Source organism: Lactuca sativa, chromosome 6, assembly GCF_002870075.4.
Source record: "Lactuca sativa cultivar Salinas chromosome 6, Lsat_Salinas_v11, whole genome shotgun sequence".
NCBI classification, from domain to species: Eukaryota; Viridiplantae; Streptophyta; class Magnoliopsida; order Asterales; family Asteraceae; genus Lactuca; species Lactuca sativa.
Window position 1 is genome coordinate 23,297,874 of NC_056628.2, and position 61,023 is coordinate 23,358,896.

Below are 61,023 nucleotides of genomic sequence, written 5' to 3' on the forward strand. Positions count from 1 at the left end.
ATCCCACTCTGCACACCCCATCGTGGCTCTTGCCGCACTTACCACAAGTGCGGCCTTTCTGACTCCTGATCTTGAATCAGTGGGCTTGTCCCACTTGGCTGCCAGCTGAGACTGTGTCGGTCGCCGATCCCTCCCGTGAGACCCAGCCTCCTCCATAGCCTGAGTCTCCAACTCTATCTCCCTCTTCCGTGCATTTGCCTGAAGCTCAGCAAATGTCCGGTACATCGAGTTCGCCGTGAAATCTCGTATATCCCTCCTCAAAATGCTCAGATATCGGCTCATACGTGCCTGCTCGGAGGACACGTGCTCTGGGCAGAACATCGCCCGCTCGTGGAACATCCTCGTAATCACTGTGACAGACTCAGTACCCTGCTCGAGGGTCAAAATGAAACATCCAAAAATACGACCCAAAAATTTCATTTTTAATATAACCAAAAATCATAAAACTGAGTATCACATAACAAAACTATACGATGCGTATCTCAAACCATACTAAAATACTATGAGAAAAACTGTGTCACAACTATATCAAAACATATCTAAGAAACTGAATCAACTCCCAAGACAAAACTAAAGTTGTGGTGTGTGCGATGCCATCATCTCGAGCTCTTCCCTTTACTTGCAGAAGTACCTGAAACCAAAAACTGAAACCGTAAGCACGAAGCTTAGTGAGCTCCCCCAAACTACCACATACCACACAATAACAAATAAAGCACATACTGGGCCTTACCCGCTGCATCGGACTGAAATCCGGAACTGAATGCATCGGACCGAAGTCTGGAACTAACTGCATCGGACCGAAGTTCGGAACTAACTGCATTTGACTGAAGTCCGGAACTGACTGCATCGGACCGAAGTCCGAAATTAGCTGCATCGGACCGAAGTCCGGAACTAACTGGGACCTTGTCCCCTGCATCGGATCGGAGTCCGGAACTAACTGCATCGGACCGTAGTCCGGAACTGTCTGAACATTGCATAACATAAACACGTATTTGCTAACACATATACTGCATCGGACCGAAGTCCGGAACACATCACAAAACATGCTTGAATCACGAAGACATCAAGCACTCTAACTACTACATCTGACTGAAGTCCGGAACTACTGCTAACTAAACGGGCCGGCATTGTGGCCGTAGACCCGTTCCTACTGGAAGGAAACTCACCTCGTGAACTGGCTGCTGTGTGTATGGCTCTGGAAGCTATCTGTTGCTGCTCCGGCATCTCCCCGGCTACAATTCCATAAACACACTCAATCAAATACTAATCACTGCATTGGGGTAAAAGGACTCTTTTACCCCTGGTCAAAGTCAACTCTCCCGGTCAAAGTCAACCTACAGTTGACCTGACTCGCCGAGTTGGGCCGCCAACTCGCCGAGTCTCTATTCTCACTTCTCAACCCTACTCGTGGCTACTCGTCGAGTATGGCATCAACTCGACGAGTTCCCTTTCGATTCTAAAACTCAGGCAATTTGCATCCGATTCGCCGAGTCGTATGAACAACTCGACGAGTTGTTCTTGAGCTAAGAAGATTTTCTTGGACTCGCCGAGTTGTATGAACAACTCGTCGAGTCCCTCCATTACTGAGTCTGACCTCCAACTCACTGAGTCCACTCTACTACTCACTGGTCCCCACTCGGCAACACTCAAAAAGGGGAAAATCGGGGACTCGCGACTCGACTCGCCGAGTCGCTTGCATGCAGCTACTCTAAACTCGATTATGCTTGAATCCAACGTATAAAACTTATAGATATGGGCTCCCTTAGCTCGATTAGCACGTAAAGATTCTATCTTTACGTGCCCATAAGCATCCATGAAGATCATAAGGCTCAAAAAGCATAATAAAGGCTAGATCTAGGCTTCTCATGCAAAGCATCTTCAAAAAGGCAATAGATTCGGGCTCTACAACTCCTAAATGAACAGATCTAGGGATATCTCGACCTATTAAGGCATCCATACAACTACAAGGTTTGGAAAATACATCAAACTAGCCCTAGAAGTGTTCTAATGGAGGTTTAAAGCATAAAACAGAAGGAATCCGAGAAATACCTCAATGAACTCTGATTTTGACCTTGGATCTTTGCTCTACACCTCTTTTCTTTGGACCTTTCTTCTTTTTCTTCTTCAAGCCTTCAAGAATTCACACAAAAACACTTTAATCAATCAAGGGATGGTTTAGGGTTTCTCACAGGCTCTCTGAGGGTGAGGGAGGCGAGTTTGGGGCACATAACATTACTTAAATAGTGAGCAACCCAGGGATTTAGGGTTTCTTCCTGGCAGGCAGACTCGCCGAGTCGCCGACTTACACGTGCTCGAAATCCCGTCCCTACTCGACGAGTCGGGCTATAGACTTGCCGAGTCCCTCTTGAAAACTTCTAAATAAATATCAGGGAAGCAACATACCAGAGACGGGTCGTTACACAAAAACTCCTGGGCCTAAAGCTCCCTCTCCACATGGGGAACGTACTCATCTCGAAACATAGCAGTGAACCTCTCCCAGGTCACTACAGCAAGCTCAGCAGGCGTATAATGCGCCGTCACAAACTTCCACCAATCCTTCGCTCCCAAGCGAAGCTCGTTCAGTGCGAACCGGACTCTCAAATGCTCAGGAGATGAGAAAGTAAAGAAACACCCCTCAATGTCTGAAATCCACCTCATCGCTGCAATCGGGTCCTGGGTCCCATCAAACTCCGGTGCTTTTGTGTTGTTGAACGCCCGGAACAGCAACGCATCACCACACTGCGGTCTAGCCGCAGCTACAGCTGCAGTCGCCACAGCAACATCAGCATCAGAAAGAGCAGCGTATCTCTCGTCAAATGTCTCTATCAGGGTGGTCTTGATAGACCCAAACATCTCTGGAATCTCAGCGCGGATGGCAACAGCCACCTCATCATGAATCATCTGGCGGAGCTCCTCGTCGCTCACACCCCCTCCACTAGTCCGTGGTATGTGGCGCGTTCCCACCGTGATACCTCTCTGAAATACAACACAAGATATCAAAGACTCGCTCGAGCGTGCACACACTCGATACCCCCAATCCTACTTGGTTCGTGGTACCCTAAGGATTCCTACTTGGGTTGAGCACTGACCCGGTGCCTTCGGTAGTATGGGCCCAATACTACCGACCACACCGACTCAACATTCATTCCAAGTCCTCCTCCCAGAGTCCCCAAATTTCCAAGCACTCTACTCTCTTAATCATGTGCTACTCACAAGCAGATATCTCATAAGCACCTCGCTGCTATCTAAACACTCTCAAACATTTCTAGCAGCAAAAACCCCTAGACTAAGGCATCATATATCAGGCCACTCTAGTCCTAATAAGAATACCTAGTCTACTCTAGCATGCATATCATAATTCGTCATATAGCATAACATAACATATCTGATAGCACTTATTGCAAGGGTATTTTGGGAAATCACTGTTCGGGCGCTGGCTGATCATACACACGGCTATGCTCTGTTTGTCTCAAAACTCTTTTTACTTTTTTCAAAACATATGAACTCCAGTGTGCGTGTGTACGAGTCATGTCGGCGCCTTCTCGCGATCATCATTGGTACCTGAAACACCACACATAACACTGTAAGCATAAATGCTTAGTGAGTTCCCCAAAATACCCCATAAACACATATCAGCCACTTAAGGCTGTAACTCTGTTGACCCTCTGGCCGAATATCTCTGTGGGACCCTCTTGGTCCCATAACTCTGTGGACCCACTGGTCCTAACTCTGTAAACTCTGAATCATGCATATAACATATCACAATAAATCACAACACATAATATCATGCAAATACATTGGCATATAACTCTAGGATACTCTGTCACATAACTCTGTTGCCACACTAGGTAAAGTATAGTGAGAAGACTCACCTCAGATGTCTCAGTATATTTCTGACTCGGAAGAAATATGATCTAGCCTTCGCCTAATTACACAAAGTAAATATTCTCATAAATATAACTCTCGGGACTAGACTCAACCCTCTCTAGGCAAAAGACCATTTTACCCCTCTATCAGCTCAAAGGCCACATTGTTTACCAAACCCTAAAAGTCAACAAAAGTCAACGGTTAAACTTTGACCCGACTCGTCGAGTGCACTTGGGCGACTCGACAAGTCTACACGTGTATCCTAACTCTTTTAGTCCCGCTTGGCACGTCGAGTTCCTCCCCTCACTCGACGAGTCACACCTGGCATGAATCGCGGGGCTACCCCGACTCAACTCGCCAAGTCTCAAGAACAACTCGGCGGGTTCCGACTTGAACTCCAGTCCCCTAACTCTCTTTGACTCACTGAGTTATTTCTGTTGGATTAGTGTCTAAGGTCGTAACTATATTTGGTAAGTACTTGACCCGGTTATGCATGGTCCTTTTGGGTTGCCTTCACCATAGCAACTTGACAGGATGATTTGTTAAGAGAGAAGAGATACTATTGTTAATATATTATGAGAATAATATATTAAAAGAATAATATTGTTATTTAATTAATATAAGTCATATATTAATTAAGAATTAATTTGGTGACTTAAAGAGGTTAATTGAATAAAGGGGCATAAACTGTCAAATGTGTGATAGTTGTGTTTTGGGCTATGTATCCTGATAGGTAATGGGGTGGAAGAAATTTAGGGTTAGGGAACCTTAAATTCGTCCAAGCCTAGAATCTAGAAGGATCTTGGATTGCTTAGGGCCTAAGTTATTCAATTAGGGTTAAAGGTGAAACCCTAGTATCCGATAGTATAAATAGATCCCTAGGGTGGGAAATCGGCACTCATGCAAGGCAAGAAACCCTAGGGCCGATTTCTCACCCTCTCTCTCAAGATCATCTTCTTGCTAGTTGGTGTTTGTAAACCATTAGAGGAGTGACAATTATGACTCTAAGCTCAAAGAAGAAGAAGTATCAAGCAAGGAATCCAAGGTATTGTTCTAGATCCAATTTCATATGATTTGATTCAGTTGTTTACATTAGATCTAGTATTGTAAGTCTTGGATTCAATGCATGTTCAATTAGACAAACCTAGATCCAAGCATTAGGGTTTGCATGTGCCCATAGGAAAGTTCTTATGGCTCAAACCCATCAGTGGTATCAGAGCCTTGATTGATTTCTATTGAATTGATGCATTGGTTAATTGCTTGTTGCTTGTAAAATTCGATTTTTGGTCTTCTGCCTGATGAACTTGGCGAGTACCTCCAACTCGGCGAGTCTATAGTGGGTACTCGGCGAGTTCGAGCGTCAGAAAGAGGGAGTTTCGGGATTTATTGCTGTTTTACTTGAGGAAACTTGCCTTAACTGTTTTGGGTCATTAAAATCCGATTTTAACCACATATATGAGTATATTCTTGACCAAACAAAAGATAATTAGCAATTAGTTGAATAATAATTTCCTTATGTGATAATAATTGATTATTTGAATTGGATTGGTTAATTATTTTGCAATTAATATTGAATAAGATCAAATTGAGATAATTTAATTGTTGATTTACATTATTTGCTTTTTGATCCTTATGTTTTGAAAAGTTTAAAACTTGTCCTCAAGTTTTGAAATTTAAGTTTTGTGATTAAAAGTTTAATTTGAATAATTTAAATTTCAAACCCTAGAATTTTACAAGTTTAAAATTCAACCCTATACTATTATATGATTACAAGCTTAATATATATATATATATATATATATATATATATATATATATATATATATATATATATATATATGTGTATGAGTTAAACTATGCTAGTCTTACCGTTAGTATGCCTCATTCACGAAGCCGATCTATAAGGTGGGTATAAGGTTGCTGCCTATAAAATGGCGCTTAATAGGTGTACACTCACACCTACCGTTTGCTTGATCGGTGGAGGGTCGTTAGCCGAACGGGTAGGATAGGGAAACTCTCTCTCCTCATTAATAAGTATAATGAATATATAAAGTAACTAAACTATTTTATAAAATTCCCAATCTTAGTTACTTTAGGAAAACTGAATTGATGCAATCCCATGAAATTGCACTCTGCACCCTTGCTAAGAAGTTAGTGGAGCGTGTGTGGTTTACCGGCACACTAATTGGTTCTAAGAAAAGATGGCAAAGGTGATTCATTGTTTATCATAGTTCGATGGAGCGTGTGTGGTTTACCGGCACATCGAATAGATGATTGTAACAGTGAAGGCACCATGTAGATTTGCATGGTAATTCACACCCGCTTTGTGATCCTCGGTATCCCGGTCACAAACTAGAGGGGCATATCGGGATTTAAACATGCCATTGAAAGGTTCAATGAATCTCTAAAATCTAGGAATTCTCAATAAAACTTAAGGCTATTTTTCATGGTGAAGAATTAGTGAATCGTCATTCACTTACCTCCAAATTATTTACATGATTGGATTACGGCATCCCTTTTCTAATATGTAAATAATGTTGTTGGGTCCTAGCCCTAATTTTTTATTTTGGGTGTTTAATTAGGGATCCAATTCTAATCAAACTTTGTCCTTTCTATTTGTAGATGTCGAATGCAAACAACGCTGCTGCTAACTCATTCATGCTAATGAGTCTTTGCCAAAAGGTGACCTTCGATGGTACGAACTTTAGCGAATGGATAAGATACATTCGCACAATTGCACGCTACGAGGACAAAGAGTATGTCCTCAACGAAAAGCTCAAGAAGGTCAACCCGAAAATCGCTACTCCTGAAGAGATGGCTATCTTTGAGACACACGAACGTGATGCAACGAAAGTCCATTGCATCATGATAGCCACTATGAACCAAGAATTCCAAAAGTCCTATGTGGACATGTATCCATATGAAATGCATCAAGACTTGATGGAAAGGTATCACCAAAGTGCGAGGCAAGAGCGCTACGAGATCATCACTAACATGATAACCGCTAATATGGGAAATGGAGAATCGTTGACTGTGCACTTGCAAAAGATGCAACGATATGTTGATCGTCTTCGCAAGTTAAATGTTAACTTTGGGGAGGATTTGGCCATCGACATTGTTCTTCATTCCTTTCCTTCATGCTACAACCAATTTAGGATGACCTACCACATGAACAAGGAAGAGGTCACCCTAAGAAAACTCCAAGGGCTCCTAAGGATTGCTGAGAGCAATCTTAAGGACAAGTCTGTTGCACCATCTCCCAATTCGTTTGCTGCTCCTGTTTTGGCAATTGGGCAGGGAAGGGGCAAGAAGAGGAACGCTTATTCAAAGAACCACCGCACGGGAAAATCCCAAGATGGTTCCTCTTTTAGTGGGACCAAGGTTGATCCTGCTAAGCCCAACCCTAACCCAAAGGAGACAGAGTGCCATCATTGCCACAAAATAGGGCATTGGAAGAGAAGTTGCCCGGAATATCTGCAAGCCATCAAGGATGGAAAGATTAAGCCATCTTTTGCAGGTATATACACAATTAAATCTAGTCATTCATATCACACTACTTCTTGGGTTCTTGATACAGGATGTGGTTACCACATTTGTTCTGATTTGCAGGGACTAAGAAGAGATAGAGATGTGGAGCAAGGAAGAATAAATCTAATCATGGGAAATAGAATATCGTCGCCTGTAACCAAGATTGGAGTATATTCTTTAGTGCTTAGTAATGGATTAGGTCTAGATTTCAATAATTGTTGCTACTCACCAGATATGGCAAGAAACATCATTTCATTTCATGGTTTATTTAGACAAGGATTTAGATATTCATTTAATAATATGAATGGTTCTATTTATGCTTATCTAAATGGTGTTTTATACTTTAAAGCAATGCCTTGTAATGGAATTTATGTAACTGTTATGGTTGTAGATAACCTAGGAAATGATGTGTTGTGTATAGATTTTTCCAATAGTATGGATAAAGCATCTTTGTGGCATTGTCGTCTCGGACATGTCAACAAGAAGCGCATATCCCAACTCCAAAAGGATGGAGTGTTGGAGTCATTCGACCTTAGGGAAGATGACATGTGCGAATCTTGTTTACTTAGAAAGATGACCAAGACACCCTTCACTGGCACTTGTGAGAGGGGTGAGGGTTTATTGGATCTCATACATACCGATGTATGTGGGCCCATTAGATCCACCACAAAAGATGGAAACCGCTTCTACGTGACTTTCATCGATGATTATAGTAGATATGGGTATATTTAGTTATTTACTTAATCAAGCACAAGTCTGAAACGTTTGAAAAGTTCAAAGAGTTCAAGAATGAAGTGGAGAATCAATTGGGCAGGAAAATCAAGATGCTTCGATCCGATCGAGGAGGAGAGTACATAAGTCTTGAATTCCATGACTATCTCAAGGAATGTGGAATAGTTTCGCAATTGACACCACCTAGGACACTGCAGTTGAATGGTGTGGCAGAAAGGCGTAATCGAACCTTGTTGGACATGGTTCGTTCTATGATGAGTCGTGCTTCACTACCTATCTCATTATGGGGGTATGCCTTAGAGATTGCCGCCCATATCCTTAACCGAGTCCCTACAAAGAAGGTTGCCAAAACACCTCACGAGATGTGGAAAGGGAAAAGCTCCCTCGTTGGCACATATCAAGGTTTGGGGTTGTGAAGTTTCCGTAAGACGAGAAATTCACGATAAGCTCGAACCTCGAAGTGAGCGATGTATTTTCATCGGCTACCCGCAAAAATCCTTTGGATATCTCTTCTATAGACCGAGTGACAATGTTGTCTTCGTTGCGAGGAGAGGGTTTTTTCGAGAGAGAGAGAGAACTCATAAGCCAAGGAGACAGTGGGAGGCAGATCGATCTTGAAGAGTTTCAAGAGTCGAGCGATGAAGGAACCTCTACCGCTGGTGCTCAACCCAAGGAGGAAACTCCGGTTGAACCGATTGACGAGTCCTTACCTCTTAGACGTTCCGAAAGAGTTAGAGTTCAACCCCAGTTTTATGGTTTTCATATTACTACAGAAGGGGACACGTATATTAGTGATGGTACACTAATAAATCTAGATGAACCTAATTGCTATAAGGAAGCCATGGCAGGCCCGGAGTCTGCAAAATGGAAAGAGGCGATGGACAGCGAGATTCAGTCCATGTATGACAACCAAGTTTGGAATTTGGTTGACAATGTGCCCGGACGTAAGACGGTTGGGTGCAAATGGATCTTCAAGAAGAAGACCGACGAGGATGGGAATGTACACACGTATAAAGCACGATTGGTGGCGAAGGGCTATACTCAAAGTCCCGGAGTTGACTATGATGAGGCCTTCTCACTAGTTGCTAAGATAAAATCTATTAGAGTAATGCTTGCCATTGCTGCATTTCATGATTATGAGATATGGCAAATGGATGTCAAGACCGCTTTCCTTAATGGAAAGTTGGCTGAGGATGTTTACATGGCTCAACCAGAGGGTTTTGTCGATCCGGAGCATCCAAATAGAGTGTGCAAGCTTGAGAAGTCCATTTATGGACTTAAGCAAGCATCTCGCAGATGGAATCTTTGCTTTGATGAGAAAGTCAAAGAGTTTGGATTTGTACGAAGCAAAGATGAATCATGTGTATATGTCAAGGCCAGTGGGAGCATAGTTAGTTTTCTCGTTTTGTATGTCGATGACATACTGCTCATAGGAAACGACGTCCCGACTCTGTAGGAGGTCAAGTCCTGGCTCGGGAAGTGTTTCGCTATGAAGGACCTCGGAGAGGCTTCCTATATTTTGGGAATAAGGATAGTGAGAGAAAGAAGTAAGAGACTAATAGGACTTAGTCAGAATACTTACTTAGATAAGGTACTAAAATGTTTTAGTATGGAAAACTCGAAGAAGGGAGAACTACCAATACAAAGTAATACCAAGTTGAGTAAGACTCAAAGTCCGAGTACTGAAGCTGAGATAGCTGAGATGAGCCGAGTACCTTACGCTTCCGCAGTTGGCTCGATCATGTATGTTATGACTTGTACTCGTCCTGATGTGGCCTTTGCTTTGATCATGGTCAGTAGATATCAAGGGAATCCTGGTAGAGCGCATTGGATTGCGGTCAAGAACATCCTTAAGTACCTTCGGAGGACCAAGGAATGGTTTCTAGTCCTCGGGGGAGTGATGAGTTGAAGGTGCGAGGGTATAGTGACGCCAGTTTCCAGACCGACAGGGACAACTACCGTTCGCAGTCGGGATGGGTCTTTACCCTTAATGGAGGAGCAGTAACTTGGAAAAGTTCCAAACAAGAAACCATAGTTGATTTAACGTGTGAATCAGAGTACATTGCAGCGAGTGAAGCGTCAAAGGAGGTGATGTGGTTGAAGAACTTCATTGGTGATCTTGGAGTTGTGCCTGCCATAAAGGAGCCTATGGAAATCTTTTGTGATAATGAGGGAGCGGTTGCCTTGACCAAGGAACCGAGGGATCATGGTAGATCTTGGCATATCGACAGAAAATATCACTTTATTAGACATCGAGTAGAAGAAGGACACCTCATAGTGAAGAGGGTATCGTCAGAGGATAATCCAGCAGATACACTTACGAAGGGACTGAGTAGGGTTAAGCATTTGCAGCACGCTAGGAGCATTGGGCTGAAAGACAGTATTAGTTTAGATTAGATAGTTTTGAAACATGTAATAGATAAATGTAATTGACATTTGATGATTAAATAAAAGCGTATTATTTATAAGTAAAGTTACTGTCTTATGTTGATTGTTTAATCTATTGTTTCACTTTGCATGTTTTGACTTCCTGAATAATTGAGTTATTAAGAATAATCGGATTATTCAAACAATCCACAATCGTTCATATGTTGGAAGTAGGTATGAATGAAGATTGTCGTGAATTGGTGTGTAGATTGTCTAAATGGTATTAGACATAGCAAAGGTTTGATGCAACGTTCATGAGTGCTTATGAACAAGTTTTGAGCATTGGAATAAACCCACGCTTGCTGGAATCACTTTATGGAATGTGACACGGGTGATCGCAAGACGATAATATCATATGGTCTTAAAACCTAGATATATGGTTTATTATTTACTAATTGGTTGTACATTGAAAATGCAAAACCGCATCAGTAAATTGATGTCATAAAACATATTGTTGTGTATAGTTGGTTAGTCAATAAGTAAATGCATATAAGTCGAAGTTTATCTGTTACTTTTATTCTGAGAGGATAAAAGCGATATCATGACCGCTCGATGATTTGATTTGACTTATGTGCCGGGCCCGGTCAGGACTGAATTGATGTGTTCAATTAAGTTCTATGTCGAATGAATCTGAGATCGAGAAACCAAAATGCTGGACAATAAGTTCCATAAGATTGTCAGCATAATATCTAAACAGAGGACTGTACGATCCCTTATCTAAAGGACAAGAGATTGATAAGATTAGAGTTGACAGCGTCTTTGAGAGCTACGATTGCTAAACTGGTTTGTGTTTGCATGTATAGTTACTAGACTTATCCAAGTGGGAGACTGTTGGATTAGTGTCTAAGGCTGTAACTATATTTGGTAAGTACTTGACCCGGTTATGCATTGTCCTTTTGGGTTGCCTTCACCATAGCAACTTGACAGGATGATTTGTTAAGAGAGACGAGATATTATTGTTAATATATTATGAGAATAATATATTAAAAGAATAATATTTTTATTTAATTAATATAAGTCATATATTAATTAAGAATTAATTTGGTGACTTAAAGAGGTTAATTGAATAAAGGGGCATAAACTGTCAAATGTGTGATAGTTGTGTTTTGGGCTATGTATCCTTATAGGTAATGGGGTGGACGAAATTTAGGGTTAGGGAACCTTAAATTCGTCCAAGCCTAGAATCTAGAAGGATCTTGGATTGCTTAGGGCCTAAGTTATTCAATTAGGGTTAAAGGTGAAACCCTAGTATCCGATAGTATAAATAGATCCCTAGGGTGAGGGAAATCGGCACTCATGCAAGGCAAGAAACCATAGGACAGTTCTTATGGCTCAAACCCATCAATTTCCCAACTTGGCAAGTCTACTCACTGAGTGATTTACGGGAAACCCTCACCCTACTCGCCGAGTCTGATCTTTGGACTCGGCGAGTTCATGCCATGCATAAACTCCATAGACCTCCTGAGGTCAGATCTGTTCCTTTAATCCATAGATCTGACCTTCCCAAGCATGATAATCACGTAAAGTTCAGACCTTGACACTCATATAACATCTAGATGGTCTAACTTGGTGATTTAGCCCCAAAAACAACATCCTAAGCTCATGGCTCCCAAAATAGCTCATAAAGCTCCAAGGGTTAAGGTCTCTGGACCTCTTTGGGTCTAGATCCAAAACATAGACTCGAGAGGGGACCATTTGCTCCACATAACCATCCTCTAAGGGGGTTAGAAAACCCGAACTCTAAGAATCAACACCAAATCTGAAGAAGGTCCGAACAAATACCTCAATATGAAGTCACTAAATTATGAAATCACCAGAATCGCACCTGCTTCAGCCTCCTCTTTCCTTGGTCACCTCCTTCTTGCTATTACACCAACAAAATGATCAAGAATGGCCTCTCCTTCCTCACAAACGCTCTAGACCTCTTAGGGTTTCTCTATGGGGTTTGGTAGCCGTAAGTGACGACCCTAAGGGCCTTTAAATAGGTCCCAAACCCAGGAAATTAGGGTTTTATTAAACAGCGTGGACTCGCTGAGTCCACTCATGAACTCGCTGAGTCCAGCTGTGAACCGGGATGCGAATCCGCGACCATACTCGGCGAGTCCAAATACCAACTCGCCGAGTCCCCTCTCAACCTCCAAAAATATAAAGGAATAATTAATATACGTGGGAATCCGGGTGTTACAGCCTTATTGAGGGAGGCATACTTTTAGCAGCAGTTTCAGGTGATTAAGAGAAGTATGTCGGGGTGGTGGCCCTCGTTGTCTATGTCGTGTATTTACTGTGAGAGTGAGGTCCCTTGATTTTATGATGATTCCCGCGGTAGGAGGCTGGTCGAGGGATCAGAGGCAATATGTAACACCCCAAAAATACCGGTAAAAAATTCATTTTTAATTTAGGTCAAAACATAAAAACATCATTACAAAACATTCATAATAATAATTCATGTCTGAAAACCGGTAATGTCATAGTAATAATTCAGAGTACATCCCAGAGATCTATAGTGCGGAAAACAAGAGTGTGTGTGATATGTCGCTACCGCGCCGACTCCTTTCCCTTAGCTGAAGAGGTACCTGAAATCAAACTGAAAACTGTAAGCACGAAGCTTAGTGAGCTCCCCAATAATACCTCATACCACACAAGCATACAACATACAACATGGAGCTAGGAGTTACGGGCCTCGCCCACACTCACGAAGATACGGGCCTTGCCCACACTCCGCTAGCCGGAAGATACGGGCCTCGCCCACACTCTACTATCTGGGAGATACGGGCCTAGCCCACACTCCACTCTCGGAGAGATACGGGCCTTGCCCACACTCAACCGCGAACCCATAATATACAAGTATCACACAGACAACAAGTATAGACAACTCTATCATACTGGCACATATCATAATCAGCTCAACCAAGAGATACGGGCTCGGCCCACACTCTAATACTAACGTTTCGTCTATACAGGCCGACCTTGGTGCCTTAGACCCGTTCCTACTGGAAGGAAACTCACCTCGAGATAGTTGCTGGCCTGTGTGGGAATTGACGGTCTAATGCTGCTACTGCTGCTCCGGAAATCCTCCGGCTATAATTCCCACAAAACACTCAATCAAACACCGCTAACTGACCCTTGGGTAAAATGACCATTTTACCCTTGATCAAGTCAAAAGTCAAAGCCAGAGTCAACTTTCTGTTGACCCGACTCGCCGAGTTGGCTCTCCAACTCGCCGAGTCCCTATCTAATCGATTGTCCTACAACCTGTCTCTACTCGTCGAGTTGGGCGTTGACTCGACGAGTTCTCCTTCTAAACTGATGTGCAAGTCCTTCATCCTACTCGCCGAGTTGTATGAACAACTCGTCGAGTTCATCTTCATCCGATGAACACTTTATGCTGTGACTCGCCGAGTTGTATGAACAACTCGCCGAGTCTGTTCTTGATCTAAGAAGATTACCTTGAACTCGCCGAGTCAGGGCATTGACTCGCCGAGTTCCTTCATGGGTGAGTTCAGCTTCCAACTCACCGAGTCCACCCAGGACTCACTACTCTACTCGACACAACGAAAAGGGGACAAACTCGGAGACTCGCGACTCGACTCGCCGAGTCAGATGAGCGACTCGCCGAGTCTGCTTCATGCAAAAGCCATATACGCGATTTTGCTTGAATCCAGTCCATGCCATTCATAGATCTAGGCTCCTAGGGCCTGGTTTACATGTAAAGTTTCCAACTTTACGTGTAGATCATCACCAATGAAGGTTTTAAGGCTCAAAGTGCACCAAAAGGGGTAGATCTAGGACTTGTGTGCAACATGACTCCATAAAGACAGTAGGTCCAAGCTCTAGGGACGGAATAGTGCCTAGATCTAAAGGCTAACAACTTAATACGACCACAATGCACAAACAAGCTTGGGAAATGACTCAAGAAGGACCTTCATGAAGCTATTAGGGACTACAAGCTCAAAAACAGAGGGGAAATGAGCTATACCTCAGGAAAACATTGGGATGACACAGAGATGCTTGACCTCCTTCTCCTCTTCTTGATCTTCTCTTCTAGCTCCTCAACAACTTCAAAAACACACCCAAATACTTCAATCTCTCAAGGAAAAAGGGCAAGGACGATGTTGGGGGCTCTGAGGGTGAATGGGGGCGAGTTTGGGGCGGAATGAGGGATTAAATAGGGTGCAAACCCCTGAAACTTAGGGTTTCATCAAACAGCGGTGAATCGCCGAGTCCAGGATACGGACTCGCCGAGTCGCCAACTTAAAACGTGTTTCGGGTCCCGTCCCTACTCGGCGAGTCGGACCTACAACTCACCGAGTCCAAGGCTAAAATGAAAATACTCAAATGAAATTTACGTACCCGGAATCAGGTGCTACACGATAGTACACTATTCCCGGACCGAGGGTCAGGGCTAATTCGAAACAGTTGGGGTATCCGGCGGTATGTTGGCCTGAGGCTTCGAGATGACTAGAGGCAGTCACGTTGGGAGGATTCCAAGATTTTTGTCTGAGTTATGGGATATTTGGAGTTGCTTGGTTTCCATTGGGAAGATCATTGAGTGATTACGTGGTACGTTCCAAGAGTCAAGTGTGGTGTAACTGGTGAAACAGTCTGTGGAGTAGATTGTTGATATACCAATTGGTGATGGTTCAAACCCTGAGTGGGGGAGAACTGGGTATTCTATTGAGGGGATCTGCGATCCATTCAAGTGCGGTTAGGGAACATGTTATGGAGATCTGCGGTGCGGACACATGAGACCTGGGTTATTGGTTGATGAGGCGAGGTGCAAGGCGGGATGATGTATGAGTATGTGCTTAAGAAAGGATGAGTGAATCCACGACGGGTGGCCATTGGTCAGAGAATTTATTGGGGCTAGGGAATTTATCGGGTTTGCAAATGTTGAGTTCGAGGTGGTTGGGTCGCTGAGTTCAGGGTGCAATAGCTGAGATTTGCGGGTATAGGTATAGATTGTGATCTATACTCCAGGAGGGGCAAAAATTGATTTGTCAACCAATTTCAGAGTCAGTATGAGTAGTTTCCTATGGGTGGTGATCATTAGAGGATGAAGCTTCAGATTTTCATCAACGTGTATTCAGTCGTTAACGATTCCTCCGTATTTCCATTTGGGAGAAGGGGGTATTTTGAAGTTTCGAGTTACGTAAGTGGAAGATTAGTGGTTGACGCAAGACAGGGTGAGATGTTGTGATGGTGTACCGAGGTACCCGAGTATGATGTCCTAATTTTTGGTCATGCTAAGACTCGAGTGTGAGATGGCGAGTGGAGTACCGAGAGATTTGTGTTCCAGTGGGAACCCATCAGTTAAGTGTCACGGAAGTGAGACTGTCTAAGGGTGTATTTGTGTTGAGAAAAGTGCCTTTCCTTCGAGAATTTACATCATGGAGTAGTGGTGCATAAGTTGGGTGGGAGTAACCACCTATCTAGGTTGAGCTGCGGAGCATGAGTTGGTGAACTCAATGTAGTGATGTCTTGATGATGAGATTATGAGGTCATAATAGAGCAAGTGGATCCAGGTGGGAGTCATCACTTGGGATTATCAGGAGAAACCATGGAGTGAGCCCATGGTGAGTGAGTGAATGAGAGAGTGTTGTAAGACTACGGGGAGTCGTAGCATTCATGAGTCAATGGGAAAAGGGTATTGTGATACTGCGGGGAGCCATAGAATTCACTAATCAGTGAGAGAGTGTTATGATACTGCGGGGAGCCGTAGTATTCATTGGTTATAGGGACAGTGTTGTGATACTGTGGGGAGCCGTAGTACTCACTAGTTAGTGAGAGGTGTCGTAAGCCTACGGGGGGAACCGTAGCACTTAGTAGTTGATAAGAGTGAATATTGTTCTGCGGGGAGCTGTAGTATTCACTAGTCAGAGTATGACGCAAAGGAGTTCTTAGGCTGGGGTAGCCTTACCGCTTAAGTCTTCGGGAACCTGTTTTCTAGACCAGGGGCGAGATTGGGGTCTCCGTGTCGGTCGAGGATTGTTGTATCTCAGGTTAAGGAGGGATTATCGTAATCAGAAGGAATTGGAGAGATGGCGTGTGCATAAATTCGTGAATCGTGGGTTCGGGTTGAGTATCAAATTGGAAATGAATGGTTCAAATTTTGCTGTGGAATCAGACTCTCAAGTTGAGTTTGGGACAACTCGTGTATTGAGTAGGTGGGATGAGGTTCCGAATTTGCAGATGGGTTTCATTTTGAGGGGTAATGATCTCCATCTGATGTCTCAGACCAAAGTGGGTCAGTTTCGTTGGTATGGGAAGAACCGCAAGACGCATGGAACCAGTAGATGGTAGACGACATAGTTCAGAGGTGAGACGACTTTATAAGGGGCTGTAGTATTCGCTTGGGGTAAATCGGACTTCCTGACTTGTGTGTCACAATGAGCCGAGGTAGTTGCTGTGAGAAGGAAGCTGGTAAGTCGTTTTATTAGGTATGCAGTGGGTAACCTTTGGAGGTTTAACTATTGGGTCAGAGTTTACCGGGTGCTCAGTGTTGGAAGGGACATTTAAGATGAATTAGACTTATGAATAAGGGTTTCGGAGGATCATTCTGAGCTGGCTTGACCGCTTCCTTGTCCGAGGGCAGAGTTTTGAGTATCGTTCCTTTAGAAGAGTTCTAAAAGTTGTTCAGGCGGTGGGTCCTTAGTGGGTTTTCACATTTCCGCTCCTCTTGAGTTCGACCAGGATTGATTAGAGAATCATAGTTGGTAGAGTGTTCTTAGAGTATGTTAGTCGATGAGAGATTAACATAATGATGTTTTTTGAGGATGGTCTGGCAAAGAGACAGACCACTAGGGTTTTCAAGTTCTGGAGAGTCGGATCGAGTACCGCAACGACAGAAGGGTCTTTCCTTCTTTAGGGTCGGGAGTCCCTGTTGGGTTCAGGTGTCTTTGGAAGAATTGTTGTATTATATGAGGTAATTTTGGTGGTACTTCTCGGGTTATTGGGTTCGATCTATGTATGATAAGGAGCTTTTCGAGGGCGAAATCTAATTCAAGTGGGGGAGAATTGTAACATCCTGTTTCGGATCGACCGTGATTAGGGTTCGTGGGCTGCAACCCGGGCATGAGGAAGTCCTGAGTTTGCGACGAGTTGCTAGAAGCGTAGGGCATCTCGTCGCCTTTCCATGGATATGAGGTACATTGGAATCAGAGTTATATCGAGGAAGCAATGGAAGTTTGAAGTTTTGGCATGAATAATCCCTTATCTGAGAAGAAGGAGTGAAAGTCCAGGCCTTGGATCTGAGCATATTTGAGTTGGGATCTTCATCATGAGGTATAAAGCTCCAAGCTTTCTCACTCTTTTGTTTTGTGCATCATAATAGAGTATTTTAGAGTTTTTGTCCCAAAAGGTGAAGACTTTATGAGATATTGAGCTCCAGAGACTATGATCAACCCCTTTGAGTGTATTTAGTGGTGTAATGTCATAAAAATCTAATCTTGGATGTTGGAATCAAGCCATGCATGAGTTATGAGCTTTTTGAGATAAGAGAGTGAGTGTTTTGGGTGTTTGTGACCATATAAACCATGCAAAGGCTTAAAGTCGCTGACTTTATGGAGTGAGGGCTATTAGGGAATCCAGATCTATGATTTGAGTCAAGGTCTTAACTGATTAAGACCAAATGAGTAGTAAGAGTGAATCTGGGGAGTACGTTGAGTGTAATTCCAGTACACCCCGTGTACTGCCCTAGTGTCCCCGATGGCCAATCTGGATTCGTGAGTACGCTGAGCGCACCAATGGAGGTACGCCCCACGTAACCTTACTGTGGACTTTTGGGCTAACTCTCATTTTTGGGCCTTGAGTGTTGGGCCTGGAGCTTAGGCTTGTTGCAATAGAGTTTTGGACCAGAGGAATATATATATATATATATATATATATATATATATATATGTATATATATATATATATATATATATATATATATATATGTGTGTGTGTGTGTGTGTATGTGCTTTGGGCCTTGGTGGGCCCAATGGGTTTTAGGGTATGGATGGGCTGGTTAGTAGACTACCTTTAGACCTAATGAGTAAGAGTTTGGACTTAGTTCCTAATTGGGTTAATTGTGGGCTTGGCTCAGAGTTAGAGGTCAGTGCGTAGCAACAACGTTTATAGGGGTTGTTCATCATCCAAAGTGAGTCTTCTCACTATACTTACCATTAGTGATATCTTTGTGTGACTGAGATGTCTTATGTCTTTATATTGAGTAATGAGATATCCTGCATTATGTCTATATGATTTATGTTGTGTATTATTCTGTGCTTACTGAGTTAGGACCGGAGGGTCCCACTGAGACACATTGACCGAAGGGTCTTCCTGTGTTATAGCCTCGAGTGGCTAATAAGTTGTGTGTGGTATTTTGGGGAACTCATTAAGCTTCGTGCTTACCGTGTTATGTGATATGTGTTTCAGGTTTTTCTCAGGATCGCGGGAAGGCACCGGCTTGATTGTACACACTAGTGAAAGAGTTATGTTTTGAGGATCCTTGATTATTAATCAAACAATTATAGAGTTGCGATTTGTAAACTAAATAAATGTTATTTTTGTGAAATGTAATATGAGAATTATGTGATTTTAAAATGAAAATTTTTGTTTGAAAATTTATGGTGTTACATGTTGGTTGTACGTGTGATAAGGGTAAAAGGTTGAATGAGTCCAAAGATAAAGAAAGGCTTTACGAATTCCTCATGGGACTTGACAGTGAGTATTCTACCATAAAAACTCAAATTCTAGCCATGAAACCCATACCAAGCCTAGGCGTAGCTTATCACCTGGTGACGGAAGATGAGCGCCAACAAACCATCACTGTTGCCAAGAAACACACAAACAAAACTGCAAATTTTCAAGCATTTTTTCAAGGGAGAAAAGGAGATCGGCGGTTATAATAGGCAACAAAACAAAAAGGCGGTGCAAAAGGATACTAAACAAGGGAACACGAATGAATCATAATGTACCTTCTATACGAAACAAGGGTCACAACAAGGATGGTTGTTTCAAACATATCAAGTATCTGGATTGGTGGCCATGTAAGGAAAATAAGAAAAGGAAAGGCAAGGGTATCCTACGCAAACTCAAAACCTAGCCCCATACTTGTTTTGTTGACTGAACAGTACCAAAGACTCCTCAAACATTTTTCAATAAGAAACCAATGCTTCTCCCACCGTTAACATGGATGGTAAGACTGATCACGACAAGGCTTTTTTCGTTGAATCAGGCACAACTGAACACATAACTTGAAATCAATGGTTACTTAAAAACGTCACTAAGAATGCCTTTGAGCCTCCTGGCACCATTCCTAACGGTGATCACATAATTGCTGAAGGGATATGAGATTGCAAGTTACAAAACCATATCGTTATTGATAAAGCTTTGCACATACGTAACTTTAATTGCAACTTATTGTCTATTAATAGACTCACCAAAGATTTGCAGTGCGACATAACATTTCTTCCTGATTTTTGTTATATGTAAGACTTACTCTCGAGGAACCTAATTTGCGTGGGTGAGTGCAAAAAAGGTCTATACCGAATGAGCATGGAAGTGGGGGTAAAGAAGAGCATTGATAACGACAAGAAATATGGATCTATGACACCAAAGGTTGGGTCACGCTTCTGAGTCCAAGCTTAAACATGTTAGTGTATCAGGTAGTTTTTGTAGCGGTTTTAAGGGTAGAATTTGCGATTCATGTGTAAATGCAAAGAACACTAGATTGCCCTTTCCAAAGAGTTCAATAAAAACACTAATATTTGTTTTGAGTTAATACATTGTGATGTTTGGGGTAAATATCGTACACCTGCACATTCGGGTGCTAGTTACTTTCTCACCATTATTGATGATCACAGTAGAGCTTGTGTGGATATATTTGTTGAAATAAAGGAGTGAGGCATGAACTTGTTTGAAGAACTTTCATAGTATGGTGAAAAAACAATTTGACCAAAAAGTTAAAAGAATAAGAACTGCAAATGGTGGTGAATTCATATCACTAACAATGAAATATTATCATGTTAAGGAAGGAATCGTGCTTGATACCACTTGTCCCCACACCCACAACAAAATGGTGTTGTGGAACGTCAACATAGACATATTCTTGAGGTATCATGCGCCCTAAAGTTTGAAGCAAACCTTCCTGTCAAGTTCTAGGGGGATTGTGTCCTGGCAGCCACATACATCATAAATAAATTGCCTTCAAAGGTAAATAGAGCATAAAACACCCTATAAGATTATGTTTTGGCAAAAACCTGATTATGACCACATGAAATTTTTTGGATGCTTGGTTTACATGAGAAACACGAATACTAAATGGGATAAGTTCAAAGTAAGGGGGAGATTGGGAATTTTCATTGGGTATCTACAAGGTCAGAAAGGGCATCATGTTTATGACATCAAATATAGGAAGTTTTTATGTCTAGGGACGTTATATTCGTTGAAAAATGAGTTTCCATTCAATGCACAAAATTTAAAAGAGGAGAACACGACACGATGAAGTTGATTTTCTTAGAAAAACTATACACGAAGATTGAAAAATCTTTTAGCATGAACCTATCGATGGTCTCAACACAATACATGAAGTTGTTTCTAATACAAATCATACGACTAGTGGGACGACAACAAACGAAGACATGGCACCCGAAAGTGAGCATCCCATCGAGAATGTGGCGGCACTTATCCTTTTTGATGCACAACCAAGTACAAACCAGAGAGAAAAGAAAAACAAGACAAGACCCAAGCATTTAAACAATTTTGAAGTGAAATTTCCCCCTTTTGGTAGACCATGCATCACTGACACATGATGAACTCCTCGATGATACATGATCTTGCTAGCTTTGTTTTTGTAACATCTGAATCCTCGAGGTACTAAAATTCCAAGTATTTTGCATGTTTGGGTGGGTTGTGACATGAGGGATGCACCATCACGTCGTGATACGGCCATGATTCATGGGTTGGTCACTGTTAGTGTCACGACGTGACAAACCACCTAGAGACAAAAAACCCTCATTTTTTCAGGTATTTAAGGAATAAGGGGGGCCTAGGGTTTTCCTATTCTCCCCTCTCACTCTCTAACCTCATAAAACCCTAATCATAATCCTCTTGGTGATTCTTGGCCCTTTTGTTGCACTTGGTAGATTGAAGAAGAATAAGAAGAAGGAGAAGAAGGTGTTCTAATAGTAAAGCTTGCAAGGAAACATCATCATCATCATCTCATACTCTTTAAAGATCTTTGTAAGTGTCCAAGGCTCAAACTTTATTTCCTTATGTTGTTAGATCTAGGTTTTTGTCCTATTTTCTTCATGTTTGAGCAAGATTGAATGGAAGGGGTCCATAAAATTAGCAACTTTATGGATTCCAAGGGTCCATTGATTATTATAAAGTTCAAATCTAGAAGTTGGTGGAGTATTGGATCCATGCATGGGAGTTTTGGTGTTATCTCCTTATTCTTGACCTAAAATGGATTAAGGACATGCATAGAGAATGCATATATATAAAATAAACATTTTTATGGACATTTGGAGTCCCCTTAAGCCTCTAGAAAAGTTGGTTTTAAAGACTTAATGGTTTAAGGACTCAAATCATCAAGGGAATGTTTCATACTGAAGTCACGACGTGACACTGAGGGTGTCACTATGTGGCTGAGGAAGGATCTCGCATCTGAGTTATTTAGTTATGCTCACGGCATGACCAAGGAGGGCTCACATCGTGATGCATGCTAAATGGTTTGTCCGTGACTGAGTTGACTGAGTTGGAGTGAGTTGAATGGAATCGGTTGAGTGAATTATCACTGTGTGCCAAGGGAGGGTCACGACGTAAGGCTCAATGTTTAATGTTATTGGTTGTTGACTTTGATCTTGACCGTTGACTTGTTGACATAGGTTAATTTTTGGTCAATATTGTTGGATTTGGTGTGTAGACTAAGGTTGGATCTGGTGTGTTTTGATAGGAGGATTGCAACACCTGTTGCGGGGAATTGAGTTGTGGTTTAATTGAGTTCATGAGTCAGGTGAGTTTTCTCACTATACTCATGGGTCGAAGGCAATAATGTCGGCCCACTAAATTAAGTTGTGTATGATGCTACTTGTCTTTGTGAATCTTACATATATGTTTGGGTTGAAGTACACCCTAGGGATAGGCCTAATCTTGTATGCTTGGGCTGAAATATATCTCAGGGTTGGGCCCACTAACTTGTATTGGGTTAAAATATACCCCAGGGTTAGGCCCCAAGACTGGGCCCATTGATGTGTATTGGGTTGAGACATACCCCAGGGCAGGGTCCACTAATTTGTATAATACGTGGTATTTTGGGGAACTCACTAAGCTTTGTGCTTCTGGTTTATGGTTTAATGTTTCTGGTATTTTCGTATCGAAAGCAAGGGACCGACGTGATCGCATAACATCCACTTGTGATTTCCGCATCGATGATCATTAACTCTGATATTTTCGATCTGATATCTTGATACATTTGTATTATTATGGTTACACTTGATGTATGTTTTTGATGATTTTAAAAATGAAAAATTGTATCACTGTTTTTGGGTTGTTATAGTTTCTTATGATAAGTTTACAAATTCACACAAAGCTTTTCTAGAAGTCATTAGTTACCATAAAGAACCCAAGTGTAACACCAGTTTCCTGGATTGGATCATTTTAGGGCATTAAGGAGTAAAAAACCTGGTTTTTGGGCAAAAACGAGTGTCACGAAGTGACCAAAGAGTGGTCACAACGTGACAACCTGAGCAGTCACTACGTGACACATAGTTGGTCACGACGTGAAAAGAGCTACAACCCAAGCCCATGATCTTTTAGGTATTTCTTCGTATTTAAGTACCCTAAACTCGAAATTAGGGTTCATTTCCTAGCCTTAATCTCCCTTAAGCCTCAAAAACCCTAACCCTAGCTCATCTTTGTGGTTTTGGCTCATTTTCAGATGGTTTTAGCTCTTTGATGAAGAAGAAGAAGGTCCCGTTGGTGCGTTGGTTCAACAATCGAGCCTCCTCCTCACCGTCTTGTGTTGTTTCTGGACCTTTGTAAGTCCTAAAATTCTTGCCTTTTCTCTTAACCATGTTGGATTTAAGTTCTATTCACTTTTCTTCATGGTTGGGTTGGGTAGCATGCATGGGATCCATAAAATTAGCAAATTTATGGATCATTGAGGCCTTTAGTTTAGCATATGTCTCAGATATGAGGATAGGTGGTGGTTTGGACTCCAAGCATGGGTTTTGGCCTTATTTCCTTTATTTTGACCTAGAATGGGTAGAGGACATGCATGGAGCATGCATGCCTATAAATTTGTCATTTTTATGGACCTTTGTAGTCCATTAAAGCTTCTATAAAGGTTGGAGTTGAAGACTTAAAGGATTAAGGACTCAAATCATTAAGATTTTGCTTCAGATAGTGGTCACGTCGTCATCAGGAGAGTGTCACGACGTGACAATAAGAGGTCCCTTGACTAATTTGTCTAGAAGTGTTCACGACGTGACCATAGAAGGCTCACGTCGTGAAGTTGGCCGTGATGGGTTTATTAGGTTACAACAACATACGCAATGCGGAAAAACACTTAACAAATAATAATGACACATGCAACCTAAAAGGATTTATGTCTCCACATTAAGGCAACATATTTTGAATAACAAAATTATGATGGACCCTAGTAAATTTTGAAAATCACAAAGTAGAGTTATATACCTTAAACTTGTTATAGCAAACAAGTTTACTTGATTCCTTCCTTTGTTGAGCTTGAAAAGCTAGCACCAAAAGGATGATGCCTCTGAGGGCCCACACCCAAACCCTAGAACTAGAAGACACTTGAGGAGAGAGGAGGATATGTATAAATTTTCGTTCACCACCTTTGATGAAAGTGTATGCACGAATTTGAGGTTCCAATGGGTACTATTTATAGTTTAGGTAACTTAGGGACAAATCAAGATTTAAATAATTAAATAATAGATTTAATTCCAAATCAAATCATTTCCTTATTAACACCCATGAGACTTATGGAACCCTATAAGGGATCCCAAAACCATGTATTACATGTGTCATATTCTTCTCAATATTCTAACATTTTCACTAAAAGTCTTCCATCACCTCTTTTTCTTGAGCTCCGGTTCAGCTTAAACATGGGATTCTTCCCTCGTTATTACTATAGGGGTTGTTAACATATCATTATTTGTGTATTATGTATTATTAATCCAGCATTGTTCAACCCAATTGTATTCAGGCACATTTCCTTTGTAATTTGTATATATACCTTTTATGTTGAATGAAAGTTATGGGTTTTAAGCAATACATCAATCCTATGGTGTACATGCAAACCATAATAGCTTTGGATCTAGTTTATCTAATGAACATGCAATTGATATCCAAAGCCATAAACCCTATATCTATTAAACTATAACTGAAATTAGGGTTTAGATCTTACCTTTGATTGTTATATAGCAATAACAATCGATCCTTGCTTTGATTGGCTTCAGAAAGCTTAGTGCCTCAAGTGCTGCACCTCTAATGGAGTCACAAACACCACTAAGCAACTTGGATGAAGAGGGAGGAGAGAGGAGGCACCAAAAACAGCTGGAAACCCTAAAGGAACACTTAGCCACGTTTTTGGGTCTCAAGGGCTCTTTAAATAGGTAGGCAATTAGGGTTATCTAACAAGGAAACCCTAATTTGATTGCTTAAGCCCTAAGCAGCCCATGGACCCCTTTTGGAACATGCCTTGGACGATTTCTAATGGGTTTCCCCATAGAATTCGTCCAACCTATTATTCCAAGGTGATCCATAGCCCAATTGCAATTATCTTATAATTACAATTCCAGTCCCCTAAGTTTAATTAATATCTTTTAGCCACAAAATTAATTCTTTATTAATTTTTGATTAATATTAATTAAACAATATGGTTTCTCCTTTAATATACTATTCTCATAATATATTAATAAATCATAATTAATCATTTCTCTCCTTAATTCATCCTACATATTGCTATGGTGAAGGCAACCCAATAGGACCATGCTCATAATCGGTTCAAGTACATACCAAAATAGTTATGGACTTAGACACTAATCCAACAGAAAGAGGGTTACAGGATATCACAATTTCAGTTTATAACTCTAATATCGAAGATATGTGATGCTAAGTTTGTTTCTAACTTTCGACTGATAAGCTTAATTGATGACAATACAAAATAGTTGGGAAGATTTTAGCCAATCAGTTAAGTAAGGTGGTGGGTGATTTAATCAGTATTGAGCAATCAATGCTTGTCAAATGAAGAAAACGTCAAACAAGCCTTTTATTTTTAATGAGGTGGGGTCTTGGTGTAAAACTAAGATAAAGAAAGTGATGATTTTAAGGTAGATTTTGCTAAAGCATATGACTCAGTTCGAGTTGGTTAAATGATATCCTAGAGTGATTTGGGTTCAATCACAAGTATAGGAAATGGATTCAAGGCTTTTTAACCTCATCTACATAATCGGCGGTGGTTAACGATAATCCTACTAATGAATTTCGATTTCACAAGGGTTTACATCATGACGACCTGCTTTCCCTTTTTCTTTTTCTTTTTGTGATAAATAGTTTAAATATAGCTTTTAGACATACTATGGCTGCTATTTTTTCACAAGCATTTCGATTGGGCCAGGGATTATTTCACATATTTCAGGCAAATGATGTTTTTATCGGGAATTGGAGTTCTTCTAATTTTTCAAATATTGTTCGAATTCTGCATTGTTTTCGTTTATCTTCAGGGTTGAAGATTAATCTCCAGAATCGTCTTTTGCTCGGGATTGGTGTCACAGACTCTGAGGTGTATATGGTGGCGGTGGTGATGGGGTGCAGGTCTATGACAAATCCTAAATGGAGAGTAAAGTCATTATTGGTAGGAGGGATATTGACCCTAGTCAAATCAGTGTTGGGAGCAATCCATATATTACGCGTCTCTTTTTAAGGCTCCGTTGACTATTCTTTTGAAAATGGAATCGTTGAGAAATTAATTTTTATAAGGGATGATTTGGAGGAGCGGAAAATGACATGGGTTAGTTGGGATAAATGATGGCAAGTAAGCAAGTGATGGCTAAGTAAAAAAGAATGGTGGGTTGGGGATTAGTATAGCCTTTTTTGCGTTAAACCATGCTTTGTTGTTCAAGTAGGTATGACACTTTCGGAAGCAAAAAAAATGTTATTTTTAGGTGAAAGATGTTAGTACGATTCATGGCATTCATGGTTTACCGGATATAGATTTACCTCCTCATAAGAGGTCAGTTTCGTTGAATATTCTGAAGGGAGTTCATGATCTTCATAACAAATGAGTAGATCTTTTATCCTTATGTCGGTTACAATTGGGGGATGGGTTTATTATTTCTTTTTGGAATGATATCTTGTTGGTTGATACACCTTTGCATCGACATTTTCCTAGACTGTATGCGTTGGAGTTAAGATAATGGGGCCATAGTTCAAACCAAACTTCATACCGATTGGGTTATTTTCATCGAGCTCAGGGAGGAGGAGTCAAGCTCTTTCAGCTCTCGACGTTTGTCTCCTTATTATCCTCTCCTTTGTTTCTCTTAGGGATAGTAGTGATAGATGGGTTTGTTTTTCATTTCTCTTAGGGATAGTAGTGATAGATGGGTTTGTTTTTTATTTCTCTGGTGTGTTTGTTGTGTCCATGGTTTGTGAGTTTATAGATGAGTTGTTGTGGTCGTTTCAAATCCAATAAGATGGGTGAATCTTATCCCAATTTAGCAATTATGGAATTGTTTCGTCTTTGTACTCTCCTTGTAGGTCGCTAGTTTAATAAAATCTTTTCGCAGTTAAAAAAAAGGGATAATGTCATTGTAGCACAACCAACTTTTGTGATTTGTCCGACTTGACCAATTATGTTTTTTCTTGCGCATTAGGTCATCTAACTTTTATTGTGCATGTCAATTAGGTCATTATCGTTAGTTTTTAACCATTCCTCCGTTAACTAGTTATCTAAATTACACGAATGGCCCTTATGGTTTAAATTTCTTTCGTAATTGGTCGTTATCAACCATGTTTTAAATCACACGACTAAAACTACCATAATTCTAAAACTCTAGGGACCAAAATGTAACATTGTCATCGTCTTCCCTAAATTCTTTCGTATCCCAACTTACCTGACGCTCCATTAAAATCGATTAGAAAGGTTGAGAGAATTTTCCAAAATTTTCATATCTTTAGTCGAAAGGAGGACCTACGGGAACTTAAAGGATCAAACCATCGAAATCCTGCTACCTGATTTCGACTTCGATCATACAGTCGAAAGGAGGTTAAGTTCAGTTTCAGGTCTCGTCGTTTCGCTTTACTAGGTTGAGTTCGGTCGAGTTTTAAATTCGTTGTATCCGTATAATAAGCCAGGAGATGTGGTTCTACCAAATCTGAACGATTCATGTACCTGAATTGTCAATCTTCAAATTTCTTAGAAGACTTACAAAGCGATGCTTGAATTATATGTTTTGTTTCATGGAGAAGATGAATTCTGGTACATGAATCCTTCAGATTCATATGTAGAAACCAACAATTTGACCACCGGAAGAGCTCACGAGGCATACCGTGAAGTATTGGTGGCGATTGACGGTCAATTAGTCGGATCAGTGGTTCCTTTCCCGGTGATATTCACCGATTGAATCAATCCTCTATTTTGGGAGCCTGTTGTCTCCATTGGAGCTTTTGATCTTCCTACTTATGATATCGATTTCACTCCGCTTCTAGGGCTTCTTTTAGATAACAAAAACCATCAAATCGGGCTTCAAGTTGCTGATGGTATCTCCTTTTGGCTTATCGATGCAAATCTGCTCTTTGGTTGGATCATACAGATGTAAGCACTGAAACTGTGAAGTATAAAGTCCTATCAATGGAGATCCAACGTAAATATGAGTTTGTACTCCTTGATGGAGAATTCGAAGTAGAAGGAGAAAGGAGCAGTCAAGCTACAGGATAGGTAAATTCAAATCAGAGGGAACTAAGAAAGAACTCGACCAACAGATCAATGCTTACAGGGTATTCAATGTTACACTTTGGCCCCTAGAGTTTCAGAATAGTGGTAGTTTTAGTCATGTGATTTAAAACATGGCTGATAACGACCAATTACGAATGAAATTTAAACCATAGGGGCTATTCGTATAATTTAGATGACTAGTTAACAGAGGAATGGTTAAAAACTAACGATAATGATTTAATTGACATGTGCAGTAAAAGTTAGATGGCCTAATGCACAAGAAAAAAACATAATTAGTCAAGTCAGACAAATCACAAAAGTTGGTTGTGTTACAGTGACATTATCCCTAAAAAAATGACATGACATGTAAATAACGTAAATGGTATAACACATTTACCCAACAAAAACACAAGCGTGTTAACATCCTTGTTCCCACATAAGTCATAAGTAAAATCTCACCTAGTCACCTTCCTTGCTGTGAGGGGCCACTGAGATTTACCTTATGTTCTAAAGCCTTAGGTTTGGAGAAGAAAGCATAAAGAGAGGGGAGGGCAATGGACTGAATCATAACACAATATTTACAGTTAAAAAGCTGTTTTTTTACTGAATGAAAAATTGTATGTAAAAATAGCTGGAAAGTAAAATCAGTAAATTGTATTGTATTGTATGGTTCCACAGCAAACATATAACATATATTAATGAAATGAAAAGGTGAAAACAAAACAAGCAGTTTGACAGTTTTTTTTAACGAAACGAAATAAATACTATTTACAACAGAAAAAAAAAAAAAAAAAAAAAAAAAAAAAAAAAAAAAAGACCGAAAACCCACACCATCACCATCAATAACAATTATGAATGGAATGGAATAAGGCTTCTTATTTGAATTTCCCTCTACTCACTTTCATCAATGCATGCATAGAGTCTTCAAATCTGCACATTCATGCCCCATGAAACCATACCATACCATACCTCTTTTATTTCCATCTCATACATGAATTTTTTTTTTTTTTTAATCTCATCAAATTTGTTCCTGTAAGACACCAAATAAGCAATAAATAAATAAGACCACAGAAAACTATAAGCAACAGGAGTTTTATGACTCCAAAATTACATTTTTATTTCCGAGTATAGTTAGTTTTTGCAATTTTGGTCCTTATTTTGTAGTTTCCTAACAATTTTGGTCCGTGTATCAGTTAAGCTAAACAGACTAGCTATTATTATTATTTATTTATATTTATTTTTTAAAAAAATAACGCTTTGCCTTTGGATCAAAACTGAAAACAACAGTATACCATAATAGCCAAATTTGTAATTTTCTCTTATTTTTTAATCAAGGTTTATAACATTTTACATGTGCATATGTTCATATATAAAATGTTTGATCAACAAATAAGAGAAAATTACAAATTAGGTCATTATGGTATACTGTTATTTTTTCTCCGACTTTAATCCAAGGGCAAAATGGTCATTAAAAAAAACATTAGACAACACACGACCCAAATCGTTAAGAAGCTTCAAAATAAGGACCAAATTTGCAAGAGAAAACTTTTAGGGACCAACGTTGCAAAAATCAGCTATACTCAGGGACCAAACATGTAATATACTATAATATAAGCAATTACTTAAAAGTTGTAACCTGTGTTATCTCATTCACAAGCAATCTTGGTGTCAAAGCTGCTTAGACAGATGGCAAATGCTTGAAAAGCAGAGATTGGGTAGCGATAATCCATGGTGAAAACATCTTTTCCTACTTTCCCAAATTGAAGAATAACTTTTTCATATTGTGGGCCCGATTGTCCAGCTGGCGGTGTGGCTACCAGCTGGAAGTTTTTCACTGAAGCAACCGTGACACGCCCTTGAAAATTTAAGCACCAACATTGAAGCTGTTCATGCCATCTTGGAGATTTGTTTTTTAGAACAAGAGGTCCGTCTCTTTGACTTTGACTTTGACTTTGATTTTGACTGGTGGATAAGGTTTTTTCCACACAGCTTGATCTTGAACGAAAGAATGGAATTGAAGGAAAAGATTCACCACTGGAAAGAGGGAATTCGGTTTGTGTGGGGGCCACACCTCCAGCTTCAATGGAAGAACTTGGGATTGGATCCATGATGCATTGCATTCTTCTTGGACCCCTGCTTTTTAATTTTGTTATAAAGACTAAAGGTTAGAAAAGTTTTTATATATAAAAAAAGACTCATCTTTTTGTCAAAGAAATAAGAAAAAGTTTATACAAGGAATCAGATTCCTCCAGGAACAGTCCATTCCATTCCATCAGGCAAAACAAACAGCTTCATTTTCATTCCTATGGAATGAACAATTCCATTCCTTCCCTGATATAATATAAACATACCTGGATCCCAACATGTTCAACTCATATGAGATGTGAGCTACTGGATAGCTTCCAGCAGGAACTCTAGGGGAAACCTGAGTGGACCCCATAAATCTTGTGGAACGACTCTTTGTCATTTTAGCTCCATCATGAGGTGGCAAACCATCATATACAATAAACTTTGTTCCCAAAAAGTTTGACCTGTGTCATCAAATCATATAAAGAATATGATGTTTACTTTACTTTCCAATCATATCATAACAAACTGAATCTTTCAAATGGTAAATGTAAGTGTAAATCCTCACCTTAATTTTCCAATATATCTATTGCTCCCTTTTGACATGTCATCAGCATGTAATGAGATGATGTAATCCGTACATGTGGTGCGTCTAAACTTGCGAGCAGCAAGAAGAAACTTTCCATCATCAGCAAGTGCTGCCAGATTACAGGTACAAAATAGTAAATATGGAACCCAAATGTGAGAAAACACAGAGCTCATAATAAAACAAGAAATACCCTTCAAATTCAATCAAGCTGAGAAGAAAGTTAGGAACTCCAACTTTATTACTTATTACCATGTTGTTTTACAGAAGAAATGTAAGTATAATGGTATAATAATAATTTTTTTAAAAAAAGTACATTGCTATTTCATGCATTTATCTCTAGAAAAAATAATGAAAATGATGTTTACTTTACCTTGAGTCAAACTAAGGAAAAGGAAATATGTTTGAGTTGACCGTTTCCGTTTTATAAAGCATTGGAGGAGAGATTCTCTAGGACCAGGCTGCACGTTAGCAAGAAACTATTTATTATTAACTGAAACAGTTACGAAGCCAATTTAACTGTAAAATTCCTAATTATACATTTATTTGAAAAAAATTAGGAGCTTATACATTATGTAACAATGTATTCACATGTGTCAGCAAGAAATATCAATCTCAAACACTAACTATATGGAAACTTGTGACATATGATGCTTGTGATAGTTAACAAAGAAACAAAAAAACAAAAAAAAAAAACGCTATAAGGTGTCAATTTTATGAAAAAGTATCAAGATTTACAAAAATAAGAAACAGAACTCAAATAGAAAAATTCAAATGAAGCTTGTCCTTTTTTGTCCATGTGTGAAACTAGAGAATGGAATAAAGGACATGGAATAAAGGAGCTGTAATGACATGTGTGGTTTTAGAACATTTGAGCAAGTTGTATTTCATTTGTTGATTCTATTGTTTTATTATGTTTTCTTTATAAGTTTGTTTAATTTTCATGAATCTTGGTTTGATTATATCTTATATTGTTAAAATAGTTGTGATATTATTCTGTTCCTTTTCTCATTTAGATTGTAATTTTCTGTTAGTTAAGAAAACTGATCAAACAACCATGTTTTTATTTAATACTTATTCAGACAGAGGAATAAAATGGTAATTATTTATCATTTAGCTCATCATTCAGAAATCAGAAATACCAATCAAATTGTCTGGCTGTCAGTTGCCATACATGCACAGTCTAAATAAGTGGATAAGTAACACATAATCAACCCTAATAGTGGATCATACAAGTATAATAGATATGGCTATTTCTTAATTTCTCAGCCATGTACCATATATGTATTCTAATATTTGTTTCCTTATGTGATTAACACAATCAATCCCTTGTGTATCCCTTTGTCTACACCCAACAAAATCCTTATAAACTTATAGATATGAACTAACACGTCAGAATAATTACCACACAATAAAGGGATACACCCAAATAGTGAACCATACAACAAAATCCCAACCCTAAAACGATTGATAATCATCGAGGCACACAAAAAAATGAAACAATCAGACATAGTTGTAGGAATTGAGGTAAACCTGCTTGACAGAAATTGGGAAAGTCAACATCCCGGAAATCTCAGGCCTCTTAACGATCTCCTTCATGATCTCTCTCCAACTCCTACAAACAGTAGCACAACCAACAACATTCTTCCGGGAAGGCCACTTATTTTCGGATGATTCAATCCTGATCAAGACCTCTCTCAAGAGCTCTTGAGGCATGTTAGCCCAACAGCTCTGTTTCAAACCGTCATCAATTTCTTCAGCGTCATCTTCGAGTTCTAAAGCAGCAACAGCCATGGAAGTCTCTTGAATGACACGGCAGGATCTGGTTCTCAAGCCACAATCCAGATTCATAAAAGAGAGTGGGTGATTGCTGGTGAAGCCAATTATACAAAGGGGAATTGAAGAGGGTTTGGGTTCGGTGTGGAAGGGATGTCAAAAGAGTAGTGGATACACAGAAACCGGATTTGGTGAGTTTTCGTTTGGTTAAGGAGCGCGTGAGAGCACGCGCATCTGTAACGGACATTGACAGATCATTCATCTCTATAAAAAACGCAAATTATTATTATTATTATTTGTGTAATAAACCTATATATTTCTAACTAATTTATACAATAATTGGAATTTTTTTTATCAACTTGTATTATCATATTTTAATTCATTATCAATTTGCATTACATGTATATTTATGTAGTTTCCTTTTTGTTTCGATGTGATTCAGTGATTCTTGCTACTAAATATGTGTATAATTTCTAATTGAATTTTCTTTTGACATTTTTAATAATCTTTATATTTTATTTATTAGTATTATATGAATACATAATGGATCAACACAATAAACTATTTATTGCTGACTAAGAAGTTATAGCTTTTTAGATTAACGGGTACCATACCATACTATTGTATTGTCATTTGTCATGTCATCGTCATTTTATTTTTCACTCAACCCGCAAAATTGTAGGTGTCATATCATATTTTATTATATTTTTGATTTTTTTAATTAAATAAAATAAAATTTAATAAAAGAAAAACACATCATTAAATTTAATTAAAATCGATTACAAAGCTAAAAAAAACGATAATTAAATGAAAACATTATTTGTAATAATTTTTTTTTCATGATGTCCACTATAACCCTCAAAACCATATCGAACTCGTTTCTAGTGAAATGCTCGAAATAGTGTTTTTAAAAATTACATATCCTAATTTATTTGCTTCTTTTCTCTAGCTTTCTTTTTGTCCTCCAACTTTTCATTTTAAAAATTCAAACGACTAGTTGAAATTGAAAAAGTTGTGTTTAAAAATGAATTTGGTGTGTGTGTGTGTGTATATATATATATATATATATATATATATATATATATATATATATGTGTGTGTGTGTGTGTGTGTATGCGTGCGTGCGTGCGTGCGTGCGCGCGCATCAGTTTAGATTCATATCATACTTGAATTAACAAAAGAATAGAAATAGAAGACCATGAAAACTAAATTATAGTGTACCAACTTGGTTATGATAAAAATTTTGTTCAACTTTTAAATCGGATTGAGAACCAAATACGTACATACTTAAGTGATTTCTAAAAAATCTTGAACATATAATATTATTCATAATAGATAACCGACAAAATATAACCATTTTGATTTGATATTAGTTTTATTACTTAATGATATGTTTGACAAAACTAGTTGACAGATAGTTAGCTAAAAACTAAAAATTATGCAAATGGGTTCAACAAAAGTACTATTAACTTTTGAAAGTGTAAAAGCACTCAAAAATCAAAGCTAAAAGCACCCAAATTTTGTTTAAAGAAATTTGGATTTTAAGTTTTAAGCTTTTTATTTAAAATAAAAATAACAAATAAAATTTTCTATTTTTTCAGTTTTTAGTTAAAAATTAAAAATTAAAAGCTCTCTAAAACTTTCAATAGCTTCATGCAAAATTCTCTCTGTAGGACAAAGTTTGTACACACCTGATAAAAATTATAAATGTAAATTTTACTAAATTAAATTTGTAATATATAAAAAATAATTAACATTTTAAATAATTTATAGTAACTTCTGGAACATTATTAAGTATCTAATAGAATCTCTTCGAAAACAAATGTGTCATATTCTTGAAATGAATAATCATTATAATACTTATAAACTCATAATCAACATCAATGTTCAAAACTCAACGTAACAAACCATCTAAACTCGATATTCGATAACGATTTAAAGTTATAGAACTAATGTCACTCTCTCCTTTGAACGTGTGTGAGATCATTTTAAGAGGTTGTTTGATATGCTTCTAATTTGGTCTGGTTTTCGGTTTCCTGGTTATTTCGGTTCTGGTCTAGTTACATACCTAGCAGTATGTGACTCTGTCGGATTCAGACTGTTTGATATCACACTTAAAAGCTTCTAACTCGATCTTAGCTCCTTTGATATGCATCTTACTCCGTCAGATTTAATGTCGTGTCTGACTCACCTTGACCCAATTAGATCCGACTCCAAACAACCCCTGAGTGTTCATAACATTTCTTATCTTGGGGAAAGACAAAAAAAAATCGCTTAAGTAGTTTTTAAGGGGCATTAAACTTGATGAACACAAAATACACTCATATTAAGCGTTAAATGTGTGATAAGATTATTGTCTTAGCTCGCTAGTTGCGTATGAATCGTTATTGACTAGTGTTTGTCGATATGTGATTTGAGTTTTGTATTTTATTCAAAAATAAATGATAACTGGATTTTTTTCACATGCATAAACGAAAAGATTATAATGATTTAAATAAAGTTAATTTAACATCAATTATTAGAAATAATGTAAAGAGTATGATTATACTAATTTAGACATGTAATAATTAAAGTTGATTATTTTAATACACAAATGAAGAAAGCATAATATTATTTTAATCCATCTAGGGCCTTCTTTGTCCCTTTCTTCGTTTCTTAATCACGTTACCTGTTTTTTTTATCGATTATATTTATGTAATTCAAATTGATTATCATATACAATACAATTAAATAAAATATATAACTTTCATTGGAAAAAAAAAATTATGTCTATGCTAGCGATAATAAAAGAGAGCGATATGATGATATGATGACTATTTTTGTCTACTGAATTTCATAAAGAAAAAAAATAGATTGCACGTTTAAAATAGTTATAGAGTTTTATGATATTTTATGAAATGAGTTATTATATTTTTTTTATACATAACTATTATATTTTCTTCATCTAGCTTTCTTCATCTACCTGGTGTAACAATCAAAGGAAAAGAGAAAGGTTTGTTGCCATTTGCTACGGTTTGCTTTGGAATTTATGGAGGTTTAGAAAGAAACATCTATTTCAAATGGAGGGTATTTCACCAAATCAAGGGACTGATAGTATAAAGTCTATGGTCTTTTACTATGGGTGGCAACTCTTGATCCAACCCGTAACCCCATACTAACCCAACCCGAAAATAGACGAGTTTGGGTTGAGATTTTTGACCCACCAACCCGTTTATTTCATGGGTTGGGTTGGGTTATCTGTATGGGTTCGCGGGTCAACCCGTGTGTGTGTGTGTGTGTATATATATATATATATATATATATATATATATATATATATATATATATATATATATATATATATATACACACACATATATAATACATTTAAAAAATGATATATTTAATTATTAATGAAATTTGATTTCCATCCGTATTTGTAATATTATATATCATTGTATTCCTTTCGTATTTGTATGTGACTAATCTGCATTTGCGGTTCATTAATCAGAAAAAGAAAAAATATATGTCGTTATTTTCACGAGTCACGAACGAATAACACCTTCACTTTCTATGAATGTGTTCATTTATTCATTTTTATTTGGATGTTATTGACTTTATGAATTTATGTTGAAAACCCTTTTTTATGTTAATTACTTAAATCATTTTATGAATTTATGTTGAAAAAAACCTCATTTTTTAAAATGTGTTGTTTATTTATTAAACGGGTTATATGGGTTGGGTTTGACTCATTAACTTGTGAACTTGCGAACCCATACACTTCAACGGGTTATATGGGTTGGGTTGGGTTGACGCTTCCAACCCACCAACCCGTGCCCGCCAACTCGCCAACTCATATATTATATGGGTTAGGTTGAGTTTATGTTTTCTAACCTGCCAACCCGCCAATCCGAACCCAACCCAATTGTCAGACCTATCATTTACTGGTTGAAACATAGGGGTAAGAATGATATTTGTAATTGGGAGGAGTGGTTAGAAACTCCATTTTCTAATTTGTAATTTCTGAATTGTTATGTAATTTGGCTTTTGGTTCCTCATCTAGTTTCTTGCTAGGTATGGATACCCTCTTTTAATACGTATATTTGTCGTTTCCAAAAAAACTAAATAGGTATAGGTTCAGGCCCGGCCCTGACATTTCGGAGGCCTTGTGCAAAAACTAAAATGAGGCCCCACAAAAATTTCTTGTAAATATTATTAACTACATTTGCTACCACTGATTCAAAACATAAAGTTGCTAAAAAATATCTCATAAATTCACTACCACAAAGTAATGTCTTCATCACTCATTAGTAATTAAATAAAATTGTAAAACTGTTATAAACAACTTTTCAATCGAAATCAATGCCAAAACGTTTAATCTCTCTTGAGACATGGTCGAGCGCAAATAAAATTTTAAAAGATTTAGTTTTGAAAAACTTTTTTCCGCTGATGCAACTGTAATAGGAACAATCAACAATATTTTGTATGCTAGACAAGAAACTGGATAAGTGTTCATAATTTTTAGGAAATTTAGTATTCCGTTAGCTGTATTGTGTTCAACCGGTAAATGTTTTTGTAACAACTTCATTTTGTTGAATAAATCATCAGCATTAATGTCTGAGATATGACCATTTTGCAGCCTCTTTTCCAGATTTTTGCAACATGACTTTAACTCAATAGTATTCATTGACTTCAACTTTTGTGTTGTGAATAAGAAACCAAAAATGTCTTCATATTGTTTGTATTGTTCAAACCTTCGCTCCAATGAACCAATAGTTTGATCAATTATGTACACAAAATATTGAATCCTAAATGACTCTTGAGGTGAAAGTTCATGTATCGGCTCTGATGACCCAATGTCATTCTCATCAAAATGTCTTTTTTTAACTTTTCTTTTATTATTTTTCTCAACAAACACTGGATAAATTTCCATATCAAAAGCTATAGCTATCGCACAATCCAAAGCCTTCCCAAATCCATTCTCTCGATAGTCTTTAAAAAACTCAATAAGTGCTCCCACACTACTCATTGTCTCATCAATACGCATAGTCTTAGACTGAAGTTGTTTGCTCAGGTTATTTACTTTAGCCAATATATGATACCATATAACCATACCTGTTATAAAGTCAAATCTGCCAAGTTCATACTCTCCTAGACAAGTAGCTTCACTTATGATCTTTATGTCTGTCTCTTCTTCAACAAGTTTATGCATAACTTTTATTATTTCAGGAGCTTGAGTAACTATGGCTTTCACACTTTCAATCCTATTTTCCCACCTTGTAGTTGACAATGATTTTAAAGTGAGACTTTGTTTCGGTAATTAAAACGCATCGGAGGCCAAATGTTAACACGCATCTAAAATTGGAACCAAAAGTTACCGAGCTAATTTTATTTATTGATAAAACATAAAATCAGATTTTTCAAAAACACCAATACTATAACTATAAATTATCCTAAAAATCGGAGGCCCCCTAAAATCGGAGGCCTGATGCGACCGCACCGCCGGCACCACCCCAGGGCCGCCACTGTATAGGTTTGAAGGATAATAATTACATAAATAATTCATTTTCTCAACAAGATTGTTGAAGAAAATTATATTTTAATTTAAAATCAGTGTATATATAAAAAAATAACATAGCAAATGAATGCATCTAAGTAACATACTAGTAAAAGTTAAAATCTTACATCTAAATATTTATTTTTTAATATTTTTTTGGGGTTTCAACTTTCAAGGGCTGTTCATTCATTAGTTTCTTATTTTGTTGTCAGGGTGGAACTTCTCTTATTGGCCGGCAAATGTAGATCCTTTGGACTGTGGAGTACCCCAGAAGATATTCTATAATAGCCTTTAATATATTTTTGTTTTGACGAAATAAATGGTTGCATTTTAAAAATTCTAAATTAACTACCTAAACAACTTACTAAATGTTATTTATTATGTCATCCATTATGCTTATCATATACCATATATCTGATGGGTGTCATATTAGCACCATATTTCCCTACTATTAATATGGGATACATGTCATTAACACACCACTCCACATCATTATTTTTATTTATTTTTCATTAAAAAATACAATAAAATTACATTTTTTATAATTAAAAAGCATTCATTTTTTTAAACTAGTGTTTCATTAATTATAAAAATAAAATTAAATTTAGAAAAAAAATATTACATTAATTAAAAAAACAAAGAAACATACATATAAAAAACTTAATCGTCGTTCATGCTATGTTGGTACAAATATTCCGTGACATCTTCTCGAAGATTGAAACACGTTTCACTGTTATGAATTTCAACAACTCGCTCTAAAAACGCATTAGTTCCGGGTACGAACTCCTCAATTAGAACGATAACGTCGTTCAGATCATACGTGCAAATCGCTCGACCTTCATCTTCAATAATCATATTATGCATTATAATACATGCTAGGACCATTCGTTTAATTCTTTCTTTATCCCAGAGTCGTGTAGCATATTTCACTACATGTCATGTCTGCTTAAGGACTCAAAATGCCCTCTCGATATCCTTTCTCGCCGATTCCTGTTTTTTTGTAAAAAAACTTTGCCTTTTTCACTTCGAAGAATCGAGTATGCCTTCATCAATGTAGAATAATTCGGGTATATCCCATCACCAAGGTAGTAACCATATTTGTACGCGTCCCCTTTCACCGTGAACATCATATCAGGTGTTTTGTCGATCCAAATATTGTTGAAAAGTGGAGACTGGCCAAGAACATTAAGGTCGTTGTTAGACCCCGCTACTCAAAAAAGGCATGTCATATCCACAAATCTTGAGATGCAACAGCTTTTATGATGATAGTTGGTTCACGTATATCTCCTCGAGTGAACTGACTACGCCATGCAGTTGGACATTTTTCCCAAGCCACATGCGTACAATCTAGACTGCCAAGCATACCCGGAAATCCATGCCTCTCTTCATGAGCCGAATATAATCTCTCAATATCACATTGAGTAGGTTTGCGCAAATATTCTTCGTGAAAAACCTCATAAACACATGCAAAAAACCAATCTACACATTCAACCGCGGTCCTCTCGGATACTTTCAAGTATTCGTCAGATGCATCAAATGTTATACCGTATCCCAAATACCTAAGAGCAGCCGCACATTTTTGTATACTACTAAAACTCATTCTTCCTCTAGCGTCGGGTTTTGTTTGAAAAAATCATTACGAGATTCCAAAACATTACTAATACGTAAAAATATAGCCTTATTTAAACGGAAACGACGTTCGAAGGAGTCGTCATTATAAAGACAATTATCAGCAAAGTAATCACGTACCAATAAGTCGTGTGCGGCTTGACGATCACGACTGACGACCGCCCTTGTACGAGCTGCATTCGAATTTTCTTCGTTATGAATGTGTTGCACAACGTTGAAGAATGTGTCGACGAATTCTACGTCGTCATCCGAGTCAAAAGCTTTTAAAAATTCAATATGTTTTGTGGAATCTATGTATAGGTGTTTTGTGGTTTTAGAGAATGAAGATTAGAATGAGATGTAAGTTTGGTGAAAATAGAAGGTTTATTTATGTAGTGAATTGAGTTTGAAATATATATATATATATATATATATATATATATATATATATATATATATATATATATATATATATATATATATAAACAAACGGGCAAAATAGTCGTTCGACGGCCATATAAACCAACAACCAATCACCTACTGCGTTTGATTTCGTCGTCGGGAACACGGATGTGCACGACCACACCCGACCACGAAACGTCGGGGGGGTGTGCACGAGACTTTCTCGTGGCCAGCTAGACCATGATTTGCTTCGTGGTATGTATACCACAAGGTCTTATAACATAGTTTTGGACTATTAGTATTTTTCTCATCCATTTTTTCTTTAATTTGATTATTTGTGTTGATTAAATATGTTAGAAAATCCGGAAAAAAAAAGAACATAACAAATAATGACCAATATAACCATGAAAAAACATTCTAAAAACACAACTAAATGTTATTTATTATAACATAGGGACAAAAAATTTCATTTACTCGTTTTTATATACCATCACAACGTAGCTTCATACCACCACTTATGGATACTAACAATGCCTTGAAAGTTTGGAGTCTCGTGCAGAATTTTATACAAGTTGTCCAAGGATTAAGCACTGACAATGTGACACTCTAAAATATTGTCGGTATGATTTAGATAAATTACCATTCGGCTGGTGCAGTTTATCATTTTTTTTTAAGCTTTGGCTTTTAAAAAGTTATTTTAACATGTGCATTGGAGCTAAACCTATCTTCAATAATGTGAAGAAAGACAGAAAGTGTTGGTCTAGAAGTATCTAGGGACAATAGTCTTTTCATTTGTACATGATACCACATTTGAGTCCTACATGTCCTCGCAAAATCAAATGGATATATGTAATAAAAAACTAAGTTGATGAGGTTTAGTACAAAAAACCTAACCAGATGACCAAAAACAATATCAAACAAAGTGTCAAAATAGTCCAAAACATAACTTCCTGTCACTTGAAACCCTTAAATTTGGTACATTTAGAAAAACCAACTGAAAATCCAAATTGCAAATTTATGATACACAGACTAAAACACGCCACGCCATTTATATCACACAAACACGTTCTATAATGTCCACACCACACAGATGTTGATTCATTCATTCTGACCCACTGGATAACTCTTCTTCATCTTCATCGGTGCTATAATCATAATAATATTCATCTTCATCTTCTTCCTCTTCATTATCATTATTCTCATACGTGAGTCCCCTCCTGTTTCCATTTGCCTTTAACTGTTCTTGTATTCTGTCTCTGATGGCTGTTCCCTGTAAGATTTATTAAATATATTCAGATTAGAACAGAAAAAAAAAAAAAAAAAAAAAAAAAAGAGGGTTATCACTGGATCTCAACCCTAAATATATAAGAAAGTATGGAAGAGAAAGAGAAGAAAAGAAACCATTTTGTGGCAACCCTCTTCAAACATTTCAAGGAAACCAGCAACCAAGCGATCAGCATTCTCAACCCACAGGTTATGATTCATACCAGCAGTTTTTGCAACTGTCTGGATCTGCAAGATTCAGCCAACAGGGTTATTTTGGTCAAACTGCATCTACTATTTTATATGGAATCCTTGTTCTTATCCTATTTATTTAGTATATCCCCAACCATTTATTACACAATCTAGAGTAAGTTACATTTTTGGTCACCATGTACATAGTAAGTTGATTTTTCAAAAAGTTTTTCTCTTGCAATTTATCATCCTTATTTGAAACAAAAATTGCAAGAGAAAACCTTTGGGACAAAAATTGCAAAAATCAGCTATACACAGGGACCAAAAATAGACATTTTACTTAAAAGAAAGACCAAAATCTTTACAAGAAAATCAAAGAAGGGCCAAAATCGCAAGAGAAAAACTTCTGGATAAAAATTGCAAAAAATGAGCTATACAAAGGGACCGAAATAATCATTTTACTTGGAACATGGACCAAAAATGTTACAGGAGACGCAAATAAGGACCAAAATAGAAAAATCAGCTTACTCGGGGACAAACAATGTAATTTACTCTATAATCTACAAAGTAGTATCTCTAATGTGCAGAAAATGAAATTATAAAAATACTTGCCTTCTCTTCCACCTTTTCTTGTTGTTTTTTTACTTTTTCACGCAGCTTCTTTAAACCCATATTCACTCTCAACCGCTTTTCCTAAAAAAAAAGAAACAGATGGAAACTCAAACCTCAACCTAGAAAAAGCATGAGACAACAAATCGATCTATAAAAATATAAGATAATAGGTTTTAATTAATCAATAAGAAAAACACACTTTTACATAGCTGACACCAAGATCTTTTCTTGAGTACCCTCGATCCAAGTTGCGCATCACATACTCGTTATAGTCTTTTACAATTCTCATGATTATATCTGATGTGGAAATCCCATCTGTCCGTTTTGTCTCCTTAAATCTTCCAATTGACTTCACCTAAAAAGGGTACTAATGTAAATATCGTTGATGCATCATAGTAAAGAAAGTTGACCTAAACAACAAATATGTTCAAGGAAGCAGTTTGATATTTTAAGCTGAATATTTTATGGTGGTAATTGGTATATTTAGTTTATAACATTGAAGAACTGTTTCTTTTTAACTAAATTAGCTCAATGAGTTGAGCACTAAATCTTTACAAATATACATGGCTGTTTCTTTCCGACTTAATCTGAACAAAATTACTTAATGGGTTAAGCCCAAAAAACCTGGCTTAATATATTAAGGCACTAACCCTTTACCCGTTTGTCTTTCTTCTTTTTTCCTCCCAACTCCTCTCATGTTCGTTAAAATTGATGAATATTGAGAAAAATATGTGAGGGTAAAATGGTCATTTAGTATCGATCATATAGTTTATTCAGTCTAGAAAAGAAACAGACCTCATGTATACAAAAATTTATCCAGACAGACATCATTACCCATACAACACTTAATGAAGAAAAAACCCCTAAGAAAGCTATTGATGAGTACACATGGGGGTTATATAAATATATAATAACTACATGAAGCTAATTAAATTCTGCAGAAGAAGGGGCATATGGTAATATTTAATAACAACTTCAACTTACAAATTCATAGACGTCTTTTCCAGCACCACTTGCATCGGCATAACTGATTTTAAGAAGTCAGCACACAATTAATATATCATAAGCAGTCCACAACTATATGCACCAAATTTACAACTACACAATAAAAGTCCAAATTTTCAATTAATATTTCATAACCATATGCATCGTATACATAAACACCCATGACCTTTCATGAAAAAAGAAAAGTTTGTATGCTTATATACATGAATCATGTATACATGTATATGCATGCAAAGAGAGGAATATGAAGTGTTATATGAGAAAAATGAAACTTTTTTATATATACCCCTTCAAGACAAAGAAGGCCTTGGGGGTTTGAGGAGCAAAAGGAATGCAGCTTTGGACAGGTTGACCTTACGGAAGAGAATCGTGAGCCACATAGTCTATCTGATGTTTGTCAATAAACTCTTGTGTAAGTACCCATGGTGCATCTGGAATAACTTCATCAACCCACCTGCATAACACCATTTAAGAATATCATCATAAAGTTCAATTAATACAAGCATGATATCACATATAAAACCTACTTGCAGTGGCGAAGAGATTCATAACGCTCCTTGTCAGTCATGACTGTTTTACCCTTCAGGCTGTGGGTGACTTCATCATTGCAACATCCAACAAGCAAATAAGTATTTGGAAACCTGTATTAGGATAAGATGAGAAGAGAAGTTGCAAGACCTGCACACTTTATACAAATCTAAACAGGAACAGGATGATTAACTAACACAGATCAAAGACTCATCACTCATGTACATGAATAATACTGTATCATTGACATGAATACATAGAGACAATGAGATGAGAAGTGGAATTGATGTGAGTAAAATTTCTGGAAGTGCTTTCTGCCCTAGCTAAAATCCAAGTTTGTCTAGTAAACTTTTGACTTCTTTAAACTCGTTTGAATGTATTAAGGAACTCAAAAACACGGTTACAATTTCCAAATTCATTGATACAGAGCATTAAGATCAAGAAGTAGCATGCCTTGTTATCAATTGTTATTAGATCTTCTCTGGTTCGTTAACTGAAATTTAACATATTCATTGCCATCAATGGATGCAAAGTTGAGAAGAGACTTCGAAAACTACAAGCATCTAGTTCTCTTTTCCAACCTTAATATATCGCTACACGCCGTTTCCATCCAAACACCACCATATTAAGTTAACATAATCACAATTATGAAACAGAAGTCGTATAAAGTAAGGTCAAACAAAATTTTCTCAGACACATAATCCATCGAGCAACCAAAAGCGAGATCCATATGTTCAGTACTGAATCAAAAGTTATGAAATCGATACAGGTGGGGACAGTAGAGAACACTTACGATTTTTTGGCTTGCTCAAGGGAACGAGCATGGCCGAAGTGGAAAAGGTCATATATGCCGTCGGCGTAGACACGAACTGGACGGTCGGTGGGTGGTGGAAGCATCCAATTTCTCTGTTTGTGTTCACCTTCCATGATCGACCTTGAATCCTTGATACCTTCTCGGAAGATCTTCGGGGCCTGCCCTCTTTGCTCAATGCCACAACCTACGAAAAACCCAGGCCGTGATTGCCGTAATCTTAATTACCATTATACCCCTTGTTCAAACCAGCAGGCTTCCAATCCACATATTTTTAGAGTGAAAATTACAATGATTATAATAACAAATACATTACTTTTTAGAGTAAATTACACAAATTTATAATAATAATACTTTTTTGGGGTAAATTACATCGAATTTATAATAACAAATCGTCCGGCCTTCAATCTACTTGATTCATCCTTATTTTTTTCGTTTGGAACATCTCAGAGTTTTAAACTTGCACACTTCATTTCAATTAAAGTCGACTAAGGTGTCGTTTGTTTTTTCGAAGCGAAAATGTTTGAAGTCTGCGAACCACCTCTGCAATCCTCTGTAACAGAAAAGGGGACCAAATGGCTGCAACATGTAAGAAAAAGTTTGTTTGTTTTTTAACATTTGCAAACTGCTGCAATAAGTTAAAGTAAGGTGTGAAGAGGTTTGAAGCAGATGGTCAAGTGATGCGTCACGCAGCACACGCGCAACAGTTTTTAAGTCGGAAGTCTTCTGAAAGACAAACGGCTACTGCGAAGGTGTAACATCCATAAAATTCATGAAAATTTAAAACATTTTCAAGCATCCAAAAACCATTATTTATTACAAAATGTTTTCAAAATAGTTTCATATCAGAGTATCCCAGAAATCAAAATCATAAAATGTGAGAAGGTGCACAATCAAGCCTTCGTTTTCCCGTGATCATCCGAAGTACCTGAAACAAAATCCAAAATTGTAAGCCCGAAGCTTAGTGAGTTCCCCCAAAATACCAACGTCATACATAACCATAACAATATCATAACAAACAACATGCATATAGAGTCTACAGTATAACTGGACCACCCTCACCGGGCCTTCAGTCTGTCTGGCCCACTCTCAGAACCTTCAGCATGTCTGGACCGCTCTACCGGGCCTTCGGCCTGTCTAGACCATTCTTCGTGCCTTCGGACTGACTAGTACGCCCTGATGGGTCTGCAGTCTATCTGGTTCGCCCTGGGTATGTTGGCCTAGAGCTCAAAGCAGGACAACCTCAACCCCCCCCCCCCTCACACACACACACACGGCACACACGTACAATCAACACATAGATAACCAATGCTAGCAAGTACAAAAAGTCAGACCGATCTAATAGATCACTAATCATAACATCATCCTATATATGAGTATACTGACCTAACAAGTCACTAAACATAACATCATCCTATATACCAGGATACAGATCTAACAGATCACTAAGCATATCATCATGCGATAACCAAGATAACAATCCAAAAAGTGTAACGACCCAAATTTTCAAATAAATTTTTCATTTTTGATTAACCAAACATTTCCATAAAATATGAAGTGACATCGACCATTGTTTTCAAAATTCATAACATCAACATTTTATTAAAAACATCAGAGTGTCCCCTCAAATCAAATGTCGGAGAGTGCATGTCGCACCATCAAGCCTTGCCCTTGCCCTTAGGCTCATAAGTACCTGAAACAAATCAACAAACTGTAAGCTAATGCTTAGTGAGTTCCCTATAGCATATCCCACACAATCCACATAATCACATAATCCATATTAGCTATAAGAACTACATAAACCATATAAGTTCATACAAACATATAAGGATGATGCAGGCTCCTCCCAAGGTCTTACTCTAGGATGCCATGGGCTCCCCCACATGGTCTTACACATAAGTTCCATGGGATCCCCCATGTTCTTTAGCTGGAAAGTCATGGGCTCCCCCGTATGGTCTTACATACAGGTGTCCTGGGCTCCCTCCATGGTCTTTACTTGAAAAGTCATAGGCTCCCCCACATGGTCTTACATCCAAGTGTCATGGGCTCCCCCATGGTCTTTCCTGCAAGTATCACATATATAACTATCATACCACTTAGCATAACTAACTATCATACCACGTATCACTACAACAACGAGTGTACCACATATCACAAAATAGGCCTACCTTTGTGCCTTCGACCCATTGGTATGGTGAGGAGACTCACCTCTCAAGAATGTTGAACTGTTAAGATCAGATTAGTCCCAACGCGCAACTCCAACTCAGCTGCCTATAACCAATATGTGATTAACTTGTCAAATCTTGGAATACCATAAATTCCCTCACAGTCAAACTTGATCAACCATGGTCAAAGTCAAGGCCAACAGTCCATGTTGACCCAACTCATCGAGTGCATCTAGCAACTCGTCAAGTTCGTTTATGGTCCATAAACCTGAAATCCCAAGTCAACTCGCTGAGTTACCCGAGTAACTCATCGAGTTCTTCAGTGTCCAAGGGCTGAAAACTCTAAACCGAAGTCTCTAGTCCGAAACCCCTAATCAGCTCACTGAGATCACTCAGGATCTCGAAAACGGTTGCTCGACTCGTCGAGTTGGCTAAGCAACTCGTCGAGTGCCTTCAATCCTTTTCATGTTCAGTCCCTTCCAGTGGAATTCAAGACTCCAAACTACAGATCCAACCCCCTAGAGTGTAGTTTCCACTTAAATTTGCCAACTTTACGTGCATGCAAGGCCTTAAGAGGCTAAAACACTCAAAACTAAGGTTTATACAAAGTTTAGGGCATGGATAAAGGCTAAGGCTAGATAAAGTGAGCAACTTTATGTTGGATTATTGTCTGAGCCCATAACCATATTTGGTAAGTACTTGACCCGGTTGTGCATGGTCCTTTTGGGTTGCCTTCAGCAAAGCAACTTGACTGGAGAAATAATAGAGAAAGAGGTTATTATGGTTTATTAATATATTATATGAATAATATATTAAAAGAAAATTCGTATTTATTTAGTTAATATTGGTTGAGAATTAATTAAGAGTTAATTTTGTGATCAAAATAAGTTAATTGAACTAGGGGGACTGAACTGTAATTATGTGATAGTTGCAAAGTAGGGCAAATGATGCCCTATATGATATGGTGGATGAATTCATGGGGATAAGGCCTTAGAATTCGTCCATGATAAGGTTTCTAGGGTTATCATTTGGGTTGCTTGGTGGCTAAGCAATCAGATAAGGATAAGGACGGAAACCCTAATTCCTACACCTATATAAAGACCCCTTGGCATAAGAAATTTGGCGATTTGATACCTAGGGTTCCTAGAGCCGAATTTCATACATCCCCTCTATCTCTTGCCTCTCCATTTTCTCTTGGTGTTTGTGAGCCATTAGAGGTACTACACTTGTGGTACTTGCTTTCAAAGACAAGAAGATCCAAGGAACTAGTTGTTATTACAACATAACAACAAGAGGTATGTATTCCATTCTTCTTTTTGATTTCGAAATCAGTAAAAGCATGCTAGGTTTCTTTTTTTGTTCATAATGTTGTATAACTAATAGTGAAAACATAGATCCGTATCTAGGGTTGTATGCACACATAGGATTGTTTGTGTAAAACCCATCTCTTTATTATCATAGAGGTCTAGGGATGTCCATATCTGAAACCCTATCCTCATAAGAAGATCCAATCCAAGAATGGCACCATTAAGCACCAAAAGTGACCATTTTCTTCCATAAAATGAGATCTAAGCAACTAAAGGTCAAGATAGCGATTTTATACCTCAAGATGGTGGCCAATACATAGTAGATGTCGGATCTACTGCTTCTCTTTCTACTCCTTCTTCTTCATGCTTCAAAATCCTTCATATCCACACCAAAATCACTCTCAAAGCTCTCTCTCAAACTCAAGAAGGTATAAGGCTCGAACTAGGTGTTCTCTGGGTTGTAAGAACAATGAAAGAGGCTACAAATGAGCCATAAGTTCTTTAAATAGGGTACGAATCCCTGAAAATTAGGGTTTCTCTTTACAACGTCTACTCGTCGAGTTGGGCCTTCCAATTCGTCGAGTAGATCCTGAGTCCCGCATCCAAAAATGATTTATACTCGACGAGTCGAAGCTCCCCAACTCGCCGAGTTCCAGTCTAAAACCCTGAATTACTTAGAAAATCAAATGATACTTGGAACATGCATTACAAAAAGGGTCGGAATTTGTGCCTTCGACCCTATCAGTATAGTGAGGAAAACTCACCTCGCAAGTCGTACTGGATGATAATGTCAAACTCCCAAACACAATTCCAAACTCAATCACCTATAATCATCATAAGACCAATTCTATCAATACCCAATTTACCAAAATACCCTCATAAGTCAAACTTGGTCAACCCTTGGTCAAATTCATAGTCAACGGTCAAGGTCAACAGTCCATGTTGACCTAACTCGTCGAGTGCAACTTACAGACTCGTCGAGTTCCTTCAGAGCTCAGAGAATCGCAAAAACCTAAGTCAACTCGCCGAGTTACCAAACAAATCGTCGAGTCCATGTAGTGTACAGAAGATTCAGGAAAACCCTAACTAACTCGTCAAGTTGGCTATGCAACTCAGCGAGTTCCTTTAACTCTTTTCTCATTCAGACGCTTTTAAGCGAAACCAAGGCTCCAAAACTATACATCTAGCCTCCTAGGGTGTAGTTACCACGTAAAGTTGCCAACTCGTAACACCCCAAGTTCAGAAGCAAGAGTTCAGGGGCTTAAAGTGTAAATTGAGGAAGCTACTCAACGAGTAGGTGCGATTACTTGTCGAGTCAGAGTGGGTTCTAGTCGCGAGTTAAGTGACCAACTCGCCGAGTCGGCGGCTGGACTCGACGAGTTGGTGCTGCGAAGAGAAAACCATAATCTTAGGGTTTGCACCCTATTTAAAGGACCTTAACTCCTCACCTCAGCCTCCTTGTTACCCCTCGAGAGTCAGAAAACCCTAAAATCGTGTGAGAGCCTTTGGAGTGAGCTTGGAAGCTTTGGAAGGAGATTCTAGCAAAGGAGGCTTGTAGATCAAGTGCATAGCATCAAGGGACTCATATAGATCCAGAATATATTTAAGTTTGGGCACATTTTTTAGGTAACAAGTTGTTACTGTTGGATTAGTGTCTAGGTCCATAACTATTTTGGTATGTACTTGACCCGATTATGAGCATGGTCCTTTTGGGTTGCCTTCACCATAACAATATGTATGATGAATTAAGGAGAGAAAGGTTTAATTATGATTTATTAATATATTATGAGAATAATATATTAAAGGAGAAATCATATTGTTCAATTAATATTAGTCAAGAATTAATTTTGTGGCTAAAAGAGATTAATTAAACTTAAGGGACTGGAATTGTGATTATAAGATAACTGCAAGAGTGGGCTAATGGAATCCATAGAGTGTAGTGGACGAAATTTATGGGGAAGCCCATAAGATTTCGTCCATGACTCTAAAGAAAGGGATCCATGGGCTGCTTTATTGTCAAGCAGTCAGATTAGGGTTTCCTAGTTGAAAACCCTAATAGCCTACATGTATATATAGATCCCTAAGGCCCCAAAAATGTGGTAAGGAGTTCCTCTAAGGTTTCTAGATGTTTTGGGCAGCCTCCTTTCTTCTCCTCTTCATCCAAGTTGCTTAGTGGTGTTTGTGACTCCATTAGAATTGCAACACTTGAGGCACTAAGCTTTGTAACGCCCTAAAATTACCGGCTAAAAATTTCATTTTTAAATTAGGTTAATACATAAAAACATCATTACAAATCATTCATAATAATAATCCGTGTCTGAAAACTGGTAATATCATAATAATATTTCAGAGTACATCCCAGAAAATCCATAGTGCGGAAAAACAAGAGTGTGTGTGATATGCTGCTACCGCGTCGGCTCCTTTCCCTTAGTTGAAGAGGTACCTGAAACCAAAATTGAAAGTTGTAAGCACGAAGCTTAGTGAGTTCCCCTACTGTACCACATACCATATAATCACATAACATACGTACATTGTCAGGCATATCTGGGTGCCAGACCTACCCCTCGGTCCTCTCGACCGGACGTTGCCTAGCATACCTGGGTGTTGGCCTCCCCTTCGGTCCTCTCGACCGGATACTACCTAGCATATCTGGGTGTTGGCCACCCCTTCGGTCCTCTCGACCGGATACTGCCTAGCATACCTGGGTGCTGGCCTCCCCTTCGGTCCTCTCGACCGGATACTGTGGAACTATTTCTCCCCTCTACTACTACCACATAACATGTATCACAATATCATAATCTATCTAACATGGCTGGGTATGACTACCCCTTCGGCCCTACCGACCGGATATCTTGGGGACTATCTCCCCCTACTGTCACTAACACATAACATCATATCATACTAGCACATAAACATAACACAGGTAGTAGTAATCCCTAGATGAATATCACATAGACAATCATCTACATACAACTCCTACTGGTGGGCCAGCATTGTGGCCGTAGATCCACCGCTACTGGAAGGTAACTCACCTCGATGTAGCTGTTGATCTGTGTGGGGATTAACTGTCTGCTGCTGTTGCTCCAGAAATCCTCCGGCTATAATTCCCACAAAACACTCAACCAACCACTGCTAACTGTCCCTTGGGGTAAAATGACCATTTTACCCCTGACCAAGTCATAAGCCAAGGTCAGAGTCAACTTTCAGTTGACCCGACTTGCCGAGTTGGCTCTCCAACTCGCCGAGTCTCTATCTAATCGATTGTTCTGTATCCCGTCTCTACTCGTCGAGTTAGGCATTGACTCGACGAGTTCTCCTTCTAAACTGATGTCCAAGTCCTTCATCCTACTCGCCGAGTTGTATGAACAACTCGCCGAGTTCATCTTCATCCGATGAACACTTTATGCTGTGACTCGCCGAGTTGTATGAACAACTCGTCGAGTCTGTTCTTGATCTAAGAAGATTTTCTTGAACTCGCCGAGTCGGGGCATTGACTCGCCAAGTTCCTTCATGAATGAGTTCGGCTTCCAACTCACCGAGTCCACCCCGGACTCACTACACTACTCGGCAAAACGAAAAAGGGGAAAACCCGGGGACTCGCGTCTCGACTCGCCGAGTCTGCCTCATGCAAAAACTATACACGCAATTTTGCTTGAATCCAGTCCATGCCATTCATAGATCTGGGTTCCTAGGGCCTGGTTTACACGTAAAGTTTCCAACTTTAGGTGTAGATAATCACCAATGAAGGTTTTAGGGCTCAAAGTGCACCAAAAGGGGTAGATCTAGGACTTTCATGAAATAAGACTCCATAAAGGCAGTAGATCCAAGCTCCAGGGACTAAATCATGCCTAGATCTAAAGGCTAACAACTTATTATAACCCACCAAGCACAAACAAGCTTGAAGAATGGCTCAAAAAGGACTTTCATGAAGCTATTAGGGACTACAAGCTTGAAAACAGAGGGGAAAACGAACTATACCTTAAGGAAAATGTTGAGATGACACAAAAATGCTTGGCCTCCTTCTCCTCTTCTTGATCTACTCTTCTTTCTCCTCAAAAAAACTTCAAGAACACACAAAAACACTTTAATCTCACAAGCAATAAGGGTAGCACGAGGTTGCGAGCTCTGAGGGTAAATGGGGGCGAGGTTGGGGCGGAAATGAGTGTTTAAATATGTAGCACCCGGTTCCTGGTACGTAAATGTTATCTGAGTATTTCCTTTCTTTTAGCCTTGGACTCGGCGAGTCATAGGTCCGACTCGCCGAGTGGATGCGGTACCCAGGACACGTTTAAGTTGGCGACTCGGCGAGTCCATATCCTGGACTCGGCGAGTCATAGCTGTTGGATGAAACCCTAAGTTTCAGGGGTTTGCACCCTATTTAAAGGACTTATCAGCCCCAAGCCGGCCCCCATTGACCCTTAAAGCCCTGTATCTCTCGTTCTAAGCTATTCTTTGAGAGTTTGAGGTTAGTGTGTGTGTTTTTGAAGGTTTGGAAGGAGGAAGGAAGTAGATCCAGAAGAAGGGAAGCCATCCAGGCATTATTTGTGTTCTTCCAGCAGTTCCTTTGAGGTATAACCCGTTTTCCCCTTGATTCTATGCTTAAAACTTCATTTGGGTCCTTCTTGGTCAAATCCCCAAGCTTGTATGTGCATTATATGTCGTAATAAGATGTTTGGCCTCTGGATCTAGGAAGGATTGAGCTCCAGGAGCTCAGATCTGTTAGCTTTATGGCCCCATGTTGCTTGTTAGCCCTAGATCTACCCTTTTGAGACATTTTGAGCCCTAAAATCGATATTGGTGAATATCCACACGTAAAGTTGGAAACTTTACGTGTGATTAGTGTCCTAGAAGTCCAGATCTATGAATGGCATGGACTGGAATCGAGCAAATCCGTGTATTCAGTAGGTGCATGGCAACGACTCGGCGAGTCGTTCATATGACTCGGCGAGTCTGTTCGCGAGTCTCCGAGTTTGTCCCCCTTTCGTAGTGTCGAGTGAGCAGTGAGTCACGGGGTGTGACTCAGTGAGTCAGAAGCTTAACTCATCCATGGAGGTACTCGGCAAGTCAATGCCCTGACTCGGCGAGTTCTAGGCAATCTCCTTAGATCAAGAACAGACTCGGCGAGTTGTTCATACAACTCGGCGAGTCTTAGCATAAGTGTTCTTCGGATGAAGATGAACTCGGCGAGTTGTTCATACAACTCGGCGAGTAGAATGAAGGACTTGAATATTGGTTAAGAAGGTGAACCCGTCGAGTCGTCGCCTAACTCGACGGGTAGGATCGGGTTTCAGGGCAGTCGTTTGGGTAGGGACTCGGCGAGTTGGAAAGCCAACTCGGCGAGTCGGGTCAACTGAAAGTTGAATCTGGCTTTGGCTTAGGGCAAGGTCAGGGGTAAAATGGTCATTTTACCCAAAGGTCAGCGAGCAGTGTTTGATTGAGTATATTGTGGGAATTGCAGCCGGAGGGTTTCCGGAGCAGCAGCAGTAGTAGGTGATCAATTCCCACACAGACCAGCAGCTAATTCGAGGTGAGTTTCCTTTCCAGTAGGAACGGGTCTAAGGCACCAAGGCCGACCCGTGTAGACGAGATGCTAGTACTAGAGTGTGGTCCGAGCCCGTATCTCTGGGTTTAGTCAAGTATGATATATGTGTTAATATGATAGAGTTGCTTATACTTGTTGTCTGCGTGATACTTGTATGTTATGGGTTAGCGGTTGAGTGTGGGCAGGGCCCGTATCTCTCCGAGGTTGGAGTGTGGGCTAGGCCCGTATCTCCCAGATAGCGAAGTGTGGGCAGGGCCCGTATCTTCACAAGTGTGGGCGAGGCCCGTATCTCCCGGCTAGCGAAGTGTGGGCAGGGCCTGTATCTTCCCGAGTGTGGGCAAGGCCCGTAACTCCTAGCTGAACATTGGTTGTTATATGTTGCATGGTATGGGGTATTATGGGGGAACTCACTAAGCTTTGTGCTTACAATTTCAATTTTGGTTTCAGGTACCTCCTCAGCTAGGGGAAAGGAGCCGGCGCGGTAGCAGCATGTTACACACACACTCCCTTGTTTCCGCAGCTACGAGCTTCACTGGGATTGATACTCTGATATTTTGATTAGTTGTATGATTTGGTTTTTAGACATGGTTCACTTTATGTTGTGGTTGATCAAACGATGTTTTTAGATATTAATATTTTCTAAAGTAATGTTTTTAAAACAAAATTTTTGGACGTGAAAAATTGGGTCGTTACAAGTTGGTATCAGAGCCCTGGTTTGAGGGATTTGGACACATCTTCGGAAGTGTTTGAACTCAAATCGAGGGATTAAAAGATTTTCTAAAGGAAAATGTTTTCAAAAATTGGGAAAAGAGTTTTGAGAAAGAACGAAGTGTGTGATGTGCGCGACCGGCCGAGCTCAAGTAAGTATCCCCAAAGTACCCATACAAGTTTATGTTATGTTTATCATCTTTTGTAGAACAGCATGCTAGAATAGGACTAAGGATCTAGGAGTGATGCCTTATGTGCCTGCTTAATGTGTTTCACTTGTGTGAGAACTTGCATGCTAGTTTCTGAGCAGACAGTACGTAGGGTGGCCTGATTAGGTTATGCCTGGTAGTATGAGCTTAGCACTTTATGCTAGCCCAGTTCCTGAAAGTGGATAGAGTTAATTGAGATTGTTAACCTTATCTGAATGCTGCTTGCTTCGTGCTTCGTGGGACTCTGAATAATGGGAGTTAGCCATTAGGCGAATGCGTCACGTCACATGTGATCAGGGTTGAATAATCTTAGAGTGCCGGATTTGATCCTATTGCGCAGCTCTTGTTTGAGTCCAACCGTTGTAGGGACGAGTCCGATACTCGAAGGATTATCTGAGCCTCGTCACATGTGATGATGGTATTCGGGTAATGGCTAATTGGCATTACAAGGAGGCCTGCAGCAGCTGAGGACTGGTTAGAGTGGAATTAGAGATTTCCCTAGGGTAAGCCTAGGATGAGTATAACAGTGATCAGCAATAGTGAAAGGGATCTGGTGGAGTCGAGGCATACCTTGGAAAAGGTACGGATAGATGTGGAAGGTAGTATGGGCCCGTACTACTGAAAGCAGAGGATCCGTACCCGAACCGAGGGAGGCCAGGATGAGACCAGGGAACTTGTGGTAGTTATGATCCCTCAAGGAGTGTCAGTATCACCAATGATTGTCATTTATGTATTGCAGAATGGTGGTACTTCGATCGAGGCCGGTGGATGGCGGTTCAGGAGAGGGGTCAGGTTCGGGATCAGGTTCCGAGCCGATTGATGAGGGACTACGCGAGTTCATCGCGTCAGAGATCACCAGGGGTATCCTTGAGTCGACTCCCATTATCTTCGGGTCGATCAAGGAAGGGATCATCGAGTTGATGGAGGATCGCCTCAGGGCGTTCAGGAGCCACATGGCATCTGGCCAGTCGGGATCTCGCACACTGTCCTTTAAGGACTTCAGGGGCAGTGGTGCGCCGGATTTCCATGGGGTGAAAGACCCCATTGCTGCCAGGCGATGGATTGCAGACATCGAGTCTACCCAGTTGACTAGCTTCTGCCCCGAGGGGTCGAAGGTGAGGTATGCAGCATGATGTTTACGGGACCGAGCCCGGGATTGGTGGGAGTCAGTGGGTGACTCGTTGGGAGCCTCAGCTATCGAGGCTATGACCTGGTCGGACTTTGTGACCAGGTTCAAGGCAGAGTTTGCGCCGGCTGTCGAGCTTCAGCAGCTGGCCAGGGAGTTTCTAGACATGAGGCAGACGACAGAGACTGTGGCGGAGATCACCGCCAAGTTCCGGGAGAGGGCTTTATTGGTGCCCCAGTATGCTGGTGACGAGGACATGAAAAGGACTCGTTATCATGATATGCTACGAGCTGACATCCGGAAGCATGTTAGTTTTTCGGCTTGCCCTACCTTGGACTCTATGGTTGCCAGGGCAAGGGAGAGGGAGCTAGATTTGGAGCACATCCGGAAACGGAAACTAGAGGAGGGTCAGGCAGGAGGGGCTTCGGGGAAGAAGCCTAGGGGATCAGATGGTAGGCCGAAAGGCCAGTCAGGACCGAGCCGCTGCGGGAAATGCGGCAGGACGCATGTGGGGGCATGTAGGACGGGATCAGTAGGCTGCTACAAGTGCGGCAAGACAGGGCACTTTAGCTGGGATTGTATTACTCCAGTTTCAGCTATTCAGACATCGGAGTTGCTGTGCTTTCACTGCAACCAGAAGGGCCACAAGAAGGCCAATTGCCCCCAGATGACAGTTTCAGCGTTGGTGAAGGCGCCAGCTCCAGCGACCCTGCGGATCACGGATGGTCAGCAGGGCAAGGCAGAGGCTCCAGTGGTGAGGAGCCGGGCATTTCAGCTGACTACCGAGGAGGCACGCGCCGCACCCGATGTGGTGACGAGTATGATTCGTTCCCTCTATCTTATTTTTATGATGTTATGTTATTAATATGTGCTCTGTATGTATATGTATGTATTAGGATCGTTCCATGTGAACGGCCTCCCAGTTCAGGTGTTATTTGATTCGGGTGCATCCCGATCATTCGTTTCCCTTGCGCTTAGCAAGAAGTTTCATGAGTCATCAGGCGAGTTAGATTGCCCTTTGGAGGTGGAGATTGCTGACGATCGATCGGTGCGAGCATCGATGGTATTTCGAGATTACGTGCTGCGTTTGTTTGAGGAACGCTATTTGGTAGATTTGGTTCCCATTCCGTTGCGTGGGAACAAGGTGATTATAGGCATGGATTGGCTGAGCCCTAATGGGGCGGTGATAGATTACGCGCAGCAGCTAGTGCGGGTCAGGACCCCAAGCGGGGGGGAGTTAGTGATTCATGGAGAGAGGCCTCAATGTGGACCCACTGTATGTTCACCTGCGAGGGCTAGGCGCTACCTTCAACAGGGACGTGCAGGTTATGTCGCGTATGTGATGGATACCCGGGAGACGGGTAAGGCGACAGTGAGCGAGGTTCCGGTGGTCCGAGACTTTGCAGACGTTTTCCTAGAGGAGCTTCCTGGGATACCTCCGGAGCGACAGGTGGAGTTCAGGATTGACCTTGTTCCTAGCGCGGCTCCGATAGCCAAGGCGCCGTATCGGTTGGCTCCTCCCGAGATGCAGGAGTTGTCTACGCAGCTGCAGGAGCTGCTAGACAAGGGGTTTATTCGCCCGAGCAGTTCGCCCTGGGGAGCCCCGATTCTATTTGTGAAGAAGAAGGACGGGTCGCATCGGATGTGTATAGATTATCGGGAGCTGAACAAGGTAACGGTGAAGAACCGTTACCCGCTTCCGAGGATTGATGACCTCTTTGACCAGCTTCAGGGAGCATCTTGGTTCTCCAAGATTGATTTGCGTTCGGGTTATCATCAGATGAGGGTCAGGGAGGAGGATATGCAGAAGACCGCGTTTCGGACACGCTATGGCCATTATGAGTTTGTGGTGATGCCGTTTGGGCTCACCAATGCTCCTGCCGCGTTCATGGACCTCATGAACCGCGTATGCAGACCGATGCTGGATCGGTCTGTGATAGTCTTTATCGATGACATCTTGGTTTATTCCAAGACTCGGGAGGAACATGAGGAGCATCTGAGAGAGGTGTTAGAGACCCTGAGGAGGGAGAGCTTGTATGCCAAGTTCTCCAAGTGAGTTTTGGTTGCGCGAGGTGCAATTTCTAGGACACCTCGTCAACCAGAACGGGATTCTGGTCGATCCGGCCAAGGTCGAGGTCGTGATGAGATGGGAGGTTCCGAAGTCTCCATCTGAGATTCGGAGTTTCCTGGGATTGGCAGGCTACTATCGGAGATTTATCCAGGATTTCTCCAAGATAGTCGTGCCCCTGACACGGCTGACGAAGAAAGCCGTGGTCTTTCGGTGGGGGCCCGAGCAGCAGGCTGCATTTGAGACGCTGAGACAGAGATTGTGTGAGGCGCCGATCTTAGCCCTGCCAGAGGGCGTAGAGGATTTTGTGGTTTATTGTGATGCGTCCATTTCTGGGTTGGGCGCGGTACTGATGCAGAGGGGGCATGTCATTGCCTACGCTTCGAGGCAGCTCAAGCCTCACGAGGCGAACTACCCGACTCACGATTTGGAGTTGGGGGCGGTGGTCTTTGCCCTCAAGATTTGGCGGCATTACCTCTACGGGGTTCGATGTACCATCTACACGGACCACAAGAGTTTGAGGTACCTCATGGATCAGCCGAATCTGAACATGAGGCAGCGTCGGTGGTTGGATGTGGTAAAGGATTATGATTGCGAGATCCTTTACCACCCGGGGAAGGCCAATGTGGTGGCCGATGCGCTTAGCCGCAAGGCGGCGCCGATCAGGGACGTCTGCTTGAGGATAACCGTGGTGACTCCCCTGTTGGAGCAGATTCGGGAGGCTCAACAGGAGGCTATCAAGGAGGAGCATCGGAAGAGCGAGCGCGTGGTGGGTCAGGTTTCCTCCTTTGATTATGATAGCCGAGGACTATTGACACTACACCGTAGGGTGTGGGTGCCATATCACGGAGGCGTGCGCCAAATTTTGATGGAGGAGGCGCACAAGTCCCGATTCTCTATTCATCCCGGGGCGACGAAGATGTATAGGGATCTTCGTCTGGATTACTGGTGGCCCTGCATGAAGCGGGATGTGGCATGGTACGTCGAGCGGTGTTTGACTTGCAGGAAGGTCAAGGCCGAACATCAGAGACCGCATGGCAAGATGCAGCCGTCGGATATTCCACTGTGGAAATGGGAAGATATCACGATGGATTTTATCGCGAAGCTTCCCAGGACCGCACGGCAAGATGCAGGAAGGTCAAGGCCGAACATCAGAGACCGCATGGCAAGATGCAGTCGTTGGATATTCCACTGTGGAAATGGGAAGATATCACGATGGATTTTATCACGAAGCTTCCCAGGACCGCACGTGGAGTGGATTCGATTTGGGTCATCATGGATAGATTAACCAAGAGTGCTCACTTTATTCCGATTCAGGAGAGCATATCGGCCGAGAGATTGGCCGACATCTATATCAGAGAGATTGTGGCACGGCATGGGGTGTCAGTATCGGTGATCTCGGACAGGAATGTGCGTTTTACTTCCAGGTTTTGGAAGAGATTCCATGACGAGTTGGACAGTCGTCTGCATTTTAGCACTGCCTTTCACCCGCAGACGGATGGGCAGAGCGAGCGGACCATCCAAACTCTGGAGGATATGCTGCGGGCGTGCGTGCTAGATTTCGGTGGTAGCTGGGATACCTATCTTCCCCTGGCCGAGTTCTCCTACAACAACAGCTATCACGCGAGTATCGACCGCCCTCCCTTCGAGATGTTGTACGGGCGGAGGTGTAGGACCCCGGTATGCTGGGGTGAAGTTGGCCAGAGGGTCATGGGGAGCACCGAAGTGGTGCTCAAGACGACCGAGAGGATCCAGCAGATCCGGAGCAGGCTTCAGATTGCTCAGAGTCGGCAGAAAAGTTATGCCGACAAGCGTCGGTCCGATTTGGAGTTCCAGGTCGGGGATATGGTTCTCCTGAAGGTGTCGTCGTGGAAAGGCGTTATTCAATTCAGGAAGCGGGGCAAGTTGGGCCCGCGATTCATCGGACCGTTCAGGGTCGTAGCCCGGGTGGGCAAGGTAGTGTATAGGCTGGATCTGCCAGCCGAGCTTAGCCAGATCCACAACACTTTCCATGTTTCTCAGTTGCGAAAGTGCCTAGTGGACGATTCTGCAGTAGTACCTTTGGAGGATATTCAGGTTGATGACAGCCTGAATTATATTGAGCGCCCAGTCGCAATCCTCGATAGGAAGTCGAAGGATTTGAGGAACAAGAAGGTGGAGCTAGTGAAGGTGCAATGGCAGCACCGCAAGGGTTCGGAATGGACTTGGGAGCCGGTGGACGAGATGATGGAGCATTATCCCGAGCTGTTTCAGGATCGAGCAGCAGACTTCGAGGACGAAGTCTAAAATAAGTGGAGGAGATTTGTAGCACCTGGTTCCTGGTACGTAAATGTTATCTAAGTATTTTCTTTCTTTTAGCCTTGGACTCGGCAAGTCATAGGTCCGACTCGCCGAGTGGATGCGGGACCCAGGAGACGTTTAAGTTGGCGACTCGGCGAGTCCATATCCTAGACTCGGCGAGTCATAGCTGTTGGATGAAACCCTAAGTTTCAGGGGTTTGCACCCTATTTAAAGGACTTATCAGCCCCAAGTCGGCCCCCATTGACCCTTAAAGCCCTGTATCTCTCGTTCTAAGCTATTCTTTGAGAGTTTGAGGTTAGTGTGTGTGTTTTTGAAGGTTTGGAAGGAGGAAGGAAGTAGATCCAGAAGAAGGGAAGCCATCCAGGCATTATTTGTGTTCTTCCAGCAGTTCCTTTGAGGTATAACCCGTTTTCCCCTTGATTCTATGCTTAAAACTTCATTTGGGTCCTTCTTGGTCAAATCCCCAAGCTTGTATGTGCATTGTATGTCGTAATAAGATGTTTGGCCTCTGGATCTAGGAAGGATTGAGCTCCAGGAGCTCAGATCTGTTAGCTTTATGGCCCCATGTTGCTTGTTAGCCCTAGATCTACCCTTTTGAGACATTTTGAGCCCTAAAATCCATATTGGTGAATATCCACACGTAAAGTTGGAAACTTTACGTGTGATTAGTGTCCTAGAAGTCCAGATCTATGAATGGCATGGACTGGATTCGAGCA

At 40.2% G+C, this 61,023-nt stretch overlaps 3 protein-coding genes and 1 pseudogene across 3 annotated transcripts; 1 reads left to right on the top strand and 3 right to left on the bottom strand.

Annotated features, from left to right (window-relative positions):
- The first annotated feature begins 27,956 nt into the window (after positions 1–27,956).
- On the top strand, positions 27,957–29,508 carry LOC111882997 (peptide-N4-(N-acetyl-beta-glucosaminyl)asparagine amidase A-like; annotated as a pseudogene).
- On the bottom strand, positions 29,427–33,098 carry LOC111882975 (tubby-like F-box protein 3). Its single transcript, XM_023879333.3, has 6 exons — positions 32,682–33,098; positions 31,522–31,609; positions 31,131–31,260; positions 30,847–31,026; positions 30,132–30,628; positions 29,427–29,525 (listed from the first exon to the last, which is right to left on the bottom strand). Exons 1-5 carry the CDS (start codon positions 32,997–32,999, stop codon positions 30,142–30,144), a joined length of 1,203 nt encoding a protein of 400 aa, XP_023735101.1. The 5' UTR covers positions 33,000–33,098; the 3' UTR covers positions 29,427–29,525; positions 30,132–30,141.
- A 4,105-nt stretch (positions 33,099–37,203) lies between these two features.
- Positions 37,204–38,115, bottom strand: LOC111882996 (uncharacterized). The gene has a single exon (XM_023879354.2). The coding sequence runs from the start codon at positions 38,113–38,115 to the stop codon at positions 37,204–37,206; it is 912 nt and encodes a 303-aa protein (XP_023735122.2).
- Positions 38,116–41,401: 3,286 nt separating this feature from the next.
- Positions 41,402–45,133, bottom strand: LOC111882969 (choline-phosphate cytidylyltransferase 1). Its single transcript, XM_023879329.3, has 8 exons — positions 44,864–45,133; positions 44,070–44,183; positions 43,901–43,996; positions 43,522–43,564; positions 42,737–42,892; positions 42,538–42,618; positions 41,872–41,982; positions 41,402–41,740 (listed from the first exon to the last, which is right to left on the bottom strand). Exons 1-8 carry the CDS (start codon positions 44,995–44,997, stop codon positions 41,573–41,575), a joined length of 903 nt encoding a protein of 300 aa, XP_023735097.1. The 5' UTR covers positions 44,998–45,133; the 3' UTR covers positions 41,402–41,572.
- Positions 45,134–61,023: the final 15,890 nt, after the last annotated feature.

Coding starts and splice junctions, on each gene's coding strand:
- LOC111882975 (XM_023879333.3), bottom strand. CDS start 32,999: ATGAATCTGGATTGTGGCTTGAGAACCAGATCCTGCCGTGTCATTCAA. Junction 31,610..32,681: donor TCCCAATTTCTGTCAAGCAG/GTTTACCTCAAT, acceptor GCTAACGTGCAG/CCTGGTCCTAGAGAATCTCT. Junction 31,027..31,130: donor AGATATATTGGAAAATTAAG/GTGAGGATTTAC, acceptor TTGATGACACAG/GTCAAACTTTTTGGGAACAA.
- LOC111882996 (XM_023879354.2), bottom strand. CDS start 38,115: ATGCATAAACTTGTTGAAGAAGAGACAGACATAAAGATCATAAGTGAA.
- LOC111882969 (XM_023879329.3), bottom strand. CDS start 44,997: ATGGAAGGTGAACACAAACAGAGAAATTGGATGCTTCCACCACCCACC. Junction 44,184..44,863: donor CTTGAGCAAGCCAAAAAATC/GTAAGTGTTCTC, acceptor ATCCTAATACAG/GTTTCCAAATACTTATTTGC. Junction 41,983..42,537: donor AAGAAAAGGTGGAAGAGAAG/GCAAGTATTTTT, acceptor TGAATCTTGCAG/ATCCAGACAGTTGCAAAAAC.